Raw genomic sequence first — 72,089 nt, forward strand, 5'->3', positions numbered from 1 at the left:
ATGTACAAGAATATAACTACAATACTGCCCCTATGTACAAGAATATAACTACTATAATACTGCCCTCTATATACAAGAATATAACTACTATAATACTGCTCCCTATGTACAAGAATATAACTACTATAATACTGCCCCCTATGTACAAGAATATAACTACTATAATACTGCTCCTATGTACAAGAATATAACTACTATAATACTGCTCCCTATGTACAAGAATATAACTACTATAATGCTTCCTCTTATACAATGTTATAATTAAACGTTTTCTTTATGCCACTTTTCAGCTTGTGCTGTGTACACTCAGGGAATCTGCTCTTCGGATACCTAGAACCACCTCGGACCTCGGATTTGATATGAGAAATCTCTAGAACAAATATAACAATGGTGCAATAATCCAGTAAGTGAATGAACATGTTCTTTTGGATTCTTCCTGATTCTTTACAAAGCATACAGAGGTCAGAGCAGGCGCGGTATGTGAATGATACCGTCCCCAGCCCGTACTGTGCCCAGGGCCGGCCTTTGGGGCGTGCCAGCTGTGCAACTGCACAGGGCGCCTCAAACTTGAGAGTGAAGGGGGGCGCTGCGCTGGCTCCCTCCCCGTCGGTATTTTTCTTATGGAAGAGCAGAGAGGGAGCGCCCAGCGTTTCTTCTGTGCTCAGGCGCCGGCGCCCCCTCTCTGCTCTGAAATGTCCGGCCGGGACCCGGGCGCGCTGCACTCTCTCCTCCTCACACACAGGGGCGGAACTACCGCCCGTGCAGCCGGTTCATTGAACGGGGGCCCCGAGGGAGAGGGGGCCCCTTCAGCCTCCAGCAGGGCCGCCATCAGGGCATGACTGCCCTGACTCCAGTATGGGGCCCGGCCGGTAGGGGCCCCCTTGGGGGCCCCCCTCTTGTGTGTCTCTCTCCTCATGGGGCCCCCGGCCCCATGCTAAGCGCCGGGGCCGGAACATCTCTGTCATGATTTCTCTGACTTCCGGTCATGTGACGGCACCGTCACATGACCGGAAGTCAGGAGAACCTGGTGTCATCGATTTGGACGAGGATTCTGCAGGGATCGCATGGGGGTAAGTATAACAAGTTTTTTTTTTTTTTTAAATACAATTTACTAGGAGTGGGGGGAATGGGAGGTGCACATGTGGGGGAGGGGAATGAGAGAGGTGCACATGTGGGGGAGGGGGATGAGAGAGGTGCACATGTGGGGGAGGGGGATGAGAGGTGTGCACATGTGGGGGAGGGGGATGAGAGAGGTGCACATGTGGGGGAGGGGGATGAGAGAGGTGCACATGTGGGGGAGGGGGATGAGAGATGTGCACATGGGGGGGATGAGAGAGGTGCACATGTGGGGGAGGGGGATGAGAGAGGTGCACATGTGGGGGAGGGGGATGAGAGAGGTGCACATGTGGGGGAGTGGGATGAGAGAGGTGCACATGTGGGGGAGGGGGATGAGAGAGGGGCACATGTGGGGGAGGGGGATGAGAGAGGGGCACATGTGGGGGAGGGGGATGAGAGATGTGCACATGGGGGGGTGAGAGCTGCACATGGGGGAATTGGGAGAAAATGAGCTGCACATGGGGGAATTGGGAGTAGGGGGATAATGAGCTGCACATAATGAATGTGGGGTGGGGGACAGTAAATGATGATGGGGTGGGGAGAGCAGGACATGATATAATGAATTGGGGCAGGGGGTGCATGTAAATAATGAATGCGGGGAGCAGGAAGTATAGAGTAGGGGGCGTTGCGGATGCAGGAGTGTAACTGGTAACAAATTGGCGGAAAGAGTAGAGGTTCTAATTAAATTATATATTAAGTGCCTATTTACAGTTAATGGGGGCACCGTGGTGGATTACAATTTATATTTGGAATGGTAGGTTGTATAATAACTAACCATATATTGATGGTGGATACACGTCTGTATTCAGCTGCGTAATGTAGAAGTTGGGGAATGTGCTCTAGATAACTGTGTTATTTTATGCAGAGACGAGTCCTGGCTGGAAGACGTAATGGCGGTCTGTGCTGGATGAAGGAGAAAAGCGTAGCTGAAGGACTTCACCTAGAGACGTCACCAGTGAGTCAGTGTATTACATGTACACTTACACTATATACTATGTACCGGGCTCCTGTGTATAATGTCACTGGTGATCACTGTATTACCTGTACACTGACACTATATACAGAGCTCCTGTGTATAATGTCACTGATGATCACTGTATTACCTGTACACTGACACTATATACAGAGCTCCTGTGTATAATGTCACTGGTGATCACTAGATTACCTGGACACTTACATTATACATACCATGTATAGAGCTCCCGTGCATAATGACACTTATGGTAATATTAGTAATGTGGTGGTAATATTAGTAATGTGGTGGTAATATGTGGTCTGGTCATGGTGTGGCAGTTTTTCCCCCTTCTGTGTGGTATTATTCGGTCACTATGTTGTGGTAATATGTGGTCTGGTCATGGTGTGGCAGTATTCCCTGTATGTGGTATTATTGGTCATTTTTAAAAAAAAATGTATATGACACATTCCCTTAAAGAAAACTAAATAAAAATATATCTAAAAAGAGTATTGGATATTTTAAGAAAATTTTAATAGGTTAGAGTAGGGCCCTGCCAGAAGAGTCTACCTTATCGTGGTGGCGGCTTTAAAACTTTTCAACTTTTGTTGCTTGTTATTACTTGATCATTTGATTAATAAAAAATGCACTTGTTGTTTTCACCTACATGAGTTTAATTTTTTTTCTTTGGGGGGGGGCGCCAAGAGGGATTTCGCACAGGGCGCCATATACCCTAAGGCCGGCCCTGACTGTGCCCCCTTATCTGCTCGCTCGGTGGTTGGCGCTGAGCTGTCACCTAGTCCTTGTCCTATTAATACATTTGTTCTTGTGTGATGTTATCAGCCGTGGGGCTTTGTGGTCCGCAGTGTCCTGGTGCTGATGAGGAGCTGAGTGATGGGTGATGTGGGAAATGTGCAGTGTGCTTGTTCCCTGCCGCTCTGCCAGTGCTCCTGTGCCCCTCATCCTTAAGCCCCTGCGATAAGGACGGGTTTATTTTAGTCCTGGTTTTCCTAGAGAGTAGAGCTGATCCTTTAAATATCATCGTCCCTATATGTTACTTGTTACTTACCTTCTTGCCTTCATATTCGTGTTCACACTTTGCAGATTTTACACACATACCTTTCTGCAGTATTTCTCAATTTTTTCTTGCCAGTGAATTATTTTAAACTTTATCCCATCCACATGCTACGGTTTTATTTTGGCGCAGAAATGTTTATTGTGGAAACATAACTCTCGCTATTGGAATATGCGCACTGCGGATTTCCCATAATATATGGCCTCATACACACAGTCATATTTTTTCTACAGGGCACTATAGGAATTACACTGGGCCTCACTGTACCTCCTTAGACCTCCGATTTTTTTTATTATTATTTAAGGAGACCCAAGTTTACTGCTTCTTTCAAAAGAGAAGATACATTGCAACAAGTCCCGCTCCTGTGTAAACTGCACAATGTGATAATTGGTAATTATACGGTATAAGTAATGCCATTATTCATTGACAGCAAGCAGACATCTTGAATTATCTATCCATTGCTAAGCCCTAGTTTATATGATCTGATATGGCCCACGGAGGATCTGTTCTTCAGTCACTACATTATTATGCATCACTGTTGAACAATAAAGATATTTGTTATAGAAGTCAGTGATACATTTCTTAATGATACATTTCTTAAAGGGGCAGGCCACCCTGTCCATTGGCCCAATCACCCTCCTCAAAGGCGAAGGGTTGTCGCTGCTTAGGCCTCCCCTAAATATAAATCAGAGCAAAGATCTTGTACAAAGAACATCCCTGGTTCTGAAGTACAAATCACAGCCATTTCTCAGATTTCGAGTTATTCAGGATGACATGCAATTTAAAACGTAATTATGGTGAAAGAAACTTTGTAATATAGCTTATCAGGGAAATCTGCTTCCTCCCCTTGGACTGATCATTTATTCTTAATTCTTGGATTAAATTTGTTTTCAGTGAATACAGACTTTCCTTTTACTGAGATAGGAGATGACAGTTGGTTCTCATAAAGTTCTATGGAGAAGTGTAAATGGAGAACTTGCAGCAGGACGTCTGTGTCGGCCTCTAGCTCCTCCCTCCTCCGCAGAATGTCTGTGTGTTCCTCTAGCTCCTCCCTCCTCCACAGAATGTTTGTATATTCCTCTAGCTCCTCCCTCCTCCACAGAATGTCTGTCCCGCTAGCTCCTCCCTCCTCCACAGAATGTCTGTGTGTTCCTCTAGCTCCTCCCTCCTCCACAGAATGTCTGTGTTCCTCTAGCTCCTCCCTCCTCCACAGAATGTCTGTGTTCCGCTAGCTCCTCCCTCCTCCACAGAATATCTGTGTGTTCCACTAGCTCCTCCCTCCTCCACAGAATGTCTGTTTTCCGCTAGCTCCTCCCTCCTCCACAGAATGTCTGTGTTCCTCTAGCTCCTCCCTCCTCCACAGACTGTCTGTGTTGCTCTAGCTCCTCCCTCCTCCACAGAATGTCTGTGTGTTCCTCTAGCTCCTCCCTCCTCCAAAGAATGTCTGTGTGTTCCGCTAGCTCCTCCCTCCTCCACAGAATGTCTGTGTGTTCCGCTAGCTCCTCCCTCCTCCACAGAATGTCTGTGTTCCGCTAGCTCCTCCCTCCTCCACAGAATGTCTGTGTTCCTCTAGCTCCTCCCTCCTCCACAGAATGACTGTGTTCTGCTAGCTCCTCCCTCCTCCACAGAATGTCTGTGTGTTCCTCTAGCTCCTCCCTCCTCCACAGAATGTCTGTGTGTTCCACTAGCTCCTCCCTCCTCCACAGAATATCTGTGTTCCTCTAGCTCCTCCCTCCTCCACAGAATGTCTGTGTTCCTCTAGCTCCTCCCTCCTCCACAGAATGTCTGTGTTCCTCTAGCTCCTCCCTCCTCCACAGAATGTCTGTGTTCCGCTAGCTCCTCCCTCCTCCACAGAATGTCTGTGTGTTCCTCTAGCTCCTCCCTCCTCCACAGACTGTCTGTGTTCCTCTAGCTCCTCCCTCCTCCACAGAATGTCTGTGTTCTTCTAGCTCCTCCCTCCTCCACAGAATGTCTGTGTGTTCCTCTAGCTCCTCCCTCCTCCACAGAATGTCTGTGTTCCTCTAGCTCCTCCCTCCTCCACGGAATGTCTGTGTTCTTCTAGCTCTTCCCTCCTCCACAGAATGTCTGTGTGTTCCTCTAGCTCCTCCCTCCTACAAAGAATGTCTGTGTGTTCCGCTAGCTCCTCCCTCCTCCACAGAATATCTGTGTGTTCCTCTAGCTCCTCCCTCCTCCACAGACTGTCTGTGTTCCTCTAGCTCCTCCCTCCTCCACAGAATGTCTGTGTTCTTCTAGCTCTTCCCTCCTCCACAGAATGTCTGTGTGTTCCTCTAGCTCCTCCCTCCTACAAAGAATGTCTGTGTGTTCCGCTAGCTCCTCCCTCCTCCACAGAATATCTGTGTGTTCCTCTAGCTCCTCCCTCCTCCACAGAATGTCTGTGTGTTCCTCTAGCTCCTCCCTCCTCCACAGAATGTCTGTGTGTTCCTCTAGCTCCTCCCTCCTCCACGGAATGTCTGTGTGTTCCTCTAGCTCCTCCCTCCTCCATAGAATGTCTGTGTGTTCCTCTAGCTCCTCCCTCCTCCATAGAATGTCTGTGTGTTCCTCTAGCTCCTCCCTCCTCCACAGAATATCTGTGTGTTCCTCTAGCTCCTCCCTCCTCCACAGAATGTCTGTGTTCCTCTAGCTCCTCCCTCCTCCACAGAATGTCTGTGTTCCTCTAGCTCCTCCCTCCTCCACAGAATGTCTGTGTTCCTCTAGCTCCTCCCTCCTCCACAGAATGTCTGTGTGTTCCTCTAGCTCCTCCCTCCTCCACAGAATATCTGTGTGTTCCTCTAGCTCCTCCCTCCTCCACAGAATGTCTGTGTTCCTCTAGCTCCTCCCTCCTACAAAGAATGTCTGTGTGTTCCGCTAGCTCCTCCCTCCTCCACAGAATATCTGTGTGTTCCTCTAGCTCCTCCCTCCTCCACAGAATGTCTGTGTGTTCCTCTAGCTCCTCCCTCCTCCACAGAATATCTGTGTGTTCCTCTAGCTCCTCCCTCCTCCACAGAATGTCTGTGTTCCTCTAGCTCCTCCCTCCTCCACAGAATGTCTGTGTTCCTCTAGCTCCTCCCTCCTCCACAGAATGTCTGTGTTCCTCTAGCTCCTCCCTCCTCCACAGAATGTCTGTGTTCCTCTAGCTCCTCCCTCCTCCACAGAATGTCTGTGTGTTCCTCTAGCTCCTCCCTCCTCCACAGAATATCTGTGTGTTCCTCTAGCTCCTCCCTCCTCCACAGAATGTCTGTGTTCCTCTAGCTCCTCCCTCCTACAAAGAATGTCTGTGTGTTCCGCTAGCTCCTCCCTCCTCCACAGAATATCTGTGTGTTCCTCTAGCTCCTCCCTCCTCCACAGAATGTCTGTGTGTTCCTCTAGCTCCTCCCTCCTCCACAGAATGTCTGTGTGTTCCTCTAGCTCCTCCCTCCTCCACGGAATGTCTGTGTGTTCCTCTAGCTCCTCCCTCCTCCACAGAATATCTGTGTGTTCCTCTAGCTCCTCCCTCCTCCACAGAATGTCTGTGTTCCTCTAGCTCCTCCCTCCTCCACAGAATGTCTGTGTTCCTCTAGCTCCTCCCTCCTCCACAGAATGTCTGTGTTCCTCTAGCTCCTCCCTCCTCCACAGAATGTCTGTGTTCCTCTAGCTCCTCCCTCCTCCACAGAATGTTTGTGTTCCTCTAGCTCCTCCCTCCTCCACAGAATGTCTGTGTTCCTCTAGCTCCTCCCTCCTCCACAGAATGTCTGTGTGTTCCTCTAGCTCCTCCCTCCTCCACAGAATATCTGTGTGTTCCTCTAGCTCCTCCCTCCTCCACAGAATGTCTGTGTTCCTCTAGCTCCTCCCTCTTACAAAGAATGTCTGTGTGTTCCGCTAGCTCCTCCCTCCTCCACAGAATATCTGTGTGTTCCTCTAGCTCCTCCCTCCTCCACAGAATGTCTGTGTGTTCCTCTAGCTCCTCCCTCCTCCACAGAATATCTGTGTGTTCCTCTAGCTCCTCCCTCCTCCACAGAATGTCTGTGTTCCTCTAGCTCCTCCCTCCTCCACAGAATGTCTGTGTTCCTCTAGCTCCTCCCTCCTCCACAGAATGTCTGTGTTCCTCTAGCTCCTCCCTCCTCCACAGAATGTCTGTGTTCCTCTAGCTCCTCCCTCCTCCACAGAATGTCTGTGTGTTCCTCTAGCTCCTCCCTCCTCCACAGAATATCTGTGTGTTCCTCTAGCTCCTCCCTCCTCCACAGAATGTCTGTGTTCCTCTAGCTCCTCCCTCCTACAAAGAATGTGTGTGTTCCTTTAGCTCCTCCCTCCACAGAACATTATGAGCACCAACTGTCATCTGCTATCTCAGTAATGGGAAAGTCTGTATTCACTCACTACAGATTCATTCCATGAATTGAGAGGGAATGATCAGTCCTGGAGGAGAAGGAAGCAGATTTCTCTGATGAGATATATTACAAAGTTGCTCATTGTCAAATGTTCTATTGATTTATGGAATAAAAAGTAAAAAGACGGCGACTCTTCAAGGATTTATTTATGTGCCAGAGTTCTGACTGTCCTTCCAGTGTATCAGACTGATCTTCTAAGATGGAGGACGGTTGGGCACCTTTTGAAACCACATCACTGAGCACCTGAATAAGCGGTCATCCGCTGAAGACGTGGATCAGCCATTGGCTTCGATAAGTGGAATCCTCAAGATGTAGATGCACCAACAGCTTCCTCCATCCCACCAGTCGGCTCACAGTCAGGAGGGACAGATCCAGGAAATAACAGTGAAGCCACATGGATCATCCTACTAAAGGCGCAGTCAGCCGGCCGTATAACACGGACGAGGATCGCATCGCAGTGCAGGGACTGGCCGGCAGCTCTCCTGATGTGAGCATGACTGCTGCACAGAAATACATGAATCTGTCACTCTCGGGTCAGGAGAGCTGCCGGACAGTTCGAACATGTCCATGTTATACGGCATATGTGACAAGATGCAAAGAAATCTGACTTTATGGTGAATAAATTGCTCCAAAACCGCACACGGCGCTCGTCTTTCACAATTTTTACAACTCAGATTTTGAAAAATGTGTCAAAATTGCATCTGAGAAAAGTTGTTGCAAGCTCCTAATTCGTGATGAGCAGAGCGGTGGAAGCTCGGGTTCTGGTACCTGATCCGAACATTTGAGAAAGTACCCGAACTTCCACAAGAACCCGAACCCCATAGAAAATAATAGAGACCCGAACTGGTAAGCAAAAAATCTCTTTCTCTCTCTCTTTCAAACGGATTTCCGGGAGAACTCCGTGTTTAGAATTTACCACCTGACAATGGTGACCCGAACTTTGGAGCTGGAAAAAAATCTGTCTCTTTCTCTCTGTCTGTCTCTCTGTTTCTCTTTTTCTCTCTCTCTCTCTCTTACCTCTTTCTCTTACTCTTTCTGTGTCTCTTTCTCCTTCTTTCTCTTTTTTCTCTTACTCTTTCTGTATCTTTCTCTGTCTCTCTCTTTCTTTCTGTCTCTTTTTTCTCTCTTACTTTTTCTCTCTTTCTGTATCTTTCTCTTTCTCTGTCTCTGTCTTTATCTTTCTCTGTGTCTCTTTCTCTTTTCTGTGTGTCTCTCTTTTTTCTCTCTTACTCTTTCTGTATCTTTATATAAACCTATAGAAAGAGCTCGCAATCAAAATCTAAACATCCCAAAAAAGAAAGAGAAATGTGATAGGAATCCTGCTAATATATAAAGGACATCACTCTCAGTCAAATAACGGCCAGAAATATAGCTATTATTGCAAAATACTGTATCTTTATTATACAAAGTACAACATGTGATATACAGCGGTAAATAACATAAAAGGGTGACTGGGATGAGAGGCCGGATAGGGGGTACGGTGAAAAATACCCCAGGGAAAGAGAAGAAAACCTTAGCCCAACTGCAGATATATCCACAAGATATGTACCCAGGTGTTGTATATAGTCAAGCAATGTAGTCTGTGTCCGACTTGTTGGAGAGACACCCAGGCTGTGGGTCTAAAATTAGACATACAGCATGGCAAGCAGATCAGCGTGTCTATAGCGGTCTGCTTAGATCACGTGAATATATAGTAATCAAAATAGTCACACATTACCTTGGTACATAGCGATGACCAAGTGTGGAGAGTCTGCAGAGGGGAATGGACAGCGCGCCTCGACGCGCGTTTCACCAAAGTGGCTTCGTCCTGACGCTATAGACATGCTGATCTGCTTGCCATGCTGTATGTCTAATTTTAGACCCACAGCCTGGGTGTCTCTCCAACAAGTCGGACACAGACTACATTGCTTGACTATATACAACACCTGGGTACATATCTTGTGGATATATCTGCAGTTGGGCTAAGGTTTTCTTCTCTTTCCCTGGGGTATTTTTCACCGTACCCCCTATCCGGCCTCTCATCCCAGTCACCCTTTTATGTTATTTACCGCTGTATATCACATGTTGTACTTTGTATAATAAAGATACAGTATTTTGCAATAATAGCTATATTTCTGGCCGTTATTTGACTGAGAGTGATGTCCTTTATATATTAGCAGGATTCCTATCACATTTTTCTTTCTTTCTGTATCTTTCTCTGTCTCTCTCTTTCTTTCTGTCTCTTTTTTCTCTCTTACTTTTTCTCTCTTTCTGTATCTTTCTCTGTCTCTGTCTTTATCTTTCTCTGTGTCTCTTTCTCTTTTCTGTGTGTCTCTCTTTTTTCTCTCTTACTCTTTCTGTATCTTTCTCTGTCTATCTCTCTCTCTCTTTGTATCTTTCTCTGTCTCTCTCTTTTTTTCTTTCTTTCTGTATCTTTCTCTGTGTCTTTTTCTTTCTATCTCTCTCTCTCTCTTTTTCTCTCTTACTTTTTCTCTCTTTCTGTATCTTTCTCTGTGTCTCTTTCTTTCTATCTCTCTCTCTCTCTTTTTCTCTCTTTCTGTATCTTTCTCTGTCTTTATCTTTCTCTGTGTCTCTTTCTCTTTTCTATGTGTCTCTCTTTTTTCTCTCTTACTCTTTCTGTATCTTTCTCTGTCTATCTCTCTCTCTCTCTTTGTATCTTTCTCTGTCTCTCTTTTTTTCTTTCTTTCTGTATCTTTCTCTGTGTCTCTTTCTTTCTGTCTCTCTCTCTCTCTCTTTTTCTCTCTTACTTTTTCTCTCTTTCTGTATCTTTCTCTGTCTGTCTTTATCTTTCTCTGTGTCTCTTTCTCTTTTCTGTGTGTCTCTCTTTTTTCTCTCTTACTCTTTCTGCATCTTTCTCTGTCTATCTCTCTCTCTCTCTTTGTATCTTTGTCTCTCTTTTTTTCTTTCTTTCTGTATCTTTCTCTGTGTCTCTTTCTTTCTGTCTCTCTCTCTCTCTTTTTCTCTCTTACTTTTTCTCTCTTTCTGTATCTTTCTCTGTCTGTCTTTATCTTTCTCTGTGTCTCTTTCTCTTTTCTATGTGTCTCTCTTTTTTCTCTCTTACTCTTTCTGTATCTTTCTCTGTCTATCTCTCTCTCTCTCTTTGTATCTTTCTCTGTCTCTCTTTTTTTCTTTCTTTCTGTATCTTTCTCTGTCTATCTCTCTCTCTCTCTTTGTATCTTTCTCTGTCTCTCTTTTTTTCTTTCTTTCTGTATCTTTCTCTGTGTCTCTTTCTTTCTGTCTCTCTCTTTTTCTCTCTTACTTTTTCTCTCTTTCTGTATCTTTCTCTGTCTCTGTCTTTATCTTTCTCTGTGTCTCTTTCTCTTTTCTATGTGTCTCTCTTTTTTCTCTCTTACTCTTTCTGTATCTTTCTCTGTCTATCTCTCTCTCTCTCTTTGTATCTTTCTCTGTCTCTCTTTTTTTCTTTCTTTCTGTATCTTTCTCTGTGTCTCTTTCTTTCTGTCTCTCTCTCTCTCTTTTTCTCTCTTACTTTTTCTCTCTTTCTGTATCTTTCTCTGTCTCTGTCTTTATCTTTCTCTGTGTCTCTTTGTACCTTTCTCTGTGTCTCTCTTTTTTTCTCTCTTCTCTTTCTTTCTCTCGTTAAAACGGACTTAAGTCGGTGTTCGGAATTTAACCCCTGGACACTAAATGTTATTACGACCCCAGAACTTTTGACTTCAGGTTCACTTATCTCTACTTGTAACCAATTATTGGGCTGATTTACACAAAGCGCAGCGTCGCATTGCAACATCACAGCTAATTATTTCTTATTATGTCGCATTGCAACCTGTGACCTCATGCGACAGAGTCACAAATGTTTCCAAATGTGTTGGATTTATTGTTGCGAATCGGAGGCGACTCACTTGCCGTAGACGTGCGTGGAAAGTGCAAATGGAACGTGACTTGTCTGCAAAGTGACCGTTTTATTTTCCAGCAAGATGGGAGCTCTATAATAGTACCTGTCGCACCACAAGTGCCGCCGTGCAGCCCCAGCCAAACGCTTTCCTCTCCAGACCCCTCAGCTTGGAGGGAAACCTACTCTGCATATAGTGATACTTTTACCATTGATTCATCATTTGCATCTTTTTAAGAGACTTTTCAATTTTGCCCTGTTGTATTCATTAAGATTTTTTTTTGTGCCAACTTCTGCACCAAAACAAAAGTTTGTTGTTTTTTTTTTTTAACTTATTTTATCACCTTTTTAGAACAAAAAGTTCCACGTTCCTTTAAAGTGTCGCACATTAGTCAGTGATCCAGGGCACTGGAGTACGGCTGAGCACAATATTTAGCCATTTTTCGAAAAAGCCGAAAATGATGAATTAGCTAAAAACTTCCGGATAAGGAAAACTGCGCCCGTAATGCCGAAGAAAACAAAAAAAAAGAACCTAAGTAAGATTAAAAATATGTAACTAAAAATAATGAATGAGGAGCAAAAAAAAAAAGGCACTAAACAAAGCTGAAAGACGATGATGAATTAGTGTCATTTTTTGGAGATAAATATTGGTGTACTGTAAGGAAGCGGAATGTGTAATGAGGAGCAGGATGCACATTCTCCGCCATAAATAAATATTGTAGTAGCCATTGTTTCTAACCTCCTGGTCTGGATCTAATGTGTTAAAGGAATTCTGGTGCGAGCCCCAATCATCTGATCCACTGGTCCTATGGACAAACCCACAAAAAATGGAAATTTTAAAAAATGTTGGCACTTCATTTATTGCCCATGCAACGGTCCAGCTGTATTGGAACTTACAAGGATTATTGCTGTTCTCGTGTGTTTGTCTGCGGCAGTTCCTACATGGTCACCTGTGTAGAAATCCTGCAGAGAACATAATCCCCTGCGGATCAGTTCCATCCTGGGCTAGCGATCTGACCGATGTTGCCTCCTTAGCTAAGAGGGTGCGGCTTACCAAGCTTGTGTCCTACAGTAGAGGAGAGAGGCTTCTGCTGCAGACAGTTGTCCTACAGCCAGATACAAGGCAGTGAAGAGCAGAGAGGACATGGCAGAGCTCGGGGGGCGCTTCTTCTTCTGAAATTATGGAATGGAGCTGCTGTCGCATGGCTGCCACTTGGTTCTCCCAGTCCTGAACTGATTGATGATACCGAGACCAGGACAGTAATTTGAAGTTTTAAAGAAAATGGTCTTTTTATGGACCAATTTCTTAAGTATTTTAATTCAAAAATAACTTTTGCAATTGGGTTTCATTAAAAAAATGCACTTTGGGTTTTAAAATAGTTTTTTTTTTTTGCACATTGTTGGCTGCAGAATGATCTAACTGAGAATCCGCCATTAAGCTCATTCTCACGGTGAGTATCAAACTCTTTTTTTTTTCTGTTCTTTTCTGAATCCCTCTCCGCTGACTTGTGGCCGCAGACCACAATAAAGTTGAGCTGAGCTTTGACTTGGTCATTTATTTACAACTGTGAATGCAGAAAAAGACATATAAAAGAGCTACAAACTCACCATCAGAATCAGCTTACTGGCAGATTCTCAGTTAACTCATTCTGTTATCAGCAATGTGCAAGGAAATAAAGAACCTGTAAAAGCCGAATGCTGCAAAATTTTTAAAGAAATTTGATGACAAAAATTACTTTAGCCCAAACTACAAACATGTCCCCGGAGGTGTTCAAACCCCATAAGAGACCCCCTATAATAAGTCCAGGGAAAAAGGGACAATAAAACACTGTCAATCTTATGAGGAAAGATTTATTTTACAGCAGCTCTCGTCCATCAGGAGGTTTATCCTCATCACTTCCTTGAGTCTAAAGACCTTTTATATAAAGAACCTCAGCCCCCCAACCCATCTGTCTGTTACAGAAATGCGCTCTCTTTGTACAAACTCCTATATAAGCTGTATAGGAAGCGCTGCAGTGTAAAGCATGGAAGACATATAGAGCCAACCACGGTCTGAACTATTGAAGTCAGATTTCAATATAGTTCAATATATATGGAACTTACAGGCTAAAAGATAGGAAAAAATATTTATTTTTTTAGCATTTTTGTCTCATCTTTATTAACTAGAGATTAGTTAATTGAGATTTGACCGATATTCGAATACAGCAAACGCGTAACGCTCCGTCTAATGGCCCCCGATTGGCAATTACTGATGCTTTTCTCCTAGGAGGATCCATGACGCTCTGTGTCGCAGCCCCTACAGCGTTACATATGTCTTTCCAGCATTGGCATCGTCCTCTATGACCCACAGTAAAAAGCGGCTTTCATTCTGGCAGACCCAACCCATCGATGATCTATTCCAAAAAACGGGACCCAGAAGCTCTCAGGGATTTCGATGCTAGACCTGCGGCGATCAGATGATTGCTTCAATCTGAAAAGGGCCCCAATGATAACATCTACACAGGACACATTATAACATAAGGCATATTTTCATTTTTTGCCATGTTTGTTACCCCGAAGTCGTATCGAGTCTCTCATTTTGGGTTTTAAATGCCATGACGATGTCCATTGTGGCGGCGTTGGGCGTCACTTTCACAGCTATTTTAATAACGGAGCCGGCGCCGCCCGTGAAAACCTTCCCCTCCCAGATCTTGTTCTTGGTGAGCTGAAGTTCCGTCTTCACGGGACCAATGACGAGGACCTTACAAACGCTGGGAATTTTCACTCGAAATGTCTCCCAGCTGTCAACGGGAAGGAGCCCGACTCGTGGCTGCAGTAAGGCGCAGCCGTGGCCCCATGCGGTGTACACTTTCGGGAAGGGTGGTAGACTCTTGTTGGAGTAGCAGTCAATGACGTAGTCACAAGCATGTGAAAACTCCAGAACTTTTTGGACATCTTGGCGTCTAGTAAAAATGCTCATCTTGTAACGTCCCGACTCTGGAAGATGAACGGTCAAGCTGATCTTACGGTCCACATGGGTGAGGAAGCAGTGCCTGTCCAGGGAGCACAAGCCGTTCACTACTTTACCATTTTCCAAAAGTGGATATAAGTCCAAGTCCCACAACGTATGGAAAGTGATGTTACATTTCCCGGTGGTTGTCGTGATGATCGGAGACGTGTGGCTTGGGTTGGTGAGACCGTGACGTCTTGAGTTGCTTCCGGGTCCACAGTGATTGCTGAGATTGGGCGGGAAGAGTTCATTATGGTTTATTGGGGTCTTGCATTTTATTAGAACATTAGCTGCGTTCTGAAAGTTTTCAGTTTCCAGGTCTTTAATAAACAAGGACAATCTGTAGTATCCAAGGAAAGGCAGGAGAAGGAAGCATCCAAGTTGGTTGTCCTCCATCTGCGAGACCAGACATTTCTTACTGAAAACCTCCGTCATCTCTGGGTGGGCTAGTTGGAAGGTTGCCACCAGGGGTCTGGATGTCTTAAATGTAACTTTGAGTGAGCTGGTGTCTACCATGATAAGATCCTGACCAGAATTTTTGCCGATGACCCCAAACTCCTCACCGGAGTTGTAGCTGATGACCCCAAAATTTTTTGCTTTGTGATTTAGCCCCCAAAAGTGATATGGATTTTCCGGCAGCTTTAGAGAAGTTTTCGGCTGAGGGCAATCAATTTGATAGGAGCAAACCCATTTGTACGGATATTCGGCCTCGACAGGCCTGGCAAATATCATGAGCTCGTACTGTCCATGCCAAGGGGGGAAAATGCGCAGGGTCATGAGGGTTTCTTGGATGCTCAGTATCCCGAAGGTCTTTTCTACCAAAGTTCTGCTGTTATCAAAAAGCTGGTAAATCTTATAACTATATTCCCTTGGGTGTGAGCAGCCGAGTGAAATTTTGACTTCGCCGTCTTCTGTATTGAGAGAAGGGTAAACAATAATTTATTAAAAATTGGGTAAAACTTATGAAATCTTCTCTAATTGTGGCCTACTGACACTGGAGAGCACTCAGTTACTTTGTTACAGTGCATCACGTCTCCCTCTCACCCAGGACCTTTGTGCGCAGGACTAGATTAGGACAGGTTATTATTGAAGATCTGAAGGCAAACCATCAATTTGTACATTCACTGTCAGCAAGCAGAGTTCTTGCACTGATGAGGACTCATCGGAAAATATTTAAGAAGATTCTTATAATAACAGGGATTAAATCCATAATGATTTGTCCAATTTTTCCATCTGTATGCACAGTAATGTAATGTGATGGCCGGGTTGGAACATTAATGGGCAGAGTTGAGCCTGGCATTGTGTTCTCGCTGGCATTTATCATCCCTGGGTGAGGGTGTTAAACATAGATAAGAAATACAAGGACTGACCTAGTTCCAGCCGCTGCCAAGAAAGTGTCTGCTGTAATGTCCTGGAAATCCGGTAATAAGCGAATCTTAAATCGTGGGCGACTTTTGGGTTTTATTTGCCATCGCTCTTTCACAATAACAATAGGAATAATACATTTTGTAATACATGTTGATGATACATGTAATACGGCAGCCGGTCTACGGTGGTTTAGGGGTTAATGCTTATTATTCCATTATGGCCTGAAATGGTTAAAAGACTAGATTTGTCTCTGGTGGTCTGGGGGAGTTCAGGAGTTATCTAAGGGTAGAATGTAACATTTCCAGTAATCTGGGATAGTCTATGGGTAATATATCTTGTGGCCTAGAATGCTGTAATTAAGGGGTTAAGAATGAATGTTCCTGGTTTTCTAGGGTGGGATAGGAATTAATATACGTTGTCCCACATTGTCTGATGTATCATCAAAGTGCAGTGAGAGAATATGGGGACACTCGGCATCTCGTGAACAGGGCACATTGGAAGGTGACCTCTTGTCCTGTGGGAGGAGGGTATAAGAAGGTGACCTGGTGTCCAGTGGGAGAGGGTATAGGAAGGTGACCTGGTGTCCAGTGGGAGGAGGTATAAGAAGGTGACCTGGTGTCCAGTGGGAGGAGGTATAAGAAGGTGACCTGGTGTCCAGTGGGAGGGGTTATAGGAAGGTGACCTGGTGTCCAGTGGGAGGGGGTAAAAGAAGGTGACCTGGTGTCCACTGGGAGGGGTTATAGGATGGTGTCCAGTGGGAGGGGGTATAAGAAGGTGACCTGGTGTCCAGTGGGAGGGGTTATAGGAAGGTGACCTGGTGTCCAGTGGGAGGGGGTATAAGAAGGTGACCTGGTGTCCAGTGGGAGGGGTTATAGGAAGGTGTCCAGTGGGAGGGGGTATAAGAAGGTGACCTGGTGTCCAGTGGGAGGGGTTAAAGGAAGTTGACCTGGCGTCCAGTGGGAGGGGGTATAAGAAGGTGACCTGGTGTCTAGTGGGAGGGGTTATAGGAAGGTGATGTGGTGTTCAGTGGGAAGGGGTATAACAAGGTGACCTGGTGTCCAGTGGGAGGGGTAATAGGAAGGTGACCAGGTGTCCAGTGGGAGGGGATATGGGAAAGTGACCTGGTGTACAGTGGGAGGGGGTATGGGAAAGCGACCTGGTGTCCCGTGGGAGGGGGTATGGGAAAGTGATCTGGTGTCCAGTGGGAGGGGGTATGGGAAAATGACCTGGTGTCCAGTGGTAGGGGGTATGAGAAAGCGATCTGGTGTCCAGTGGGAGGGTGTATGGGAAAGTGACCTGGTGTCCAGTGGGTGGGGGTATGGGAAAGTGACCTGGTGTCCAGTGAAAGGGGTATGGGAAAGTGACCTGGTGTCCAGTGGGAGGGGGTATGGAAAAGTGACCTGGTGTCCAGTGAGAGGGGGTATGGGAAAGTGATCTGGTGTCCAGTGGGAGGGGGTATGGGAAAGTGACCTAGTGTCCAGTGGGTGGGGGTATAGGAAAGTGACCTGGTGTCCAGTGGGAGGGGTATGGAAAAGTGACCTGGTGTCCAGTGGGAGGGGGCATGGAAAAGTGACCTGGTGTCCAGTGGGAGGGGGCATGGAAAAGTGATCTGGTGTCCAGTGGGAGGGGGTATGGGAAAGTGATCTGGTTTCCAGTTGGAGGGGGTATGGGAAAGTGATCTGGTTTCCAGTAGGAGGGGGTATGGGAAAGTGACCTGGTGTCCAGTAGGAGGGAGTATGAGGAAGCGATCTGGTGTCTAGTGGGAGGGGGTATGGGAAAGTGACCTGGTGTCCAGTGGGAGGGGGTATGGGAAAGTGACCTGGTGTCCAGTGGGAGGGTGTATGGAAAAGTGACCTGGTGTCCAGTGGGAGGGGGTATGGGAAAGTGACCTGGTGTCCAGTGGGAGGGGGTATGGGAAAGTGACCTGGTGTCCAGTGGGTGGGGGTATGGGAAAGTGACCTAGTGTCCAGTGGGAGGGGGTATGGGAAAGTGACTTGGTGTCCAGTGGGAGGGGGTATGGGAAAGTGACCTGGTGTCCAGTGGGAGGGTGTATGGAAAAGTGACCTGGTGTCCAGTGGGAGGGGGTATGGGAAAGTGACCTGGTGTCCAGTGGGAGGGGGTATGGGAAAGTGACCTGGTGTCCAGTGGAGAGTGAGGAGACGGTAATGTCGGATTCACTACACCAGTTCAAGCGGGGACTGGATGCATTTCTAGATACCAGGCAGATTTCAGCATATACTTAAAAATAGAATAAAATAGTAGGTTGATACAGGGATTTATTCTGACTGCTGGTTTCAGAGTCGGGAGGGAATTTTTCCTCAGGTGAAGATTGGCCAAATCATTTGGGGTTTTTGCCCTCCTCTAGATCAACTTTAGCAATTACAGAACTAAAAGGTCGAACTTGATGGACGCAAGTCTTTATTCGGCTTTACTAAATATGATAACTGGGAAGATTTCCAGTGCAGAAAGGGGAACAAGTAATTTATTCAGCCTGACGTGATAAGATGTAGGTAATTAGTTTGACATGTATGGTGAAGAGGAGGCAGGTAAGGACCCAGCCAGGATACGAGTATACACCGTGTTCACCTCCTGCCTTCTTGTCACTCTTGTGACTTTCTTGCCCCTGCGTCTGCTTGGATCAGTACACAAGGAGAAGGTACGAGCACCAGAAATGTCCACATGACGGCCCCCAAACTATCAGGGTTTTCAGAGTCCTCCGCACCATAGAAAATAGCAATAATAATAGAATAAAAACATCCTATTTCCATATAAAGTGGAGCCTTTTAATATTTACTTTCTAATAGTCGTCTCTTCTGCACATTTGTTGCCGAGATCCCGGCAAAATTTTTCAGATAATCCTATAATGCCTATGCACAGCATCGCTGATGAAATAATTGGTTCTCCTGCTTTGCTGTTGTCCTCTTCTACAAAGGCCTCACAAAGCTGAGGGTAACACAGTGCTCAGACAGCTCATGTATTACAGCAACAAGAAAAATCACAAAATGCTTTTAACTGTTCTGGAAACCACAATGAAGGCGGCAGGAGTCCTGAGAACATAAAACGCAGCAGTGTATTAACCCTCTAAGATATTGTCTCGTAAGGGGTCTAGATGGTGCTGTTGGATGGTCAAATTAAATAGGTTGTCTCATTTGAAGAACATCTTTCTCTTTGGAGGACCCAACATCTCCATGGATTACATGAACAGACCATTGATTTAAATTTCACCATGCAGTACTTCATTTGACCTGTGGTGGCGCTGCAGCAAAACTGTACACTTGCTGCTAAGCTGCCACACAGATTGTAGCTGATCACTGTGATCAGCTTATTTTCAGGGGGGGCTTTCTAATAAAAAAGGATTGTTCAAAAAGGACAATTTCCTTTAAGCTTATGGACAATGTAGGCAGTATACGAAAGTTTAAAAACTCCATCTCTCTTTAATTGTAGGCTATAAAAATGTGTATTTCATGCTGGGTTTGGCAGCTAGTGCCTATCTGCCTCAATCAATTAATATTTATATACTATCATAATACAATAGATGTTGAACTCCCCTATTAGAACAGAACCTATAGTACTGTTCATCCAGTTCCTCCTGTTTCATGGATACACCAGGCTCAAGAGAAACAGTAGGGTAGCTAGAGCAATAACCACAATGTAGATTTATATATAAATGTGACCTGAACCCGAGCACAACACATTTTCAAAGTTTGTCTTCTTTAGAAAGACAAATATAGTTTTATTTGTTTTTATAAGCTCCACCCCCGAGGAGTCCTGAGTTGAATCATGTTTGTGTTACCTGAAGGTAAGATTTTGTGGGGGTTAAAATGTGCCCTCGCCCTTTACCCAAGAAAAAGGGAATTTTCAAAATTTTTCTTTCTCACAAGAGCAAAATGTGTCCTTTTATTTTGTAAGCTCCACCCCAGAGGAGTCCTGAAGCCAACTATGTTATGACTTAAAGGTAAGCAAGATTAAGATTTTTTGTCTCGAGGGAAAAAGGTTATAATGTTCCCTCAACACAAGAAATGGGGAATTCTGAACGTTTGTTTCACAAGAGAACAAATATTTTTCTTTCATTTTACAAGCTCCACCTTAGAGGAATCCTGAGCCCAACTACGATTGTGTAACCTGAAGGTAAGAAAGATTTTTATTTATTTTTTTGGGGGGACGGGGGCATAATATACCTTAAACCCAAGTAAAGGTGACTTTTTTTTTTAAGTTTTTAATTCACAGATTGATCTTTTAATTGTTAAACGCCATCCGTGAGTCCTAAGCCCAACAATGATTGTGTAATCTAAAGGTAAGCAAGATTTTTTTTTTGAGTGGGGTTGAGGGGAGGGGGAAGGTTAAAAATATGATCATAACCTAAGAAAAAAAGAAGTGAGCAAAAATTGTCCTTTTATTTTTGTAGCTCCACCCCTGAGGAACCCTGAGCTCAAGAACGTTTTTGTATCCTGAAAAAAAGCAAAAGTTTTGAGGTTATAAAATGTGTCCTTAATTTAAGAAAGGGGGATTTTTTTTAAAGCTTTTCTTTGACATGAGAGGAAATATTGTTCTTTAATTTCTATACTCCACCCCCCAAGGAGTCCTGAGTCTAATCATGGTTATGTAACCTGAAGATAAGCAAGACTTTATTGTTGTGGGAGGGATTGATCATTTGCCCTTATTCAAAGAAAAAGAGAATGTTCAAAGTTTGTATTTCCCGCAAGAACAAATATTGTTCTTTTCTTTTTTGTAAGCTCCACCCCTGAGGATTCTTTAAAAAGCATAAATAATGAATTTTCAGAACTGTTTAATTCTAATATTGTGGTATTATAAGAAATGTGTATATTGGACAAAAGATTGTTGTCTTCCCAATTGATAAATACCAGTAACTCCTTTAGCAATAGGCATCATTTCTGATATTAGGGAAATTTAGCATTTTTCTCAGAAGTTCCGAGAAGCGTTAACTTGTCTTATTAATTTTCTATCATTTTCCCTTTCCTTGACCTTAACAACATTTAACACGTAAAGATTGATTTCTCCTGTTGTCATGTTGTACCTGTTGTAAGGTTGAAAGCTTTTGGAGAGATGATGAAAAGCTGGAGTCTAAAGAACTCGGAGGTCTTGAAGATTTTCCGTTCGAAATCTTCAAAAGAAACTATTGAGTCAAGCAGCTGCCAAGTCGGGTTGTCGGGCCAATGAGTTTCTATGAAATCCTCGGGGTCGGTGAGGAAGAAAAAGTCTTCATATCTACAAGAAGCAAGAGTTGTCAGTTAACCCTTCCTCGTCACAGGGCCTTAAAGGGATGAAACCCAGAATATGGATCCTCTCTCTATTTAGTTTTCATGCTCTCTCGATGTTAGTAGGAGTATCTTGACTGGTTTTCTCCCCGACTTCAAGATGATAAGAAAAGTGTCTTCCTGTGAAGCATGCAAAAAAAATAATATACTTTGTAGGCCACAGTCTATAGGTTGTATAGAATTACAGTGGGCACCGTGATTTCTGACAGCCCACCATAAAATACAGAAGGCCCCAGATAATTCATTGGAAGTAAGTGGGTGATCCTAAATGATAAAGGAAACCACATGATGTCTGATATATTCCATGCAGCCCCCAGAACATCCCCAGATAGGAAACGATATTAAAAGTGGTCGTCTTCCATAGCCACACCGCATTATTATAAGGAATAATCCTCCTTTTAGAGTGGAATACAGCTCTGTGCCGCATTAAACATCATCCTATATCCCCAATATACAGCGTGTAGTAGTAGTAATACTAGTGCAAAGGATCAAGAAATAGTGCCATACAGTGAAAATAAAGTGTTGTACAACGCTATCACCGTATACAACAGCTAAACATGCCATGCAGTGCTGTCACCGTATCCTGCTACTCCCCAAATAGCAGTGCCATATTGTGCCATTACCATACTATGCTACCGCTATACAGTACCGAAATAAAAATGCACTATACACAGTTGAAACCAGAAGTTTACACACACTATATAAAAAGACATATATGCATGTTGTTTTTCTCAATATCTGACATGAAATCAGAATAAACCTTTGCTGTTTTAGGTTAATTAGGATTACTATAATTTTTAATATTTGCCAAATGCCAGAATAATGAGAGAGAGAGAATGTTTTAAGGCATTTTTATTACTTACTTCAAAGTCAAAAGTTTACATACACTAAGATTACTATGCTTTTAAACAATTCTGGACTGCCCGTATGATGATGTCGTGTTTGGAAGCTTCTCATCAGTTTTTCGGCAACATCAGAGTTAATTACAGACACACCTGTGGATGTATTTTAATGCACACCTGAAACACACTGCTTCGTTGTGTAGCATCATGGGAAAGTCTAAAGAAATCAGCCAAGATATCAGGAAGAGAATTGTGGACTTGAACAAGTCTGGCTCATCCTTGAGTACAATTTCAAGATACCTGAAGATGCCTCGTTCATCTGTACAAACAATTATACGCAAGTACAAACAAGATGGGAATGTCCAGCCGTCATATCGCTCAGGAAGGAGACAGGTTCTGTGTCCCAGAGATGAACGTGCTTTGGTCCGACATGTGCATATCAACCCAAGGACAAAAGCAAAAGACCTTGTGAAGATGGTCTTTTGGAGTGGCCATCACAAAGCCCTGATCTCAATCCCATTGAAAATTTATGGGCAAAGCTGAAAACGCTGCGAGCAAAGCGACCTACAAACCTGGATCAGTTACAGCAGTTTTGTCAGGAGGAATCGGCCAATTCCAACCAACTATTGTGAGAAGCTTTTGAAGGAAATCCCAAACGTGTCACCCAAGTCATTCAGTGTAAGGGCAATGGGACCAAATACTAAGGAAATGGATGGAAACTTTTGACTTTGCAGTAAGTAATAAAAATGCCTTAAGACATTCTCTCTCTCTCATTATTCTGGCATTTGGCAAATATTAAAAATTATAGTAATCCAAATAGACCTAAAACGGGAAAGGTTTATTCTGATTTCATGTCAGATATTGATAAAAACAACATGCAGATGTGTCTGTTTATACAGTGTATGGAAACTTCTGGTTTCATCTGTAGCACTATACCATAGTACCACTATGCAATGCCTAAAAATAACGCCATCAATCACCCTACCATACTATATACATACTACGACCATACAGCACTATCACCATACCATACTACCATTGGTGGCTCAGTAATTAGCCCTGGGGTCCTGGATTCCCTAAGAAGTTTGTATGTTCTCTTTGCATGGATCCGCCACGCTGCCTTCACTACTGTGCATGACTGCGATCTCACCTTGGTATAAATCTTCCCTCCTGGAGGTCCACAGTCCCGGCCCCCCAGCAGGCGTCTAGGAGGTACCACTCTCCCGCCAGCTCCACTGCGTTCCACATATGATTAGACTTCGTCCTGTGGAAACTGACGCTGTCACCGCACACGGCACCACGGCTGAAGCCAGAAACCTCTCTGCAGCATATTCCAGTTTCCCTGTTTGAAAGAATATTCATTGAACTGAATATATAATACCGCACATTTATTATATGATTATTCATCACACCTGCACATTGTACTGGATGTATAATACCGCACATTTCTTCTATGGTCGCCATACCTGCACATTATACCGGATGTATAATACCGCACATTTCTTCTATGGTCATCATACCTACACATTGTACTGGATGTATAATACCGCACATTTCTTCTATGGTCGCCATACCTGCACATTATACCGGATGTATAATACCGCACACTTATTATATGATCATTCATCACACCTGCACATTGTACTGGATGTATAATACTGCACATTTCTTCTATGGTCGCCATACCTGCACATTGTACTGGATGTATAATACCGCACATTTCTTCTATGGTCGCCATACCTGCACATTGTACTGGATGTATAATACCGCACATTTCTTCTATGGTCGCCATACCTGCACATTGTACTGGATGTATAATACCGCACATTTCTTCTATGTTTGCCATACCTGCACATTATACCGGACGTATAATACCGCACATTTATTGTATGATCATCATACCTGCACACTGTACTGTATGTATAATACCGCACATTTCTTCTATGGTTGCCATACCTGCACATTATACCGGACGTATAATACCGCACATTTCTGCTATGGTCGCCATACCTGCATATTATACCGGATGTATAATACCGCACATTTCTTCTATGGTCGCCATACCTGCATATTATACCGGATGTATAATACCGCACATTTCTTCTATGGTCGCCATACCTGCACATTATACTGGATGTATAATACCGAACATTTCTTCTATGGTCGCCATATCTGCACACTGTACTGTATGTATAATACCGCACATTTCTTCTGTGGTCGCCATACCTTCACATTATACCGCATGTATAATACTACACTTTTCTTCTATGGTCTTTTCTTCTGCTGGCCCTCACTGAAACCTGGATCCAGGACTCTGACACTGTCTCCCCTGCTGCTATTTCTCATGGCGGCTTGCATTTTTCCCATTCCCCGAGACCTGCGAACAGACTTGGTGGTGGAGTCGGCTTACTCCTGTCCCCATAATGCACCTTCCAGGTCATCCCGCCAGTACCATCACTCTCATTCCCTTCTTTTGAGGTACACACCATCAGGCTCTTCCATCCCCTCTCCCTCAGAGTAGCGGTCGTATACCGTCCCCCAGGCTCACCCACCCAGTTCCTTGACCATTTTTCTGCCTGGCTGCCACACTTCATGTCCTCAGATTTACCAACCCTTATCCTGGGAGACTTCAACATCCCCATAAACAGCCCCACCTCCTCATTCGCATCCCAGCTTCTATCTTTAACCACTTCTCTCGGCCTCTCACAGCTTTCAACCTCTGAGACACACAAAGATGGAAACACCCTTGATCTGGTCTTTGTCCGGCTTAGTTCAATCCCCCACCTAAATAACTCCGCTCTTCCCCTCTCTGATCATAACATTCTCTCCTTCACGCTCACAAATCCTCGCCCACCCCAGCACACTCCTACCTATCACACATTCAGAAATCTACAAGCCATTAACCCTCATACACTTACAGACTCCCTTCACTCATCACTGTCCCCAATCTCCACTTCTTCCTGTCCTAATCTGGCTGTAAACCACTACAATGACACTCTCAGAAGCACGCTGGACCAAGTAGCGCCCCTCACCCTCAGAACCTCTAAACGCAGAGTAAAACAGCCCTGGCTCACACCGCAAACCCGATTTCTCCAGCGATGCTCTAGAAGTGCCGAACGGCTATGGAGGAAAACTCGGACACCAGAAAACTTTATCCACTACAAATTTATGTTAAAAACATATAACTCTGCCCTTCACCTCGCCAAACAGACCTACTTCACCACCCTGATCTCCTCACTATCCAACAACCCCAAAAAACTCTTCGATACCTTTCACTCCCTCCTCAGTCCTAAAGCCCAGGCCCCCATCATGGACATTTGTGCTGAAGACTTGGCCTCCTACTTCACAGAGAAAATAGAGAACATCCGTCAGGAAATCAGCTCCCAGCCACAAAGTGCCGTGACTCCCACCCCCCCCGCACATCCCCTCTGGATCCCTCTCCACATTTGACCCAGTCACAGAAGACGAAGTCTCCAGGCTCCTCTCTTCTTCTCATCCCACCACATGCACCACTGACCCCATTCCCTCACATCTACTCCAGTCTCTTTCTTCAGTCGTCACTACTCACCTAACTAAAATCTTCAATCTCTCCCTCTCTTCTGGTATCTTCCCCTCCTCCTTCAAACACTCCATCATCACTCCATTATTAAAAAAGCCCTCTCTTGACCCTTCCTGCACAAACAACTGCAGACCAGTCTCCAATCTTCCCTTCATCTCTAAACTCTTGGAGCGCCTGGTCTACTCCCGCCTTACCAGCTACCTCTCCACTCACTCTCTTCTAGACCCATCACAGTCCGGCTTCCGCCCCCTACATTCTACAGAAACTGCACTCATCAAAGTAACCAATGACCTTCTGACAGCAAAACGTAATGGTGACCACTCTTTTCTCATTCTTCTTGACCTATCTGCAGCCTTTGACACCGTTGACCACCACCTCCTACTCTCTATGCTCCACTCAATCGGCATAAAGGACACTGCTCTCTCCTGGTTCTCCTCCTACCTATCTGACTGCTCTTTCAGTGTATTGTTCGCTGGCTCCACTTCTTCCCCTCTTCCTCTCACTATTGGGGTTCCTCAGGGTTCAGTCCTTGGCCCTCTTCTCTTCTCTCTCTACACAGCCCCAATTGGACAGACAATCAGCAAATTTGGTTTGCAGTATCATCTTTATGCTGATGACACACAACTATACACCTCATCCCCTGACCTTACCCCCACTGTACTACAGAACACCAGTGACTGTCTGGCCGCAGTTTCTAAAATCATGTCCGCTCTCTATTTGAAACTCAACCTCTCAAAAACTGAACTTCTTCTGTTCCCACCGTCTACTCACCTCTCTAAATCTGACATCTCTCTCTCCGTATGTGGCACCACAATAATGCCAAGCCAGCAGGCACGTTGTCAGGGCGTTGTGTTTGACACCAATCTCTCCTTCACCCTCCACATACAATCTCTTGCCCGCTCTTGTCGCTTGCACCTGAAGAACATCTCTAGAATCCGCCCCTTTCTCACCTTGGAAACAACAAAAACCCTCACTGTTGCCCTGATCCACTCCCGCCTTGACTACTGTAACTCTCTCTTAATTGGCCTCCCCCTCACTTGACTTTCCCCCCTCCAGTCCATCCTTAATGCTGCAGCCAGGGTCATCTATCTGGCTAATCATTACTCAGACCCCTCCGCTCTGTGCCAGTCATTGCACTGGCTGCCCATACATTATAGGATCCGATTTAAATTGCTTGTTCTCACCCACAAAGCTCTCCACAGTGCGGCAACCCCTACATCTCTTCCCTCATCTCTGTTTATCGGCCTACCCGTTTTCTACGCTCTGCAAGCGATTTTCGACTAACATCCGCACTAATCCGTACCTCCCACTCCCGGCTTCAAGACTTCTCCCGAGCTGCACCTATTCTTTGGAATGCTCTACCCCAAGAAATTAGGATGAACCTCAATTTACACAGTTTTAGGCGCTCCCTAAAAACACATCTGTTTAGGGTGGCCTATCACGTTCCCTAATCAAAGTCCTTTTATATTCTTATATGCTGTGGGAACACCCCCAATGCATTTCCAGCCTATTGCTGTGAGTCACTGGATATTTAAACCCCCTCCACCCAGAAGGAGGTGCCTGAGCAACACCTTCACTCAGTTTGTCTTTGCAACTGAATTGCCAGGTCCTGTCCTGTATCTTGTCTGTTTCCGCCACTCTGGGGGCTGTATACCCAGACCTGTTATCTCTGACTTCTAGTCTGTTTCCGCCACTCTGGGGGCTGCATACCCAGACCTGTTATCTCTGACTTCTAGTCTGTTTCCGCCACTCTGGGGGCTGTATACCCAGGCCTGTTACCTGTGAGTTCTAGTCTGTTTCCGCCACTCTGGGGGCTGTATACCCATGCTCGTTCTTGTATCTCATTGCAGTAGCAGTTCCTGTCTGAACTGTATCCTAGCGTGTTACCTGTTTTTCTCTATGTCCGTACCTTCCCTTTTCCTGCAGTATCTGAACCTGCACCTAACTCCTACTCGTTGTCTCTGTACTTCTGTTTGTGAGTTTTGTGTCCACTCACTACTTCATAGTAAGTACCTTGTGTGTATCTGGTTCTGCTTGTCCCTTTTCCCTTCTTCCGCATCTTCCTCCTGTGTTCTAGCCATCTTCCTGTGTTTTCCAGTCTGTTCTATGTGAACAGAGCCCTGTCCTCTCTGCCTGCACCTCCAGCCCTGTTCGGCTCTGCTTGCTCACCGCACCAGCGGTTTCTCTCTGCTCTGACTTGCCCACCGCGCCGGCGGCTTCCCTCTGCTCTGCCTTACCCACCGCTCCGGCGGCTTCTCTCTGCTCTGACTTGCCCACCACTCCGGCGGTTTCCCTCTGCTCTGCCTTACCCACCGCTCCGGCGGCTTCTCTCTGCTCTGACTTGCCCACCGCTCCGGCGGCTTCCCTCTGCTCTGCCTTACCCACCGCTCCGGCGGCTTCTCTCTGCTCTGACTTGCCCACCGCTCCGGCGGTTTCCCTCTGCTCTGCCTTACCCATCGCTCCGGCGGCTTCTCTCTGCTCTGACTTGACAACCGCTCCGGCGGCTTCCCTCTGCTCTGCCTTACCCACCGCTCTGGCGGTTCCTCTCTGCTCTGCCTTGTCCACCACTCCGGCGGTTCCGCTCTTCTCTGCCTTGCCCACCGCACCTGCGGTTTTCGCTCCGCTCTGCTTGCTCACCGCACCAGCAGTTCCTCTCTGCCATGCCTTTTCCTCCGCTGCGGCGGTTTCGCTTTACTCTGCTTGACTACCGCATCTGCGGCTCTGAACCTGTCTCCCAGTCTGTACTGGACCCTATCCAGCCTGCGCTCCAACCTGCTAGTACCTCCCTGTCTGCACTCCAGCTGTGCTTGCCAGTGCCCACCTGTCTGCATACCAGCCGTGCTTGCCAGTGCCCACCTGTCTGCATATCAGCCGTGCTTGCCAGTGCCCATCTGTCTGCATACCAGCCGTACTTGCCAGTACCCACCTTTCTGCATACCGGCCGTGCTTACCAGTATCCACCTGTCTGCATACCAGCCGTGCCTGCCAATACCCACCTGCCTGTATGCCAGTCTAACCTGCATTCCCTGGTGTGGGTCAACAACTGTGACCGGGGTCTGACCTGGAGTAGCACCTGGTCCCTCTGCTCGGTTCCTCCTTGGTTCACGGAGTCGACTAAGCCGCCTTGCGACCTTGGTTGGATCGGGTTGATACTTAGTTACGCCCCTCCAGGCACTCCTCGATTCATGGTACAGTGGGATCACTAATCACGCTCACTCCAGTCAGTCCGGGCGTGAGCGTTACACCTGCACATTATATTGGACGTATAATACCTCACATTTCTTCTATGGTCGCCATACCTGCAAATTGTACTGGATGTAGAACACCGCACATTTCTTCTACGGTCGCCATACCTTCACACTGTACTGTATGTATAATACCGCACATTTCTTCTGTGGTCACCATACCTGCACATTATACCGCATGTATAATACAGCACTTTTCTTCTATGGTTGCCATACCTGCACATTATATCGGATGTATAATACTGCACATTTCTTCTATGGTCGTCATACCTGAACATTATACCGGACGTATAATACCGCACATTTCTTCTACGGTCGCCATACCTGCACATTATACCGCATGAATAATACCGTACATTTCTTCTATGGTCGCCATACCTGCACATTTCCATACACAGACCAGCGTACCCGGCGCACACTCCTCTTCTCTTCTCCAGAACATCCTCCGTTCTGTACAGTTTATGAGAATTTCCTAGAAATCCTTCCACGTCATAACCTTGAGAAGAGAGGATCAATCATTGCAGCACATGCAGTATAATCTCATTAGGCCCGGGCGCCATGCTCACCCATCGAAATGAATTGTGACAGTAATTCTGAGTAATGGGGCGAAAAATGATTATCTGTTCACACGAGACGCAGATACTGAAATAAGGACGTAGAAGAGGTGGGGGGGGGGTGTTGTGGAGGGCACCTGGGGTATGGGTGTTGAGGGGCACTGTGAGGGAGAACCTTGGGGGGCATTATGCTGTGTGTGTGTGTGTGTGTGTGTGTGTGTGTAGGGGAGGATATACAGTGGGACATGATGATGTGTGTGGGGAAAAACTACAGTGGAGACATCATACTGTATGTGGTAGAAAGCACTATGGGACATCCTACTGTAGTGTGTGGGAGATTGTATTGTAGAGACATGATGGAGGAACGTAGTGAGGGGACATCATACTGTGTGTGTGGGAATGTACTGTGTGGACATCATACTGTGTGTGGTGGAATGTACTGTGGGGACATCATACTGTATGTGGGGAGACTGTACTGTGGGGGCATCATAGTGTGTTGGGGTATGTACTGTGGGGGATATCATACTGTGTGTTGGGGTATGTACTGTGGGGACATCATACTGTGTGTGGTGGAATGTACTGTGGGGACATACTGTGTGTGGAGGAACCTACTGTGGGGGTATCATACTGTGTGTTGGGGTATGTACTCTGGGGACATCATACTGTGTGTGGGGAATGTACTGTGGGGACATCATACTGTGAGTGGAGGAACCTACTGTGGAGACATCATACTGTGTGTGGAGGAATGTACTGTGAGGACATCATACTGAATGTGTGGAGAATGTACCATGGGAAAATCATACTGTGTGTGGGGAGGATCTACTATGGGGACATCATACTGTGTGTGGGGAGAATGTACTATGGGAAAATCATACTGTGTGTGGGAGAATATACTGTGGGGACACCTTACTGTGTGTGGGGGAGTGTACTGCAGAGACATCACACTGTATGTGGGGGAATTTATTATAGGGGCATCCTACTGTGTGAGGGAATGTACTGTGGGGACATCACACTGTTTGTGGAGGGAATATACAGTGTTGGGACATCATACTGTGTGTGCGGTAATGTAATATTGGGACATCATACTGTGTGTGGGGGAATGTACTGTGGAGACATTATACTTTGTGTAGGGGAATGTACTGTAGAGACATCACACTGTATGTGGGGGAATTTATTATAGGGACATCCTACTGTGTGAGGGAATGTACTGTGGGGACATCATACTGTTTGTGGAGGGAATATACTGTGGGGACATCATACTGTGCGTGGAGGGAATGTACTGTGGAGACATTATACTTTGTGCAGGGGAATGTACTGTAGAGACATCACACTGTATGTGGGGGAATTTATTATAGGGACATCCTACTGTGTGAGGGAATGTACTGTGGGGACATCATACTGTTTGTGGAGGGAATATACTGTGGGGACATCATACTGTGTGTGGGGGGAATGTACTGTGAGGACATCATACTGTGTGCAGGGGAATGTACTGTAGAGACATCATACTACAGTATGAAGATTACACCCGGTCGCCGTGCTCACCCATCGAAATGAATTGTGACAGTAATTCTGAGTAATGGGGCGAAAAATGATTATCTGTTCACACGAGACGCAGATACTGAAATAAGGACGTAGAAGAGGTTTTCAGACTTAATTCATTTAGTTTTTAAAATATTTGTTAAAATACACAAGGCCTCAGTTATCAAAAATGTTCAGCTGCCATGGCACCCATAGCAACCAATCAGAGCACAGCTTTCATTCCTTGCACTGTCCTGGAAATATGAAAGCTGCGCTCTGATTGGTTGCTTTGGGGGACAAAGATAGTTTTACTGTTAAGTAGGTTGGATAAATGAGGCCTTACCACTTGCCGTGACATCCTGCCAGGAATCAGCCTGGTGCACAGAGGGGTAACTTAAAGCTCCTAGGCCTCAAAGCAAAATTTGTAAAATATGTAACAGGCGTCCCACTGTCTCAGGAGGTCAGCTGTTTGTCCCATTTTCCGCTCTGTCTGGATCCTCAGGACATAGATACCGCTGAGTACATGAAGGAGCAGAAGGCCGTCTGTGCCACCTGCGCTGTCTGAGGCTCGGCACAGCAGGCTGGATGACATCACTGGAATGACCGCAGCAGACCTGCACATCTCCTCCGCTCCTCACACAGGACTAGATGAATATTGCTTTATTAGCCAATACAAAATTCTGAGTGGGTGTGGAGGGGCACCTTAGGACATCACAATGTGGGGACAACAAACTGTGGGGTGGGGCATCAAACTGTGGAGTGAGGCAACATAAAGTGGGGGGGGGGTGTTGTGGAGGGCACCTGGGGTATGGGTGTTGAGGGGCACTGTGAGGGAGAACCTTGGGGGGCATTATGCTGTGTGTGTGTGTGTGTAGGGGAGGATATACAGTGGGACATGATGATGTGTGTGGGGAAAAACTACAGTGGAGACATCATACTGTATGTTACAACTCTCCTGTTAGGTTTTTTTTAGTTTGCTGGTCACATGACCATTTTGCCTATTTAATCCGGCTCCGCCCTCCTGGCTTTGCTGGACTTCATTTGTATTTACTACTGTTGAGCTAGCCTGTTGCTCTGTTGCCGTTCTCTGTTAGTTTTGCTAGGTCTTCTGACCCCTATACCTTTTTGTTGTGTGTTTGTCTTTGACTGCTACTATTTCTGCTAGGAGGTGTCCAACTTTTCCCAGTCCCTAGATCTTGTAGGGATCCCTCCCTCACATCTATAGGTCTGCGTTCAGACTAGCCGAGGACTTTAGCGGGTCTGATCGCAGGATCAGGTTCCCCGTTACATCGTAGGGATCTAGTTTAGTTCTATTGTAGGGACAGATCTCCTGCCTTTCCTTAGTCTCTGTAGCAGATCATAACACTGTATGTGGTAGAAAGCACTATGGGACATCATACTGTAGTGTGTGGGAGATTGTATTGTAGAGACATGATACTGTGTGTGGAGGACCGTAGTGAGGGGCCATCATACTGAGTGTGGGGGAATGTACTGTGGAGACATCATACTGTGTGTGAGGGAATGTACAATGGGGACATCATACTATGTGTGGGGGAATGTACTATGGAGACATCATACTGTGTGTGGAGGGAATGTACTATGGGGACATCATACTGTGTGTGGGGGAATGTACTGTGGGGCCATCATACTGTGTGTGAGGGAATGTACAATGGGGACATCATACTGTGTGTGGGGGAATGTACTATGGGGACATCATACTGTGTGTGGGGGAATGTACTGTGGGGACATCATACTGTGTGTGAGGGAATGTACAATGGGGACATCATACTGTCTGTGGGGGAATGTACTATGGGGCCATCATACTGTGTGTGGGGGAATGTACTGTGGGGACATCATACTGTGTGTGGGGGAATGTACTATGGGGACATCATACTGTGTGTGGGGGAATGTACTATGGGGACATCATACTGTGTGTGGGGGAATGTACTGTGGAGACATCATACTGTGTGTGGAGGAATGTACTATGGGGACATTATACTGTGTGTGGGGGAATGTACTGTGAGGACATCATACTGTGTGTGGGGGAATGTACTGTGAGGACATCATACTGTGTGTGGGGGAATGTACTGTAGGGACATTATACTATGTGTGGAGGACCGTAGTGAGGGGCCATCATACTGAGTGTGGGGGAATGTACAATGGGGACATCATACTGTGTGTGGGGGAATGTACTGTGGGGCCATCATACTGTGTGTGAGGGAATGTACAATGGGGACATCATACTGTGTGTGGGGGAATGTACTGTGGGGACATTATACTGTGTGTGGGGGAATGTACTATGGGGACATCATACTGTGAGGGGAGAAAGTACTGTGGAGACATCATACTGTGTGTGGGAGATTGTATTGTAGAGACATGATACTGTGTGTGGAGGACCGTAGTGAGGGGCCATCATACTGTGTGTGGGGGAATGTACTGTGGGGCCATCATACTGTGTGTGAGGGAATGTACAATGGGGACATCATACTGTGTGTGGGGGAATGTACTATGGGGACATCATACTGTGTGTGGGGGAATGTACTGTGGGGCCATCATACTGTGTGTAAGGGAATGTACAATGGGGACATCATACTGTGTGTGGGGGAATGTACTATGGGGACATCATACTGTGTGTGGGGGAATGTACTGTGGGGCCATCATACTGTGTGTGAGGGAATGTACTATGGGGACATCATACTGTGTGTGGGGGAATGTACTATGGGGACATCATACTGTGTGTGGGGGAATGTACTGTGGAGACATCATACTGTGTGTGGGGGAATGTACTATGGGGACATCATACTGTGTGTGGGGGAATGTACTGTGGAGACATCATACTGTGTGTGGAGGAATGTACTATGGGGACATTATACTGTGTGTGGGGGAATGTACTGTGAGGACATCATACTGTGTGTGGGGGAATGTACTGTAGGGACATTATACTATGTGTGGAGGACCGTAGTGAGGGGCCATCATACTGAGTGTGGGGGAATGTACAATGGGGACATCATACTGTGTGTGGGGGAATGTACTGTGGGGCCATCATACTGTGTGTGAGGGAATGTACAATGGGGACATCATACTGTGTGTGGGGGAATGTACTGTGGGGACATTATACTGTGTGTGGGGGAATGTACTATGGGGACATCATACTGTGAGGGGAGAAAGTACTGTGGAGACATCATACTGTGTGTGGGAGATTGTATTGTAGAGACTTGATACTGTGTGTGGAGGACCGTAGTGAGGGGCCATCATACTGTGTGTGGGGGAATGTACTGTGGGGCCATCATACTGTGTGTGAGGGAATGTACAATGGGGACATCATACTGTGTGTGGGGGAATGTACTATGGGGACATCATACTGTGTGTGGGGGAATGTACTGTGGGGCCATCATACTGTGTGTGAGGGAATGTACAATGGGGACATCATACTGTGTGTGGGGGAATGTACTATGGGGACATCATACTGTGTGTGGGGGAATGTACTGTGGGGCCATCATACTGTGTGTGAGGGAATGTACTATGGGGACATCATACTGTGTGTGGGGGAATGTACTATGGGGACATCATACTGTGTGTGGGGGAATGTACTGTGGAGACATCATACTGTGTGTGGGGGAATGTACTATGGGGACATCATACTGTGTGTGGGGGAATGTACTATGGGGACATCATACTGTGTGTGGGGGAATGTACTGTGGAGACATCATACTGTGTGTGGGGGAATGTACTGTGGAGACATCATACTGTGTGTGGGGGAATGTACTATGGGGACATCATACTGTGTGTGGGGGAATGTACTATGGGGACATCATACTGTGTGTGGGGGAATGTACTGTGGAGACATCATACTGTGTGTGGGGGAATGTACTGTGGAGACATCATACTGTGTGTGGGGGAATGTACTGTGGAGACATCATACTGTGTGTGGAGGAATGTACTATGGGGACATTATACTGTGTGTGGGGGAATGTACTGTGAGGACATCATACTGTGTGTGGGGGAATGTACTGTGGGGCCATCATACTGTGTGTGAGGGAATGTACAATGTACTGTGTGTGAGGGAATGTACAATGGAGACATCATACTGTGTGTGGGGGAATGTACTGTGGGGACATTATACTGTGTGTGGGGGAATGTACTATGGGGACATCATACTGTGAGGGGAGAAAGTACCGTGGAGACATCATACTGTGTGTGGGGGAATGTACTGTAGAGACATGATACTGTGTGTGGGGGAATGTACTGTGGGGACATTATACTGTGTGTGGGGGAATGTACTATGGGGACATCATACTGTGAGGGGAGAAAGTACCGTGGAGACATCATACTGTGTGTGGGGGAATGTACTGTAGAGACATGATACTGTGTGTGGAGGACCGTAGTGAGGGGCCATCATACTGTGTGTGGGGGAATGTACTGTGGGGCCATCATACTGTGTGTGGGGGAATGTACTGTGGAGACATCATACTGTGTGTGGGGAATGTACTGTGGGGACATTATACTGTGTGTGGGGGAATGTACTGTGAGGACATCATACTCTGTGTGGGGGAATGTACTGTGGGGACATTATACTGTGTGTGGAGGAATGTACTGTGGGGACATCATACTGTGAGTGGAGGAACCTACTGTGGAGACATCATACTGTGTGTGGAGGAATGTACTGTGAGGACATCACACTGAATGTGTGGAGAATGTACTATGGGAAAATCATACTGTGTGTGGGAGAATATACTGTGGGGACACCTTACTGTGTGTGGGGGAATGTACTGCAGAGACATCACACTCTATGTGGGGGAATTTATTATAGGGGCATCCTACTGTGTGAGGGAATGTACTGTGGGGACATCATACTGTTTGTGGAGGGACTATACAGTGTTGGGACATCATACTGTGTGTGGGGTAATGTAATGTTGGGACATCATACTGTGTGTGGGGGGTGGGGGGAATGTACTGTGGAGACATTATACTTTGTGCAGGGGAATGTACTGTAGAGACATCATACTATGTGTGGGGGAATGTACTGTAGAGACATCATACTGTGTGTGGGGGAATGTACTGTGGGGACATCATACTGTGTGGGGGGGGGGATGTATTGTGGGGACATCATACTGTGTGTGGGGAAATGTACTGTGGAGACATCATACTGTGGGGGGGGGGGAATGTACTGTGGGGACATCATACTGTGTGTGGGGGGGAATGTACTGTGGAGACATCATACTGTGTGTGGAGGAATGTACTATGGGGACATCATACTGTGTGTGGGGGAATGTAACATGGGGTCATGCTACTGTGTGTGGGGGAATATTCTGTCAGGACATCATACTGTGTGTGGGGAGAATGTACAGTAGGACTTCATAGTTTGTTGGGGTATGTACTGTGGAGGACTTCATACTGTGTGTGGGGGAATGTACTGTGGAGACATACTGTGTGTGGGGGAATGTACTGTGTGGACATCATACTGTGTGTGGTGGAATGTACTGTGCGGACATCATACTGTATGTGGGGAGACTGTACTGTGGGGACATCATAGTGTGTTGGGGTATGTACTGTGGGGGACATCATACTGTGTGTTGGGGTATGTACTGTGGGGACATCATACTGTGTGTGGTGGAATGTACTGTGGGGACATACTGTGTGTGGAGGAACCTACTGTGGGGGTATCATACTGTGTGTTGGGGTATGTACTCTGGGGACATCATACTGTGTGTGGGGAATGTACTGTGGGGACATACTGTGAGTGGAGGAACCTACTGTGAGGACATCATACTGAATGTGTGGAGAATGTACCATGGGAAAATCATACTGTGTGTGGGGAGGATCTACTATGGGGACATCATACTGTGTGTGGGGAGAATGTACTATGGGAAAATCATACTGTGTGTGGGAGAATATACTGTGGGGACACCTTACTGTGTGTGGGGGAGTGTACTGCAGAGACATCACACTGTATGTGGGGGAATTTATTATAGGGGCATCCTACTGTGTGAGGGAATGTACTGTGGGGACATCATACTGTTTGTGGAGGGAATATACAGTGTTGGGACATCATACTGTGTGTGGGGGAATGTAATGTTGGGACATCATACTGTGTGTGGGGGGTGGGGGGAATGTACTGTGGAGACATTATACTTTGTGTAGGGGAATGTACTGTAGAGACATCACACTGTATGTGGGGGAATTTATTATAGGGACATCCTACTGTGTGAGGGAATGTACTGTGGGGACATCATACTGTTTGTGGAGGGAATGTACTGTGGAGACATTATACTTTGTGCAGGGGAATGTACTGTAGAGACATCATACTATGTGTGGGGGAATGTACTGTGAGGACATCATACTGTGTGTGGGGGAATGTACTGTCGGGACATCATACTGTGTGTGGGGGAATGTACTGTGGGGACATCATACTATGTGTGGGGGAATGTACTGTAGAGACATCATACTATGTGTGGGGGAATGTACTGTAGAGACATCATACTATGTGTGGAGGGAATGTACTGTAGAGACATCATACTATGTGTGGGGGAATGTACTGTGGAGACATACTGTGTGAGGGGGAATGTACTGTGAGAACATCATACTGTGTGTGGGGGAATGTACTGTGGGGACATCATACTGTGTGTGGGGGAATTTATTATAGGGAAATCCTACTGTGTGTGGGGAATGTACTGTGAGGACATCATACTGTGTGGGGGATGTACTGTGGGGACATTATACTGTGTGAAGGAATGTACTGTGGAGACATCATACTGTGTGTGGGGAAATGTACTGTGAGAACATCATACTGTGTGTGGGGGAATGTACTGTAGAGACATCACACTGTATGTGGGGGAATTTATTATAGGGACATCCTACTGTGTGAAGGAATGTACTGTGGAGACATCATACTGTATGCTGGGGAATGTACTGTGAGAACATCATACTGTGTGTGGGGAATGTACTGCGAGAACATCATACTGTGTGTGGGGGAATGTACTGTGGAGACACTATACTGTGTGTGGGGGAATGTACTGTGAGAACATCATACTGTGTGTGGGGGAATGTACTGTGGGGACATAATACTGTGTGTGGGGGAATGTACTGTGAGAACATCATACTGTGTGTGGGGGAATGTACTGTGAGAACATCATACTGTGTGTGGGGAATGTACTGTGAGAACATCATACTGTGTGTGTGTGAATGTACTGTGGAGACACTATACTGTGTGTGGGGGAATGTACTGTGAGAACATCATACTGTGTGTGGGGGAATGTACTGTGGGGACATAATACTGTGTGTGGGGGAATGTACTGTGGGGCCATCATACTGTGTGTAAGGGAATGTACAATGGGGACATCATACTGTGTGTGGGGGAATGTACTATGGGGACATCATACTGTGTGTGGGGGAATGTACTGTGGGGCCATCATACTGTGTGTGAGGGAATGTACTATGGGGACATCATACTGTGTGTGGGGGAATGTACTGTGGAGACATCATACTGTGTGTGGGGGAATGTACTATGGGGACATCATACTGTGTGTGGGGGAATGTACTGTGGAGACATCATACTGTGTGTGGAGGAATGTACTATGGGGACATTATACTGTGTGTGGGGGAATGTACTGTGAGGACATCATACTGTGTGTGGGGGAATGTACTGTAGGGACATTATACTATGTGTGGAGGACCGTAGTGAGGGGCCATCATACTGAGTGTGGGGGAATGTACAATGGGGACATCATACTGTGTGTGGGGGAATGTACTGTGGGGCCATCATACTGTGTGTGAGGGAATGTACAATGGGGACATCATACTGTGTGTGGGGGAATGTACTGTGGGGACATTATACTGTGTGTGGGGGAATGTACTATGGGGACATCATACTGTGAGGGGAGAAAGTACTGTGGAGACATCATACTGTGTGTGGGAGATTGTATTGTAGAGACTTGATACTGTGTGTGGAGGACCGTAGTGAGGGGCCATCATACTGTGTGTGGGGGAATGTACTGTGGGGCCATCATACTGTGTGTGAGGGAATGTACAATGGGGACATCATACTGTGTGTGGGGGAATGTACTATGGGGACATCATACTGTGTGTGGGGGAATGTACTGTGGGGCCATCATACTGTGTGTGAGGGAATGTACAATGGGGACATCATACTGTGTGTGGGGGAATGTACTATGGGGACATCATACTGTGTGTGGGGGAATGTACTGTGGGGCCATCATACTGTGTGTGAGGGAATGTACTATGGGGACATCATACTGTGTGTGGGGGAATGTACTATGGGGACATCATACTGTGTGTGGGGGAATGTACTGTGGAGACATCATACTGTGTGTGGGGGAATGTACTATGGGGACATCATACTGTGTGTGGGGGAATGTACTATGGGGACATCATACTGTGTGTGGGGGAATGTACTGTGGAGACATCATACTGTGTGTGGGGGAATGTACTGTGGAGACATCATACTGTGTGTGGGGGAATGTACTATGGGGACATCATACTGCGTGTGGGGGAATGTACTATGGGGACATCATACTGTGTGTGGGGGAATGTACTGTGGAGACATCATACTGTGTGTGGGGGAATGTACTGTGGAGACATCATACTGTGTGTGGGGGAATGTACTGTGGAGACATCATACTGTGTGTGGAGGAATGTACTATGGGGACATTATACTGTGTGTGGGGGAATGTACTGTGAGGACATCATACTGTGTGTGGGGGAATGTACTGTGGGGCCATCATACTGTGTGTGAGGGAATGTACAATGTACTGTGTGTGAGGGAATGTACAATGGAGACATCATACTGTGTGTGGGGGAATGTACTGTGGGGACATTATACTGTGTGTGGGGGAATGTACTATGGGGACATCATACTGTGAGGGGAGAAAGTACCGTGGAGACATCATACTGTGTGTGGGGGAATGTACTGTAGAGACATGATACTGTGTGTGGGGGAATGTACTGTGGGGACATTATACTGTGTGTGGGGGAATGTACTATGGGGACATCATACTGTGAGGGGAGAAAGTACCGTGGAGACATCATACTGTGTGTGGGGGAATGTACTGTAGAGACATGATACTGTGTGTGGAGGACCGTAGTGAGGGGCCATCATACTGTGTGTGGGGGAATGTACTGTGGGGCCATCATACTGTGTGTGGGGGAATGTACTGTGGAGACATCATACTGTGTGTGGGGAATGTACTGTGGGGACATTATACTGTGTGTGGGGGAATGTACTGTGAGGACATCATACTCTGTGTGGGGGAATGTACTGTGGGGACATTATACTGTGTGTGGAGGAATGTACTGTGGGGACATCATACTGTGAGTGGAGGAACCTACTGTGGAGACATCATACTGTGTGTGGAGGAATGTACTGTGAGGACATCACACTGAATGTGTGGAGAATGTACTATGGGAAAATCATACTGTGTGTGGGAGAATATACTGTGGGGACACCTTACTGTGTGTGGGGGAATGTACTGCAGAGACATCACACTCTATGTGGGGGAATTTATTATAGGGGCATCCTACTGTGTGAGGGAATGTACTGTGGGGACATCATACTGTTTGTGGAGGGAATATACAGTGTTGGGACATCATACTGTGTGTGGGGTAATGTAATGTTGGGACATCATACTGTGTGTGGGGGGTGGGGGGAATGTACTGTGGAGACATTATACTTTGTGCAGGGGAATGTACTGTAGAGACATCATACTATGTGTGGGGGAATGTACTGTAGAGACATCATACTGTGTGTGGGGGAATGTACTGTGGGGACATCATACTGTGTGGGGGGGGGGATGTATTGTGGGGACATCATACTGTGTGTGGGGAAATGTACTGTGGAGACATCATACTGTGGGGGGGGGGAATGTACTGTGGGGACATCATACTGTGTGTGGGGGGGAATGTACTGTGGAGACATCATACTGTGTGTGGAGGAATGTACTATGGGGACATCATACTGTGTGTGGGGGAATGTAACATGGGGTCATGCTACTGTGTGTGGGGGAATATTCTGTCAGGACATCATACTGTGTGTGGGGAGAATGTACAGTAGGACTTCATAGTTTGTTGGGGTATGTACTGTGGAGGACTTCATACTGTGTGTGGGGGAATGTACTGTGGAGACATCATACTGTGTGTGGGGGAATGTACTGTGTGGACATCATACTGTGTGTGGTGGAATGTACTGTGGGGACATCATACTGTATGTGGGGAGACTGTACTGTGGGGACATCATAGTGTGTTGGGGTATGTACTGTGGGGGACATCATACTGTGTGTTGGGGTATGTACTGTGGGGACATCATACTGTGTGTGGTGGAATGTACTGTGGGGACATACTGTGTGTGGAGGAACCTACTGTGGGGGTATCATACTGTGTGTTGGGGTATGTACTCTGGGGACATCATACTGTGTGTGGGGAATGTACTGTGGGGACATACTGTGAGTGGAGGAACCTACTGTGAGGACATCATACTGAATGTGTGGAGAATGTACCATGGGAAAATCATACTGTGTGTGGGGAGGATCTACTATGGGGACATCATACTGTGTGTGGGGAGAATGTACTATGGGAAAATCATACTGTGTGTGGGAGAATATACTGTGGGGACACCTTACTGTGTGTGGGGGAGTGTACTGCAGAGACATCACACTGTATGTGGGGGAATTTATTATAGGGGCATCCTACTGTGTGAGGGAATGTACTGTGGGGACATCACACTGTTTGTGGAGGGAATATACAGTGTTGGGACATCATACTGTGTGTGGGGGAATGTAATGTTGGGACATCATACTGTGTGTGGGGGGTGGGGGGAATGTACTGTGGAGACATTATACTTTGTGTAGGGGAATGTACTGTAGAGACATCACACTGTATGTGGGGGAATTTATTATAGGGACATCCTACTGTGTGAGGGAATGTACTGTGGGGACATCATACTGTTTGTGGAGGGAATATACTGTGGGGACATCATACTGTGTGTGGGGAAATGTAATGTTGGGACATCATACTGTGTGTGGGGGGTGGGGGGAATGTACTGTGGAGACATTATACTTTGTGTAGGGGAATGTACTGTAGAGACATCACACTGTATGTGGGGGAATTTATTATAGGGACATCCTACTGTGTGAGGGAATGTACTGTGGGGACATCATACTGTTTGTGGAGGGAATGTACTGTGGAGACATTATACTTTGTGCAGGGGAATGTACTGTAGAGACATCATACTATGTGTGGGGGAATGTACTGTGAGGACATCATACTGTGTGTGGGGGAATGTACTGTCGGGACATCATACTGTGTGTGGGGGAATGTACTGTGGGGACATCATACTATGTGTGGGGGAATGTACTGTAGAGACATCATACTATGTGTGGGGGAATGTACTGTAGAGACATCATACTATGTGTGGAGGGAATGTACTGTAGAGACATCATACTATGTGTGGGGGAATGTACTGTGGAGACATACTGTGTGTGGGGAATGTACTGTGGAGACATCATACTGTGTGTGTGGGAATTTATTATATGGACATCCTACTGTGTGTGGGGAATGTACTGTGGGGACATCATACTGTGTGTGGGGGAATGTACTGTGGGGACATAATACTGTGTGTGGGGGAATGTACTGTGAGAACATCATACTGTGTGTGGGGGAATGTACTGTGAGAACATCATACTGTGTGTGGGGAATGTACTGTGAGAACATCATACTGTGTGTGTGTATGAATGTACTGTGGAGACACTATACTGTGTGTGGGGGAATGTACTGTGGGGACATCATACTGTGTGTGGGGGAATGTACTGTGAGAACATCATACTGTGTGTGTGTGTGAATGTACTGTGGAGACACTATACTGTGTGTGGGGGAATGTACTGTGAGAACATCATACTGTGTGTGGGGGAATGTACTGTGGGGACATAATACTGTGTGTGGGGGAATGTACTGTGAGAACATCATACTGTGTGTGGGGGAATGTACTGTGGGGACATCATACTGTGAGGGGAGAAAGTACCGTGGAGACATCATACTGTGTGTGGGGGAATGTACTGTAGAGACATGATACTGTGTGTGGGGGAATGTACTGTGGGGACATTATACTGTGTGTGGGGGAATGTACTATGGGGACATCATACTGTGAGGGGAGAAAGTACCGTGGAGACATCATACTGTGTGTGGGGGAATGTACTGTAGAGACATGATACTGTGTGTGGAGGACCGTAGTGAGGGGCCATCATACTGTGTGTGGGGGAATGTACTGTGGGGCCATCATACTGTGTGTGGGGGAATGTACTGTGGAGACATCATACTGTGTGTGGGGAATGTACTGTGGGGACATTATACTGTGTGTGGGGGAATGTACTGTGAGGACATCATACTCTGTGTGGGGGAATGTACTGTGGGGACATTATACTGTGTGTGGAGGAATGTACTGTGGGGACATCATACTGTGAGTGGAGGAACCTACTGTGGAGACATCATACTGTGTGTGGAGGAATGTACTGTGAGGACATCACACTGAATGTGTGGAGAATGTACTATGGGAAAATCATACTGTGTGTGGGAGAATATACTGTGGGGACACCTTACTGTGTGTGGGGGAATGTACTGCAGAGACATCACACTCTATGTGGGGGAATTTATTATAGGGGCATCCTACTGTGTGAGGGAATGTACTGTGGGGACATCATACTGTTTGTGGAGGGAATATACAGTGTTGGGACATCATACTGTGTGTGGGGTAATGTAATGTTGGGACATCATACTGTGTGTGGGGGGTGGGGGGAATGTACTGTGGAGACATTATACTTTGTGCAGGGGAATGTACTGTAGAGACATCATACTATGTGTGGGGGAATGTACTGTAGAGACATCATACTGTGTGTGGGGGAATGTACTGTGGGGACATCATACTGTGTGGGGGGGGGATGTATTGTGGGGACATCATACTGTGTGTGGGGAAATGTACTGTGGAGACATCATACTGTGGGGGGGGGAATGTACTGTGGGGACATCATACTGTGTGTGGGGGGGAATGTACTGTGGAGACATCATACTGTGTGTGGAGGAATGTACTATGGGGACATCATACTGTGTGTGGGGGAATGTAACATGGGGTCATGCTACTGTGTGTGGGGGAATATTCTGTCAGGACATCATACTGTGTGTGGGGAGAATGTACAGTAGGACTTCATAGTTTGTTGGGGTATGTACTGTGGAGGACTTCATACTGTGTGTGGGGGAATGTACTGTGGAGACATCATACTGTGTGTGGGGGAATGTACTGTGTGGACATCATACTGTGTGTGGTGGAATGTACTGTGGGGACATCATACTGTATGTGGGGAGACTGTACTGTGGGGACATCATAGTGTGTTGGGGTATGTACTGTGGGGGACATCATACTGTGTGTTGGGGTATGTACTGTGGGGACATCATACTGTGTGTGGTGGAATGTACTGTGGGGACATACTGTGTGTGGAGGAACCTACTGTGGGGGTATCATACTGTGTGTTGGGGTATGTACTCTGGGGACATCATACTGTGTGTGGGGAATGTACTGTGGGGACATACTGTGAGTGGAGGAACCTACTGTGAGGACATCATACTGAATGTGTGGAGAATGTACCATGGGAAAATCATACTGTGTGTGGGGAGGATCTACTATGGGGACATCATACTGTGTGTGGGGAGAATGTACTATGGGAAAATCATACTGTGTGTGGGAGAATATACTGTGGGGACACCTTACTGTGTGTGGGGGAGTGTACTGCAGAGACATCACACTGTATGTGGGGGAATTTATTATAGGGGCATCCTACTGTGTGAGGGAATGTACTGTGGGGACATCACACTGTTTGTGGAGGGAATATACAGTGTTGGGACATCATACTGTGTGTGGGGGAATGTAATGTTGGGACATCATACTGTGTGTGGGGGGTGGGGGGAATGTACTGTGGAGACATTATACTTTGTGTAGGGGAATGTACTGTAGAGACATCACACTGTATGTGGGGGAATTTATTATAGGGACATCCTACTGTGTGAGGGAATGTACTGTGGGGACATCATACTGTTTGTGGAGGGAATATACTGTGGGGACATCATACTGTGTGTGGGGAAATGTAATGTTGGGACATCATACTGTGTGTGGGGGGTGGGGGGAATGTACTGTGGAGACATTATACTTTGTGTAGGGGAATGTACTGTAGAGACATCACACTGTATGTGGGGGAATTTATTATAGGGACATCCTACTGTGTGAGGGAATGTACTGTGGGGACATCATACTGTTTGTGGAGGGAATGTACTGTGGAGACATTATACTTTGTGCAGGGGAATGTACTGTAGAGACATCATACTATGTGTGGGGGAATGTACTGTGAGGACATCATACTGTGTGTGGGGGAATGTACTGTCGGGACATCATACTGTGTGTGGGGGAATGTACTGTGGGGACATCATACTATGTGTGGGGGAATGTACTGTAGAGACATCATACTATGTGTGGGGGAATGTACTGTAGAGACATCATACTATGTGTGGAGGGAATGTACTGTAGAGACATCATACTATGTGTGGGGGAATGTACTGTGGAGACATACTGTGTGTGGGGAATGTACTGTGGAGACATCATACTGTGTGTGTGGGAATTTATTATATGGACATCCTACTGTGTGTGGGGAATGTACTGTGGGGACATCATACTGTGTGTGGGGGAATGTACTGTGGGGACATAATACTGTGTGTGGGGGAATGTACTGTGAGAACATCATACTGTGTGTGGGGGAATGTACTGTGAGAACATCATACTGTGTGTGGGGAATGTACTGTGAGAACATCATACTGTGTGTGTGTGTGAATGTACTGTGGAGACACTATACTGTGTGTGGGGGAATGTACTGTGGGGACATCATACTGTGTGTGGGGGAATTTACTGTGAGAACATCATACTGTGTGTGTGTGTGAATGTACTGTGGAGACACTATACTGTGTGTGGGGGAATGTACTGTGAGAACATCATACTGTGTGTGGGGGAATGTACTGTGGGGACATAATACTGTGTGTGGGGGAATGTACTGTGAGAACATCATACTGTGTGTGGGGGAATGTACTGTGGGGACATCATACTGTGTGTGGGGGAATTTATTATAGGGAAATCCTACTGTGTGTGGGGAATGTACTGTGAGGACATCATACTGTGTGGGGGATGTACTGTGGGGACATTATACTGTGTGAAGGAATGTACTGTGGAGACATCATACTGTGTGTGGGGAAATGTACTGTGAGAACATCATACTGTGTGTGGGGGAATGTACTGTAGAGACATCACACTGTATGTGGGGGAATTTATTATAGGGACATCCTACTGTGTGAAGGAATGTACTGTGGAGACATCATACTGTATGCTGGGGAATGTACTGTGAGAACATCATACTGTGTGTGGGGAATGTACTGCGAGAACATCATACTGTGTGTGGGGGAATGTACTGTGGAGACACTATACTGTGTGTGGGGGAATGTACTGTGAGAACATCATACTGTGTGTGGGGGAATGTACTGTGGGGACATAATACTGTGTGTGGGGGAATGTACTGTGAGAACATCATACTGTGTGTGGGGGAATGTACTGTGAGAACATCATACTGTGTGTGTGTGAATGTACTGTGGAGACACTATACTGTGTGTGGGGGAATGTACTGTGAGAACATCATACTGTGTGTGGGGGAATGTACTGTGGGGACATAATACTGTGTGTGGGGGAATGTACTGTGGAGACATCATACTGTGTGTGGGGGAATTTATTATAGGGAAATCCTACTGTGTGTGGGGGAATGTACTGTGAGGACATCACACTGTGTGTGGGGAAAGTACCATGCTGGTCACCCTACTGTGTGTGGGGAATGTACTGGGTATCACTGGAATATTATGGATTGTTACAAACAGAAAAAGGGAGTCTTGGTACCAGATATATCTATTGTGTGTTTGGAGCATTCTCTATAATTACACCTAACATTATTGCCATTACAAAGACAAAAACTAAAAGGACTCTTAGAACTGGACATGAATATTGACCAAGAAGTTAGAACAAAAACAACCATTTGAGAACAGGTCGGTGAATAAAATATTAAAAAATACATTTGGTCTCCGGCTGGGAGGCAGCTTACTGCATCAGAAACCTTCCCCTTCACCTTAAATCTTGTCTTATTTAACTATGCCCCAGACTATTCACATTCTTCAGGTGAAGTAGGAGAGGACTCACTGATATTATGGCAAATCCAAATCCATATTGCACGTAACTTCTCAAGGTCATTGGTGGATTTTGCTGTGATTCTATGTACGATTTCTTGCTGAGAAATACTTGCAGAGTGTATCTACAAAAAAGGTTGAAGAAAAATGAATTAACTATATACATTTTCTGTTTTCCTGAATGCAGCCTATCCAATCACTAGAGAGCAGTGACATCACTGAGAATGCAGCCTATCTATTCACTAGAGATCGGTGGCATCACTGAGAATGCAGCCTATCCAATCACTAGAGAGCAGTGACATCACTGAGAATGCAGCCTATCCATTCACTAGAGAGCAGTGACATCACTGAGAATGCAGCCTATCCATTCACTAGAGATCGGTGACATCACTGAGAATGCAGCCTATCCAATCACTAGAGAGCAGTGACATCACTGAGAATGCCCCCTATCCATTCACTAGAGATCGGTGACATCACTGAGAATGCAGCCTATCCAATCACTAGAGAGCAGTGACATCACTGAGAATGCAGCCTATCTATTCACTAGAGATCGGTGACATCACTGAGAATGCAGCCTATCCAATCACTAGAGAGCAGTGACATCACCGAGAATGCAGCCTATCTATTCACTAGAGATCGGTGACATCACTGAGAATGCAGCCTATCCAATCACTAGAGAGCAGTGACATCACTGAGAATGCAGCCTATCTATTCACTAGAGATCGGTGACATTACTGAGAATGCAGCCTATCCATTCACTAGAGATCGGTGACATCACTGAGAATGCAGCCTATCCAATCACTAGAGAGCAGTGACATCACTGAGAATGCAGCCTATCCATTCACTAGAGAGCAGTGACATCACCGAGAATGCTGCCTATCTATTCACTAGAGAGCAGTGACATCACTGAGAATGCAGCCTATCCATTCACTAGAGAGCAGTGACATCACCGAGAATGCCGCCTATCTATTCACTAGAGATCGGTGACATCACTGAGAATGCAGCCTATCCAATCACTAGAGAGCAGTGACATCACTGAGAATGCAGCCTATCCAATCACTAGAGAGCAGTGACATCACTGAGAATGCCCCCTATCCATCACTAGAGAGCAGTGACATCACTGAGAATGCAGCCTATCCATTCACTAGAGAGCAGTGACATCACAGACAATGCAGCCTGTCCATTCACTAGAGAGTGGTGACATCACTGAGAATGCCGCCTATCCATTCACTAGAGAGCAGTGACATCACTGAGAATGCAGCCTATCCATTCACTAGAGAGCAGTGACATCAATGAGAATGCAGCCTATCTATTCACTAGAGATCGGTGACATCACTGAGAATGCAGCCTATCCAATCACTAGAGAGCAGTGACATCACTGAGAATGCAGCCTATCCATTCACTAGAGAGCAGTGACATCACTGAGAATGCAGCCTATCCATTCACTAGAGAGCAGTGACATCACAGAGAATGCCACCTATCCATCACTAGAGAGCAGTGACATCACTGAGAATGCAGCCTATCCATTCACTAGAGAGCAGTGACATCACAGACAATGCAGCCTGTCCATTCACTAGAGAGTGGTGACATCACTGAGAATGCCGCCTATCCATTCACTAGAGAGCAGTGACATCACTGAGAATGCAGCCTATCCATCACTAGAGAGCGGTGACATCACTGTGAATGCAGCCTATCCATCACTAGAGAGCAGTGACATCACTGAGAATGCAGCCTATCCATTCACTAGAGAGCAGTGACATCACTGAGAATGCAGCCTATCCATTCACTAGAGAGCAGTGACATCACCGAGAATGCCGCCTATCTATTCACTAGAGAGCAGTGACATCACTGAGAATGCAGCCTATCCATTCACTAGAGAGCAGTGACATCACAGAGAATGCCACCTATCCATCACTAGAGAGCAGTGACATCACTGAGAATGCAGCCTATCCATTCACTAGAGAGCAGTGACATCACAGACAATGCAGCCTGTCCATTCACTAGAGAGTGGTGACATCACTGAGAATGCCGCCTATCCATTCACTAGAGAGCAGTGACATCAGTGAGAATGCAGCCTATCCATCACTAGAGAGCGGTGACATCACTGTGAATGCAGCCTATCCATCACTAGAGAGCAGTGACATCACTGAGAATGCAGCCTATCCATTCACTAGAGAGCAGTGACATCACTGAGAATGCCGCCTATCCATTCACTAGAGAGCAGTGACATCACTGAGAATGCAGCCTATCCATCACTAGAGCAGTGACATCACTGAGAACGCAGCCTATCCATTCACTAGAGAGCAGTGACATCACTGAGAATGCAGCCTATCCATCACTAGAGAGCAGTGACATCACTGAGAATGCAGCCTATCCATCACTAGAGAGCAGTGACATCACAGACAATGTAGCCTATCCATCACTAGAGAGCAGTGACATCACAGACAATGCAGCCTATCCATCACTAGAGAGCAGTGACATCACTGAGAATGCAGCCTATCCATTCACTAGAGAGCAGTGACATCACTGAGAATGCCGCCTATCCATTCACTAGAGAGCAGTGACATCACTGAGAATGCAGCCTATCCATCACTAGAGAGCAGTGACATCACTGAGAATGCAGCCTATCCATTCACTAGAGAGCAGTGACATCACTGAGAATGCAGCCTATCCATTCACTAGAGAGCAGTGACATCACTGAGAATGCTGCCTATCCATTCACTAGACAGCAGTGACATCACTGAGAATGCAGCCTATCCATTCACTAGAGAGCAGTGACATCACTGAGAATGCAGCCTATCCATTCACTAGAGAGCAGTGACATCACTGAGAATGCTGCCTATTCATTCACTAGAGAGCAGTGACATCACCGAGAATGCCGCCTATCTATTCACTAGAGAGCAGTGACATCACTGAGAATGCAGCCTATCCATTCACTAGAGAGCAGTGACATCACTGAGAATGCCGCCTATCCATTCACTAGAGAGCAGTGACATCACTGAGAATGCAGCCTATCCATCACTAGAGCAGTGACATCACTGAGAACGCAGCCTATCCATTCACTAGAGAGCAGTGACATCACTGAGAATGCAGCCTATCCATTCACTAGAGAGCAGTGACATCACTGAGAATGCAGCCTATCCATCACTAGAGAGCAGTGACATCACAGACAATGTAGCCTATCCATCACTAGAGAGCAGTGACATCACAGACAATGCAGCCTATCCATCACTAGAGAGCAGTGACATCACTGAGAATGCAGCCTATCCATTCACTAGAGAGCAGTGACATCACTGAGAATGCCGCCTATCCATTCACTAGAGAGCAGTGACATCACTGAGAATGCAGCCTATCCATCACTAGAGAGCAGTGACATCACTGAGAATGCAGCCTATCCATTCACTAGAGAGCAGTGACATCACTGAGAATGCAGCCTATCCATTCACTAGAGAGCAGTGACATCACTGAGAATGCAGCCTATCCATTCACTAGACAGCAGTGACATCACTGAGAATGCAGCCTATCCATTCACTAGAGAGCAGTGACATCACTGAGAATGCAGCCTATCCATTCACTAGAGAGCAGTGACATCACTGAGAATGCTGCCTATTCATTCACTAGAGAGCAGTGACATCACCGAGAATGCCGCCTATCTATTCACTAGAGAGCAGTGACATCACTGAGAATGCAGCCTATCCATTCACTAGAGAGCAGTGACATCACAGAGAATGCCACCTATCCATCACTAGAGAGCAGTGACATCACTGAGAATGCGGCCTATCCATCACTAGAGAGCGGTGACATCACTGAGAATGCAGCCTATCCATTCACTAGAGATCAGTGACATCACTGAGAATGCAGCCTATCCATTCACCAGAGAGCAGTGACATCACTGAGAATGCCCCCTATCCATTCACTAGAGATCAGTGACATCACTGATAATGCCGCCTATCCATCACTAGAGAGCGGTGACATCACTGAGAATGCCGCCTATCCATCACCAGAGATCAGCGGTGACATCACTGAGAATGCCGCCTATCCATCACTAGAGAGCGGTGACATCACTGAGAATGCAGCCTATCCATTCACTAGAGAGCAGTGACATCACTGAGAATGCAGCCTATCCATTCACTAGAGAGCAGTGACATCACTGAGAATGCCCCCTATCCATCACTAGAGAGCGGTGACATCACTGAGAATGCCCCCTATCCATTCACCAGAGAGCAGTGACATCACTGAGAATGCCCCCTATCCATTCACCAGAGAGCAGTGACATCACTGAGAATGCCCCCTATCCATCACTAGAGAGCGGTGACATCACTGAGAATGCAGCCTATCCATTCACTAGAGAGCAGTGACATCACTGAGAATGCAGCCTATCCATTCACTAGAGAGCAGTGACATTACTGAGAATGCCGCCTATCCATCACTAGAGAGCGGTGACATCACTGAGAATGCAGCCTATCCATTCACTAGAGAGCAGTGACATCACTGAGAATGCCGCCTATCCATCACTAGAGAGCAGTGACATCACTGAGAATGCAGCCTATCCAATCACTAGAGAGCGGTGACATCACTGAGAATGCCCCCTATCCATTCACCAGAGAGCAGTGACATCACTGAGAATGCAGCCTATCCATTCACTAGAGAGCAGTGACATCACTGAGAATGCAGCCTATCTATTCACTAGAGAGCGGTGACATCACTGAGAATGCAGCCTATCCATTCACCAGAGAGCAGTGACATCACTGAGAATGCAGCCTATCCAATCACTAGAGAGCGGTGACATCACTGAGAATGCCCCCTATCCATTCACCAGAGAGCAGTGACATCACTGAGAATGCAGCCTATCCAATCACTAGAGAGCGGTGACATCACTGAGAATGCCCCCTATCCATTCACCAGAGAGCAGTGACATCACTGAGAATGCAGCCTATCCATTCACTAGAGAGCAGTGACATCACTGAGAATGCAGCCTATCCATTCACTAGAGAGCAGTGACATCACTGAGAATGCAGCCAAATCCATTCACTAGAGAGCAGTGACATCACTGAGAATGCCCCCTATCCATTCACCAGAGAGCAGTGACATCACTGAGAATGCAGCCTATCCATCACTAGAGAGCGGTGACATCACTGAGAATGCAGCCTATCCATTCACTAGAGAGCAGTGACATCACTGAGAATGCAGCCTATCCATTCACCAGAGAGCAGTGACATCACTGAGAATGCCCCCTATCCATTCACCAGAGAGCAGTGACATCACTGAGAATGCAGCCTATCCATTCACCAGAGAGCAGTGACATCACTGAGAATGCAGCCTATCCATTCACTAGAGAGCAGTGACATCACTGAGAATGCAGCCTATCCATTCACTAGAGAGCAGTGACATCACTGAGAATGCAGCCTATCCATTCACTAGAGAGCAGTGACATCACTGAGAATGCAGCCAAATCCATTCACTAGAGAGCAGTGACATCACTGAGAATGCCCCCTATCCATTCACTAGAGATCAGTGACATCACTGATAATGCCGCCTATCCATCACTAGAGAGCGGTGACATCACTGAGAATGCCGCCTATCCATCACCAGAGATCAGCGGTGACATCACTGAGAATGCCGCCTATCCATCACTAGAGAGCGGTGACATCACTGAGAATGCCCCCTATCCATCACTAGAGAGCGGTGACATCACTGAGAATGCCCCCTATCCATTCACCAGAGAGCAGTGACATCACTGAGAATGCCCCCTATCCATTCACCAGAGAGCAGTGACATCACTGAGAATGCCCCCTATCCATCACTAGAGAGCGGTGACATCACTGAGAATGCCGCCTATCCATCACTAGAGAGCAGTGACATCACTGAGAATGCAGCCTATCCATTCACTAGAGAGCAGTGACATCACTGAGAATGCAGCCTATCCAATCACTAGAGAGCGGTGACATCACTGAGAATGCCCCCTATCCATTCACCAGAGAGCGGTGACATCACTGAGAATGCCCCCTATCCATTCACCAGAGAGCAGTGACATCACTGAGAATGCAGCCTATCCATTCACTAGAGAGCAGTGACATCACTGAGAATGCCCCCTATCCATTCACCAGAGAGCAGTGACATCACTGAGAATGCCCCCTATCCATTCACCAGAGAGCAGTGACATCACTGAGAATGCAGCCTATCCATTCACTAGAGAGCAGTGACATCACTGAGAATGCAGCCTATCCATTCACCAGAGAGCAGTGACATCACTGAGAATGCCCCCTATCCAATCACTAGAGAGCAGTGACATCACTGAGAATGCAGCCTATCCATTCACTAGAGAGCGGTGACATCACTGAGAATGCAGCCTATCCATTCACCAGAGAGCAGTGACATCACTGAGAATGCCCCCTATCCATTCACCAGAGAGCAGTGACATCACTGAGAATGCCCCCTATCCATTCACCAGAGAGCAGTGACATCACTGAGAATGCCCCCTATCCATTCACCAGAGAGCAGTGACATCACTGAGAATGCCCCCTATCCATTCACTAGAGAGCAGTGACATCACTGAGAATGCAGCCTATCCAATCACTAGAGAGCAGTGACATCACTGAGAATGCAGCCTATCCATTCACTAGAGAGCAGTGACATCACTGAGAATGCAGCCTATCCATTCACTAGAGAGCAGTGACATCACAGAGAATGCAGCCTATCCAATCACTAGAGAGCAGTGACATCACTGAGAATGCAGCCTATCCATTCACTAGAGAGCAGTGACATCACTGAGAATGCAGCCTATCCATTCACTAGAGAGCAGGGCCCTATTCATACCTGACTGCTCACAGAGAGAACATGATCATCAATGTGGGTAAAGTCTGCTGTTGAGAACAGCTCCTGTCGTCTCTTCCTCTTACAGGGGTTTGCAGCTGTCCTCCAGAGACCACCTGCCCTGCCCTGATCCGCAAGCGCACTGACCGCGTGCTTTTTAGATGCAACACTCCTGTGACCTCCATTTGTCTTGGCAGGAGAACTCTTGACCATTGGACTTTCTGGCGCCTCAGCTTGTGTTGACCAGAATGTGAACGCTTCCTTCCTAGTTCCCACATTTGTCTTTGTTTTGTCTTGATGTGTGATCTGGAAGGATCCGGACTTCTGGTCAGCGAGCGGCCGGTTGGATGTTATACTGGAGATCTGTAGGTTGTGATGGCTTCTCTTATGTAACTCATATACATTTCCATTCTGGAAGTCCAGAGTCTTGGACTTGGTGGACAAGTTTATGATTCTTGACCCTGTGATGAGATCTTCAGGATTACATTGAGGTGCTCCCTTCATACATTTCTTATAATTGTTATTATTAACATTTTTTATCAGAGAGATTTTGATGGGAAGAGGATTTTCACGTTGGACATTTTCTGTCCCAATGCTGTTCCCACGACCCATTTCCACTAAGTCCAATGGGGAACCTAGGGATGAAAAGCAATAAGTCAAGATTATGTCTAATAGTTGACCTTGGTTGTGTTATCTGTTGTCACTGCCTCCTGAATACATTGAAAAGGGTGGCCCTGCTGTGAATATTAGGGAGCTCAGGGTGGCTGCTGTGACTACTGGTGAGCTCGGGGTGGCTGCTGTGACTACTGGTGAGCTCGGGGTGGCTGCTGTGAATATTATGGAGCTCGGGGTGGCTGCTGTGACTACTGGTGAGCTTGGAGTGGCTGCTGCGACTATTGAGAGCTTGGGGTTGCTGCTGTGACTACTGGGGAACTAGGGGGCTGTTGTGGCTACTGGGGAGCTCAGGTTGTCTGCTGTAACTACTGTGGAACAAGTTGGTGGCCGTTGTGACTACTGGGGAGCAGGGGTGGCTGCTGTGACAACTGCGGAACTAGGGGAGCTGCTGTAACTACTGGGAAACTAGGAGTGACTGCTGTGACTACTGGGGAGCTCAGGATGTCTACTGTCACTACTGGAGAACTAGGGGTGACTGCTGTGACTACTGGAGAGCTGAGGGTACCTGCTGTGACTACTGGAGAATTAGGGGTTATTGCCATGACTACTGGGTAGCTCTGGGTGGCTGCTGTGACTATTGTGTGTAGTGCCAGAAGGGAGGGGGTTGCTTTCACCATTACAGAAGTAGGTTATGAGATTTGCTGTGATTACTTGGGAAATGGTGAGATGACTACTATGACTAATAGATAAGGAGATTGGATGCTGTTGTGTTTACTGTACAATGGGGATCTTGCTGTGACCTGTGACTATAACAGTAGTGGGTAAGAGGCTGCTCTGACTATGGGGGGTTGATGTTACATCTAAGCATAGAGTGGTCCTGCTGTTCATACTATGGAATGGGTAGGCTGTTGTGAACAGGCAATTAAAGTAGGTTATCTGATGGAGAGCAGCTATGGATTGTGTAGTGATACTTTCCTCTCCTGTGTAAATAAGTTGTCCTGTCGGGACTGAGCAAGATACCAGATATGAATACTGTTTTTTTTGTGACAGGTGTAGATTCTATAGTTATGGGAAACATGTTTTCGGCAGTGTGGCACTGGGCTGAACACAATGCATACACTTGCATTGCTGTGCGGCCTGCCCATCAGCCAAGAATTCATATCGTCCACATGGATAAAGTAGTATATGCCATGTCTCATATGTACAGTATAGAAAGCTAAAATCATGATTGGCAATATGGCATTTATATCTCTCGCCTGGGACCTCCAGGGGTGCAAATATCCTTAAGATTGGGGATCTCATAATTTTTGGTACCTGAGCCTGCATCTCATTTACCAGCTCCCATCTAAAATCACCTGGGGAGTGGCTGGTACCTTGTTAAAGTAGATTCTGACTTAGAGCCTCTGTTCATTACTGGGAGATAAAGCTTGCTGGAAGGGCTGCACCATTTCCTAAACGGAGTGCTCCTTTTTACAAGTGTACTGTATATACTGTATTTTTTGTCCCCCTTGTAACATCTTTTGTATATTTTTAGAATCACTGCCTAATGGTTGGATTAAATATATAACATTTAATAGCTTTGGCTGCTTTTTTAACCCATGGTGGAAAGATAAAAGCAAAGGATACAATTTTTACCATTAAATGCTGTGACTAATAGGGGGCTCTATTCTGACTATTGGGGGACAACACAGCAAGTGAAGAGCCGTAAATCCCAGGTTGTGTAGTGCAGACGTGGCATATACGTTGTGATTGCTGGCTCCATTGACATCTTGGCGTATTTCATAATCCTGCACTATATATAATCATGCGGTATTACACCCCAGGGCGGTAGCGTTCCATTGTGAGGAGCTGCGGGCATCCCATGGTTATAGGTTTACTGTTATGCGACCCTCACTAAATATCCATGTGGAATGTTGATGAACGGTCCTTGGTGCATTGTTACATCTGCCATGTGGGGGGCAACCCTACACAAAGGGGTGTACTATTATTAGGCTGCCCGTCCTGGAGAGCTGTGGGCACAAGGAGGCCACACGTGTATTATTAGCAGGGGAGACATCCTGCGACTTGCATTTTCCAGGGAACCATAAAGCAACCTGTCACCGAGCTGCCGTCCGAGTAACAACTGTCCCATGGCAATGACTGACAGTGGTACAAGCAGACACCTTGTATAGTTGTAGTTCTTAAAGGGCTAGTCCAGATTTATGTAAGTAACATGCAATCATTTTATAAAGATTTGCAATTTCTTGGCTTGTAACCAGTAAATGGAAACATTCTTGTTTAGATTTAGACCTGACCTAGACCTGCTCACACAGCTGATTGATCGTCACACTGTATCAGTCCAGGGCTGATTTGTGCTGCTTCTGCATTTTGATATCGTGATACATTTTCAGAAATTCGAACATTGCCATTTTAGTTACAAAGCCCAGTACATAAGTATTCAATTCTTCATAGTGAAGGTTTGGAGACACCTTAAAGTTTTTTTTTTTTTTACCCTGTGTAAGGATATGGACATGCTGCCCACATTTCCCCCTTGAAGAAACAAAATTTGTGGTTTAAGTTTGTGTAATGTGATAAGTTTTAATGATATATAATGGGTATTGTGAATTGTGATGTGCGTTAGATATGTGTAGTTTGACTATAGAAACAGTTAGAGTTAATGTTTGGGATTAGCCCACAGTGGGAGTGGCTAGTTTAAGGGAATCTGACTGTTTCCTGCTATGAAGGCAGATAGGGTCTGGAGCGCGTAGTGATTGGACTGCAAGGTTCAAGGTTAACAGTGCTGCATTCGAGGGTGACGCTAAATGAGAGGAGACTGAAGAGAAGGGATAGCAAGATCCTGAGCCTAAGTTACAGAGAGACAGAGTGGCCTTCCGGAGATGGGTCCTAGGAGAGAACGCCTAGCCACGAGACCCCAAGCTTGTAACGCTGGAAGGTAACAGCCCTATCAGGACTAGTGACGGGTCCTAAGCGGGAATTCCAGTGCAGTCTTAGTGGAAAGAGGACGTGGAACTGCAGAACAAGTAGATGACACTTGTTGATCAGGACTGTAATGTTAAAGCTGGGTTGTTGTGAAGTAGAGAGAAACAGTGGATATTTAGATCCATGGAGTATACTACAAAAGAAGGAAACTGTGTGGCAAATGCTTCAAGTTGGAAAGGAAATGTCCATAAGATTTTGTACCCGCTATCCCTTGCATATAACCCTTATAAAGTTACCATTCAGTAAAGAGTTTATTTTTGACTGGTGGTCTCCCTCATTGAACTGTGAAACATCCGGTCCTGGCAAACCCACATCATCGGTTACATGCGGCCTGCACGGGCGTAAGGCTCTCACAAAACAAGTCCACACACTCAGCCAGGACCTCTACTTTCATGCGACATTCCGGGGCATCACAGACAAGCGCCTCGCCCATGGCTGCCGCCCCGCACCATGTTGCAATTGCCGTGGTCAGCAGGATGGAGTCGTAGAACAAGAGGGACTCAGGTTTCGTGGAGGATGGCAACCGTTGTGTGGTCTAGGATGGCGCTGAACAAAAACTGTAAAATGGCATTGAATAGTTCAGAAAATCAGGGAGATCCCACCCATCGTGGGCACGGAAGGAGCAAAAGGGCGCAAAGCGGTGTCCAGCCCATCAAAGGTTACGCCTACATGTTGGTACCGGGCGTGCCAGCTTGCAGCAGGGAATGACCGTTACTGTAAGTGAAGGGAAGGAAAAGGACCATACAGAAAAGTGTCACCCAAGTAAATGGCAGAGACGACCAAGAAACGAAGGGTGAGTCAGAGGAGGCTCCACCCAGCGAAAGGCAGAGCCATGACGGATCTCAGGAGGTGGAAGAGATGGCGCCATTTGTGGGTTGTAAGTTGGTGTGAAATAATGGCAGCATGGCAGCTGCTATGAGGTAAAAGAAGAGAAGGGTGGCCAAGGACGCTTGCACCAACTGATGGAGATGGCGGACAAGGAGGTGAGGCCGAGCGGCCTGAAGGAGAAGCTGGGTATTGAGCAGGAGCAGGAAATATGGGTGGCGGCCTAGTTTGCAGCCTGCAGAAGGGCCAGGCGTCTGGAGGCCTTGAGGGCCCAGACACCGACGGGTTCCCATCTGATTCCGAAGGTTCCTCCACCCAGCCCGGAGGTGAACCCATACCCCACACCTCTTGCCACCCAAGCAAAGTGGATTGTGGGGAAAATCTGGGCCAAGAAGGAAAGGGAGCAGTGGATATAGATATTCCTGGATTATACTACTAAGGAGGAAAACTGTGTGGAAAATGCTTCATATTGGAAAGGAAACATCCATAAGACTTTGTACCCGATCTCCCGCGTAGATAAAAAAAGAGTTTATTTTTGAATAGTGGTCTCCATCATTGAACTGTGAAACATGTGGTCCTGGCAAACCCATAACAACACTTACATATGGCCTGCAAGAGCATAATGCCCCCACAGCACAAGTCCACACGCCCAGCCAGGACCTCCACTTTCTTGTAACATGCTGGAGCACCACAGACGAGCACCTCATCCACGGCTACTGCCTCGCACCACGTTACACCACCAGAGAATCCCCCGCATCCCAAGGCTGCAGCCGTCCTTTGACAGCCCTGCATGTCTCCATGCCAGCGGCTGTACAGAATGCCATTAACGGTCACAGATTGTGCACCTCTGACCTAAATCATCACCAACGCATTCATATCTCCCACAGCTTGATTATATTTATTATTTTAGCAAGTATACAGTTTCCCTGCAGCGCCTCTGCAGGAGAACTCAAGCATTACACAATATAAATTTAAATCATTGGACTTTTTATGTAAAATTCCGATCAGCCCATGGTAATACATTAGATCCTGGCGGCTCATTTAACCATCCGCTGCCTCGCTATGTGTTACATTACCCAGAAAGAGCAGATAGAAATAATGACGCAAATCCATGACGATAGGAACCAATCTATGTGATAAAACTGCCCGTCCTCCCTTAAGAGCGGTGAGTGCTGATACATGATGGACACCTCCACAACCTGTCCGCAGAGAGAAGCGCTGCAGCTTCTTGGCAGGCGGCTCCTGGAGGCCGCGCAGTCTCAGATGTTCGGCCACTTAGGAATAATTGCCAATCTGCTGCAAATGTAATCACCACCTGAGCTCTCCAACCAACAAAACAGATAATGAGTATAGGTCAGGTATAAGGAATAATGGTATGTTATCTGCTTCATGAGTGACAATCTCTGAACGTAGCCTGCAGTGTAGAGAAGGGAGGGCTTCATTTTGCTTATCATAGATGTGTACTGGGTCATAAATATATGTGTGACATGCAGAAGTAGTGCTGTTGCTTCAAAAGCATCCAGCAACTAGAGGGGTTAACACAGTCACAGGAGACAGGGAGTGTTTTAGCAGAGCCCCAGGGGGATTGTGGGGAACTTGTTATTGTAGTCTGGCTGAAGACGAAGAGAAAGGTAGTGTGTTATCTAGATCTGACAGAAGGCAACTGAACAGGATTCAGATCAGGAGAGAAACTAAACACAGGTCAGATAAACTCCCTGAACTAACAGTGCAGAGTATTATCGGGCAGGAAGATAAGGACTGGAAGGAATTATGTCACAGGGATCTTCTCCCTCATCAAACCCTCCCCCCCTCCATCTCCATGCAGGATAAATAATGCTGGGCACTATTGTGTCCTTGTGAAGGAAAAGCCTATGGTTGTGTATGCATATAAGTGTGCTGCTAAGAAATTTAATCTATGCTGAATTATGCTACCGAAGAGACTGTAATACTGTGCCTTGTGAAGAAACTACTGTATTGTTACTGGAGCCGGTTGCTCAAGAAACTCAGACTGTACTGTAATGAAGATTCTTGCTGTAATATCCCTGAATTGCACTGGCCGTGCATCAGATTAACAGACTCTTGTCAGATGTGTCTGGTCAGCAATTGAATCTATCGTGTGCCTGAGAGAAGCTGCAGCACATGGTCTATGGTCGCCCTGAGTAACGGTTTCCCCAGGATTCAAAAGAATTCATGGAACCCGTCTCGCCCCTATCTGGACCTAACGGCGTGCGTGTAACATATGTATGTACTTGGTGGGATAAGGTTAGAGGGCCCCCATATCATCGCAAGATGCTTATTTTTGGGCTCTTTTGCCCTTTGTTATGTCTTTTTAGAGCAAAAAATTGTGACATCCTGTCGATATGCCTGAAAATGTTACTTTTAAACTGTGACCCCCCCCCCCAAACAAAAATGAAATTTGACACTAGGGTACTGGAATACAATTGGGCAAAAGTTTTGAAACATTCTGAAAAAACTCGCAAATGATGCAATAAGATAAAACATCTGGATAATAAAACGAATGCACATAGTGCCGAAAAAGCTAACGCACATAGTGGTGGAAAAAATAATGCACGCAGTGCCAAAAAAACTAACACACGTAGTGCTGAAAAAAGTAACGTACGCAGTGCTGAAAAAACTAACGCACATAGTGCTGAAAAAGAATAAGGATAAAAGAAATTCAACTTCAAAAAGGTGCAAGGTAAATAATAAATAAGGTACAAATAAAAAGTCACTAGTTACCATTATTACTCCAAGAACAGCGGAGAATCTGCCCCTGAGCTTATATTACAAGGTTTATTTGCTTCTTGCGACCAAGGAGTTTAAAGTGTAAATTCAGCCATAAAACGGTCTTATGTCATAGGTGGGTACCCAGCCATCGCCTCAGGATCAGGGTGAAGGGCCCAAATCTCTGATCTCTGACTTTACACAAAGCTCATTGTTGTGAATTGTTGTCATTTTGGCATAAACCGCTCATTTAATACATTCATTCAATTTAATAATGAATGAAAAAGTCAAATAAGCAGTAAAAAAAAAAAATGTTTTTAATTAAATTTCACTTTCTAGTATTTCTAAAATTGTATTTTCAGCAAAATGCAAATAAGCTGTGCGGAGAGATCAGATATGGTAATGAGCACGGAGCACAGTCATAAGATTTACACAAGAAACCAGCCCAACTTTATGATTGAGTATTTGTGCGCTGTGTATGTGGTGCTTTACCTGTTACCTTCCCATTACGGAAACGCTATGAATATCAAACATGCCATTTCTGGCTTCTGGGGTAATAATAACATATTTGATGGTTATGGAGAATTTATTTGTTTTCTATGAATCGTGTTTATTGGATTTTCTTATATCTTTAAACATATCTAAAACAAGACATTATCACACAAACTCCCCAAACTGCAAAATATCAGTAAACTAGAAGCAAAAACAAACAGAATACTTCAAACTATTATACAAATGCAAAGTACATACTGTGTATATATATATATATATATATATATATATATATATATATATATATATATAAAATGTAGTTATATATCCAATATTTTTTGCATATAATGTTTTGATATTTTGTTTTTTTTAGTGTGATAAAATGTAATTATTTTATATTTCAATGTCTTGTAATTATATTATGATTATATTATAATAATGTATTTTTTTATTATTTTTTTTAATTCATTTAATTACTTTTAAATTAGATATTATTAATAAAAAATTATTATTAGTAGTAGTATTGTTGTTTTTTTTATTAAAATGCAAAAGTAGTTTTTATTAATAATAATTATTATTCATAATAAAAATAATATTATATTTTAAAATAATAATTATTATTATTTCATAATAACATTGGATTAGTTCATATTTTAATTATTATTATTAATACTAATAATAATAATCATCATCATCATATGCTTTGGTTGTTTTATGTTAATGTTTTTATATTTTTTTCTGATTTATTAGCTTATTGTTTATACAATTTTTCCTTTTCTTTATATTATTATGTTAAATTATGGTTTTAAAAAATGTTTTCTTTTTTTTTTGTAGCAGGAAAATGTATAGTGGTATAGTTAATATTGTAATTTATTATTAATTATTATCAATAATATAATTTTATAGTGCATTTGTTCTGTGTTAATATTTTATTATTTTTTCAGATGTATCAGTCCCTCATTGGCAAATTTTTTATGTACGTTTTATTATGGCAAATATTGTTTTTAAATTATTATTATTATTTATTTTTATTCATATTTAATTTATTTTATTAGATTTTTTTTATTTATCTGTTTGTATTATTTTTATATAATCTCTTATACTTATTTGTCTAATAAAATAGTCTGGTGGAAAACAGAAGGAAGCACTTACCACCCAAGGTATAAGGAGTGCGGCCGTTCCTCTGGGTGTTGGGATCTTGCGGGTGGGGGGTCCTTATATACCCCCGGAGCCGGGCCTGTTTTTCCCTCTCACACACTTGTCATGTTCAGAAAGATCTATAAATACATCAAAGCCTCGCCGTACACTTTCCATGCCGGCACAGCTAGTGCTATCGATAAAACATTGTGAACGTAAATACTCGCTGATCCTCAGGCTTGAAACGCGCTTAGTAACGTAAGAAGAGATATTCATGGTGGAAAATGCCCCCATCGGACCCTCCGACCGAACGTCAGATCAGAAGGAAATGACAATTTTGCGACTTGTCACCCATATATAGTTTTATATTTTACTTGTCGCATTATATTTGTACGCATATAAACTGTGACGCTTATCCATGAGTGCCGCTGCTCTCCTCCTGCACTTCATATCTGTGCTCCCCCTGACCATCCAGCACGGCGTCCTATTTACTGCCACTATCTCCTTGCTGGGACTTCTGGTGCTGCCTTCCAGTCTCCTAAAGGGGCAGTATAGCCTCTCCCTCCTTAGTTTACCACCTGTCACTATAGACATTTTCAGGACACTAAGACAGGAACAAAAAGAACCTCATTGCCTTGATCCTTTGCTTGTCTGCCGCCAGCCCTGATCCTTTGCTTGTCTGCCGCCAGCCCTGACCCTTTGCTTGTCTGCCGCCAGCCCTGATCCTTTGCTTTTCTGCCACCAGCTATGATCCCTTGCTTGTCTGCCGCCAGCCCTGACCCTTTGCTTGTCTGCCGCCAGCCATGATCCTTTGCTTGTCTGCCGCCAGCCCTGATCCTTTGCTTGTCTGCCGCCAGCCCTGATCCTTTGCTTGTCTGCCGCCTGCCCTGATCCTTTGCTTGTCTGCCGCCTGCCCTGATCCCTTGCTTGTCTGCCACCTGCCCTAATCCTTTGCTTGTCTGCCGCCAGCCCTGATCCTTTGCTTGTCTGCCGCCAGCCCTGATCCTTTGCTTTTCTGCCACCAGCTATGATCCCTTGCTTGTCTGCCGCCAGCCCTGACCCTTTGCTTGTCTGCCGCCAGCCATGATCCTTTGCTTGTCTGCCGCCAGCCCTGATCCTTTGCTTGTCTGCCGCCAGCCCTGATCCTTTGCTTGTCTGCCGCCTGCCCTGATCTTTTGCTTGTCTGCCGCCTGCCCTGATCCCTTGCTTGTCTGCCACCTGCCCTAATCCTTTGCTTGTCTGCCGCCAGCCCTGATCCTTTGCTTTTCTGCCGCCAGCCCTGAGGCCTTGCTTGTCTGCTGCCAGCCCTGATCCTTTGCTTGTCTGCTGCCAGCCCTGATCCTTTGCTTGTCTGCTGCCAGCCCTGATCCTTTGCTTGTCTGCTCCCAGCCCTGATCCTATGCTTGTCTGCCATGATCCCTTGCTTGTCTGCCACCAGCCCTGATCCTTTTCTTGTCTGCTGGCTGCCCTGATCCCTTGCTTGTCTGCTGCCAGTCCTAATCCTTTGCTTGTCTGCCGCCAGCCCTGATCCTTTTCTTGTCTGTTGGCTGCCCTGATCCCTTGTTTGTCTGCTGCCTGCCCTGATCCCTTGCTTGGCTTCCACCAGCCCTGATCCTTTGCTTGTCTGCTGCCAGCCCTGATCCCTTGCTTGTCTGCCACCTGCCCTGATCCTTTGCTTATCCGCCGCCAGCCCTGATCCTTTTCTTGTCTGCCTCCTGTCCTGATTCCTTGCTTGATTGCTGCCTGCCCTGATCCCTTGCTTGTCTGCCACCTGCCGTGATCATTTGCTTGTCTGCCGCTTGCCCTGAACCTTTGCTTGTCGGCCGCCTGGCCTGATCCTTTGCTTGTCTGCCACCTGTTATTATCCTTTGCTTGTCTGCTGCCTGCCCTGATGCTTTGCTTGTCTGCCGCCTGACCTGATCCTTTGCTTGTCTGCCTCCTGCCCTGATCCTTTGTTTGTCTGTCACCTGTTCTTACCCTTTGCTTGTCTGTTGCCTGCTCTGATGCTTTGCTTGTTTACTGCCTGCCCTGATCATTTGTTTTTCTGCCGCCTGTCCTTATCCTTGCTTGTCTGCTGCCTGCCCTGACCTCAGCCTGTCTAACTAGACTTCATTGTTCCTTCTGGAAATACTTACCGGAATCCACCATCTGTCAGGTGCTGGAACTGAGACTACTCTGGGGTTGTGACCTGGAAATTCCATGCAGTGAAGTCCAGATCCCTGTATAGGAATAAAAGGGTGAAAACCAGGGATCCCTTAGATTTCACACCCCAGTTTAGCCCCAAGCAAAATTCCTTTGCAACCCACAGGGTTCCCTCAATTTAACATGGTTGTCCAAGATTACATAAACTTGGCTTCTTTCTTTCAGAAATAGCACCACCCCTGAGCATGGGTTGTGAGTGGTATTGCATCTTATCGCCATTCATTTCAACGGTGCTTCCCTGCAATACTAGACACAACCCCTAGTCACGTGTGGCACTGAAAGCATACATGTTTTTTTATTATCATGGACAACCCTGTAAATTTTTAACATTTTTAAAGCATGCCTGTCATTTTAAGTGACTTTTCAGAATTTGTTGTCACGTGTGTACATGAGGAATAACACTATTTCTGATAATTATATAACTTGTATCCTGTATTTTTCACCAGGTTTCCCCTCTGCATGCTGTCATTTTCAATCGTTTCTGATCTAATGACTCACTGCTATGATGTCTCCCATATACAGCACACACAGAAATGAGGGATTCCTGCTCTTCTGTCTCTATGTAGCATGAGTATCGAATAAATAATTCAGCAGTACTGAGCAGTGTAAATGTGAATCCAGCACCATCTCTGTGTCTGTCTCTCTCACTCTACTCCCACTCCCATCACCATAGACTTCAATAGGAAGCAATAATCTGATCCCTCAGTGAATTAGCTGACCCTCACACAGTATGATGTCCTCACAGCTCCTCACACAGTATGATGCCTCCAAAACCGCCCATGCAGTATGATGTCACCACAAGGCTCCCCACACTGTTGGATTCCCCCCACACAGTATGAATTCTGTACAGCCCCTTACACAGTATGATGTCTCCACAACCCCGATAGAGTATAATATCCCCAAAAGGCTCCCCACACAGTATGAAGTCCCCCCCCCCACACACACACAGTACATACGGCCCCTCACACAATATTATGTACCCCACAGCCTCGGGCTCCCTGCTCTTATATTCAGCCTGTGCGACTGAGTCTCTGTTCAGTGGGTGTGATAACATCACAAGATTGTGCTGGCTATGCACAGATTCACTACACACTGTACAGAGAGGAGCAGTGCATCGGAGGGAACAGGGTGAGGTGAGTAGTTTAATTTTTTAATTTTAATTATCAGTCAGTACTTCTATGAGGAGAATGGGGGGGCATAATGCTTTCTGAGGGTCTCTGGGCACATTATACTTGTGTGTGGTGGGAATCATACTATGTGTGGGGGCTGTGAGGGCATCATATTATGTGTGGGGGCTGTGAGGGCATGATATTATGTGTGGGGGCTGTGAGGGCATGATATTATGTGTGGGGGCTGTGAGGGCATCATATTATGTGTGGGGGCTGTGAGGGCATCATATTATGTGTGGGGGCTGTGAGGGCATCATATTATGTGTGGGGGCTGTGAGGGCATGATATTATGTGTGGGGGCTGTGAGGGCATCATATTATGTGTGGGGGCTGTGGGTAATTATACTGTATGAGGGGTTGCGGGGACATTATACTTCTGTGTGTATGGTGGGAATCATTCTGTGTGTGGGGGCTGTAGGGGCATCATACTGTGTGTGTGGGCTGTGGGGGCATTGTAGTATGTTAATGTTTTCTGTTATAAGATATGATGCCGCATTAACTTAGTTTGGCCACTAAAGGTCACCGATGTACAAGAGAAGAAATACACTGAAAACAGGAAGGCGAAATAGCGGTCGTTTCCCGGAGGTGATTTTGTGTGGAGATGTGCTGCCTGAGAGAGACAGGAGATTTGGGAGCCTGAAGTGATCCAAATTGGACAGTGTGATCCAGTAAAAGCGGCTCCGTGAGTAACCTTTGATGTGTGACCGGTCACCTACTGTTTAGATAGGTAGGGAGAGTTAGATAGGATTCGCAGCATCTCAAAGAACATTCCTGTTACTGAGATTACAGATGGACTGATGGAGGCCGTGTGAGCTCCAGTATTTCTAAACTCCGGTGAACGTGAATGCTATAGGAGAGCACAGTGAAATATTACTGCCACTAATCTGAATCTTCATCTACACCTGTACCAGAGAATTCGGTGACCTAGGAAGCTGATTAAATCTTGTGGCCGGACATCAGAATAACAAGTTCAGTTTTCTGTTTGAGGATATTCAGTCAGGGCATCCGCTCTGAGCGCTCGCAAAGAGGACAGTGTACTGTGTAAATGTTGTGTTGATACAAGTGATTAATGGTGTAAATATATATAAATCAAGTGGAAAACGGGGTACCCGGAATCTTTTGTAATTTAGGCGGGAGGAGAGTGTAAGATTGTATTCCTGAGAGAACCACGTGTCACAGTCACAGTAGAGCTACGGGTAGGCCCTGTACCGGATAAGGGTGGGAGTGCTACAGTCTGGGGATAGTTCCTTCTCCTGTCCGTGAAGCGGGCACTTGGGATCTCTCAGGCTGCATAAATTGTATCTTGTGTATTTTTGGGCTGTCGTGGCCCATACTTTGTTTGGAAGTGAAATAATGTTAGTTATAAAAAGAAGTTTGTTTGGTACCATATTGTGGTCGGAGTCATTTATAGCAGGGCTGTATCTCATCTTCACACACATATGACTGGCATTACAGTCGTTACAGCATCACACTCTGTGATGGGCTGTGGGGACATCATACCATGTGTTGGGGCTGTGGGGACATCATACTTGTGTGGGGATGCAAAATACTATGTGAGGAGCTGTGGGGACATCATATTTGTGTGTGTGTGGTAGGAATCATACTGTGTGTGTTGCCTGTGGGGGCATCATACTGTGTATGGAGGGCTGTGGGGTCATCATTCTGTGTGAAGGGCTGTGGGGACATCATGCTTGTGTGGGGGTGCATATTAATATGTGAGGGGCTGGGGGGACATCATACTGTGTGTGGTGGCTGTGCAGTCAGCACACTGTGTGAGAGGCTGTAGGTACATCACACCATGTGTTGGGGGCTGTGGGGACATCATACTTGTGTTGGGTGCAAAATACTATGTGAGAGGCTGTGGGGACATCCTACTTGTGTGATGGGAATCATACTATGTGGAGGGCAGTGGGAGCATCATACTGTGTGTGGGTACTGCGGGGGACATCATTCTGTGTGGGTGAGTGGCTGCGGGGGCATCATACTGTGTGAAGGGCTGTGGGGACATCATACTTGTGTGGAGGTGCATAATACTATGTGAGGAGCTTTGGGGACATAATACTTTGTGTGATGGGAATCATACTGTGTGGGGGGGCTGTGGGAGCATCATTCTGTGCGTGGGTACTGTAGGGGACAGCATTCTGTGTAAGAGAGTGGCTGTGGGGTCATCATACTGTGTGAGGGGCTGTGGGGACATCATACTTGTGTGGAGGTGCATAATACTATGTGAGGGGCTGTGGGGACATCGTACTTGTGTGGAGGTGCATAATACTATGTGAGGGGCTGTGGGGACATCATACTTTGTGTGGTAGGAATCATACAGTGTGCAGGGGCTGTGCGTATGTAATTCTATGTGGGGGCTGTGGGAGCATCATACTGTGTGTGGGTGCTGTGGGGACATCATTTTATGTAGGGGACTGTAGGGGCATCATACTTTGGTGGCAGTCATACTGTGTTCGGGGACTGTGGGAGCATCATACTGTGGGTGGATACTGTGGGGGACATCATTCTGTGTGGAGGGAGTGGCTGTGGGGGCATCATGCTGTGGGGACATCATTCTGTGTAGAGGGCAGTAGGGGAATCATACTTTGGTGGCAGTAATACTGTGTGCGGGGACTGTGGGAGCATCATACTGTGGGGGACATCATTCTGTGTGGAGGGAGTGGCTGTGGGGGCATCATACTGTGTGTGGGGGCTGTGGGGACATCATTCTGTGTAGAGGGCTGTAGGGGCATCATACTTTGGTGGCAGTCATACTGTGTGCGGGGACTGTGGGAGCATCATACTGTGGGGGACATCATTCTGTGTGGGGGAAGTGGTTGCGGGGGCATACAGTGTGTAGGAAGCTGTGGAGACATCAAACTGTGCAGGAGGACCTGTTGATCAAGGTATATCCATACTTATTGAATATACATAAGGCTGAATAACAGGAGCAGTATAATTTATAAACTTTATGATAAGAAGTAAATTATATGGTTTTGATTAGCCACAGGTGAGAATGCAAGTAAAAATAAGTTCATGTATTAGAAAAAGCTGCTGCTCAACATACTTAATTCTGCTTAATAGTAGTGATAAATAAAATAATAATAATAATAATAGTAATAATAATAATAAAAAGCAGAATTACTTTCAACCTCCACAACAGTCAGGATTTGTCATGTGGCCTCTTGGGAGATGTAATTGCCCACTCCTGTTCTAAGGCTAAGGGTGAGTGTAGATGATGTAAGGCTATTGGGAGGAAGGCACCAGTATCACATCATATACCCCGTAACATAACACATTTTATCTCTGGACCTGGGGATTGCTTTATAGATAAAGTGGAATAAATTGACAAAGATGTAGATTTTCCTTCCGCTGATTACATAACCTGTCATCTCACCAAGAGGTCGCTGCAAATTTCCATTATGGAATGAGCAGTGGCCCCTGACAGTAATGCTCGGGGCCGGTGGTCTTCATCTGCAGTTAAAGCCATTAATTACAATTGAAATTAAATCCTTTTCACATCCCACAAACGACATAATATTTGGAGTGTTATATTACCATTGATAAGTAATGTGAACGGGACCAAGAGTCAAGGCTATATTCTGTGCCTTTTATATAAATGTATTTATTATGGCTGCTTGTGGCGCCCCTGAGGGTTCGACCGCCACAGGGATGCTGCACTTCTCTAATGTAGTGTGGTGTTCCTCCTCTGAGGTAAGAACAGTGTGATGGTCAGGACCCCACCTCCACATCCAACACCACACTTCTCCCACCAGAGGGGGCTAGAATGCACTAGGTGCTGCCCCTGCTGGAAAGTGGGAGACTGGGGAACCAAGAAATAGGGGAACCATTTAGTGGGTGAGGGTGGAGGACTCACATTTTGGTGACACTTAATAATTCATATTTAATACACAGCCATCTTGGTTCATGGTCTTTTGATGTCCTTTTGATGTCTTTTGATGGTTCTTTGACTGTTCCTCATTGTGACCTCCCTCCCTGAACGTGGATCGTGTGTGGACCTGCAGAGGACGGGGACACGGCCCTCTTACCCCGGCGTTTGGGTCGAAGGGGCAGGCTGCAGATAATGTATGTCTCAGCCCGGTTAAGGACCATGACCAAGAAGGCCCGGAGCTTAACAGTGTAGCTCCACCGCAAATGGGTCCCGAGGAGGATGCAGACGGAGCGGTATACGCCACCTGTCCTCGCCAACCTGATATATTCAGAGGGATTCCGGCTGCAAGAGGAGTACCGGCCCCCGACACATGACCTTGCTACTCGACGTCCTGGTCGGGAAAGTCCAGTAGGCCCTGAGGATCCCACCGGGTATCGGAAGGAGCGGAGCTGCCATCCGTACCCTTTTTCTGAGAGACGTTCAGAGGGAGACCCGGCCTATCTACACACACACACAGACAGGAAAGTACCCGGTCTGAAGTCTAGGAACACTCTGGTGCAGGGTCCTGATTGAACGCTGGTGTAACATACCTGGCGGCGTCCTTGCATGGTGGTCCATCTCCCACTGTGCAAGAGGGCGCACTTGATCTCCTGTCCAGAATGTCTCTCTGGCTTCCCTCCATGCTGTCTGTTTGTGTCTGTTTCTGCTGCTTAAGGGCGGCGCCCGATCACTTCCTGCCTTTTGTACCTGCTGTGGGTCACACCCCTTGTGCGTCCTCAGCCTATTGCTGTCTGTCACTTGGTATATAGCTCAGCAGCTCCCTTCTATCCCTGCCTGAGCATAGTGTTTCCTTCAGTGTGTGCTTGCACTCTGAAGGTGCCAGGTCCCGTCTCTTGTCTCCTGCTTTTTGTATCAGTTCCCGTGTCTGAACTGAGTCCTGTATGTCTCCTGCTTTGCGGTATCAGCTCCCGTGTCTGAACTGTGTCCTGTATGTCTTCTGCTTTGCGGTATCAACTCCCGTGTCTGAACTGAGTCCTGTATTTCTCCTGCTTTGCGGTTTCAGCTCCCGTGTCTGAACTGAGTCCTGTATGTCTCCTGCTTTTCGGTATTAGTTCCCGTGTCTGAACTGAGTCCTTTCTGTGTTCTCTTGTCTGTCCTGTCTGAACACGCTCCTAGCCTGTTCCTCCTGCCTTCTAGGGGCCGTTTACCTAGACCCGCTCCTGTATCTTGTCTGTCCTGTCTGAACACGCTCCTTGCCTGTTCGTCCCGCCTCTCTGGGGGCAGTATTCCCAGACCCGCTCCTGTATCCCGCTGCAGTGTCGGTCTCCTCCGTACACTCAGTTCCAGTCTGAACTCTCTCCTATCCTTTACCTGTTTTGCCTCTATGTCCGTTCCCTTCCTTTTTCTGCAGAGTCTGAACTCGTACCTAACTCCTGCCTGTTGTCTCTGTACTCCCGTTTGTGAGTTTGTGGTCCACTCGCTACTTCACTGCAAGTACCCTGTGGGTGTCTGGCTCTGCCTTTCCCTTCCTGTCTGTTCCGTGTGTACAGAGCCCTGTCCTCCCTGCTCAGCCTTGTCTGCACTCTAGCCGTGCTTGCCTGTACCCCTTTGCCTGTATTGTTCCTGAGTCCCAGTGTGTACTGGGTCCTATCCCGCCTGTGTTCCTACCTGCTAGTGCCTCCCTGTCTGCACTCTAGCTGTGCTTGCCTTTACCCCCCTGCCTGCATACCCGCCTGCCTGCATACCAGTCGTGCCTGCCTATACCCACCAGTCTGTGTGCCAGCCTACCAGCCTGTTCCTGTATTCCCCTGTGTGGGTCAACAGCCGTGTCCGGGGTCTGTCCTGGAGTAGCACCTGGTCCCTCTGCTCGGTTCCTCCTTGGTGCACTGGCGTCGTATGCCGTCGTGCGACCCTGGTCAGATCGGGTGAATACCTAGTCACGCCCCTCCAGGCATTCACTCTCCGGCACGGTCCAGTGGAATCACTACCAATCACACGCACACGCCGCTTAGCCCGGGCGTGTGCATAACAGCATGCTCAGGCCATGGTTCCCATTGAGCCCCACGGCCTTCGCTCTTTGAGAAGTTTTTCCAGCGAATACATGCATTAAAATAAATAAATAAATTTTTTTCCCCCTTTAGCTGAGTTCCAGGCGAATTACGCACCCGTCCAGATGGATCTATCAGCTCTCGTTCCTGCGGATCCGCCACGTTACTATGGGGATCCAAGACAGTGTCGTGCATTTGTGGAGCAATGCATGCTACACTATAAGGCCTACCCTCTCTATTT

The 72,089-nt window shown here is 46.3% G+C and overlaps 1 protein-coding gene and 1 long non-coding RNA gene across 2 annotated transcripts; one reads left to right on the top strand and one right to left on the bottom strand.

The window, feature by feature from the left end:
- Positions 1–576: 576 nt before the first annotated feature.
- On the top strand, positions 577–21,693 carry LOC141173262 (uncharacterized). Its single transcript, XR_012252627.1, has 7 exons — positions 577–1,070; positions 1,982–2,071; positions 19,624–19,669; positions 19,794–19,842; positions 19,928–20,008; positions 20,120–20,157; positions 20,722–21,693. It is a non-coding gene; the product is annotated as an uncharacterized lncRNA (long non-coding RNA).
- LOC141173246 (lim and transglutaminase domain protein ltd-1-like) lies at positions 20,722–54,414 on the bottom strand. The gene is made up of 5 exons (XM_073657868.1): positions 53,788–54,414; positions 46,985–47,096; positions 29,015–29,132; positions 22,983–23,174; positions 20,722–20,940 (listed from the first exon to the last, which is right to left on the bottom strand). The coding sequence occupies exons 1-5, from the start codon at positions 54,394–54,396 to the stop codon at positions 20,739–20,741; spliced, it is 1,233 nt and encodes a 410-aa protein (XP_073513969.1). The 5' UTR covers positions 54,397–54,414; the 3' UTR covers positions 20,722–20,738.
- Between the last annotated feature and the right edge of the window lie 17,675 nt (positions 54,415–72,089).

This window comes from Phyllobates terribilis, unplaced genomic scaffold (genome assembly GCF_046119375.1).
Source record: "Phyllobates terribilis strain yellow unplaced genomic scaffold, ASM4611937v1 Scaffold_1__5_contigs__length_1240528914, whole genome shotgun sequence".
NCBI classification, from domain to species: domain Eukaryota; kingdom Metazoa; phylum Chordata; class Amphibia; order Anura; family Dendrobatidae; genus Phyllobates; species Phyllobates terribilis.

Coding starts and splice junctions, on each gene's coding strand:
- LOC141173246 (XM_073657868.1), bottom strand. CDS start 54,396: ATGGGTCGTGGGAACAGCATTGGGACAGAAAATGTCCAACGTGAAAAT. Junction 47,097..53,787: donor TTCTCTCTGTGAGCAGTCAG/GTATGAATAGGG, acceptor CCTTTTTTGTAG/ATACACTCTGCAAGTATTTC. Junction 20,941..22,982: donor GAGGGAAGATTTATACCAAG/GTGAGATCGCAG, acceptor TGCTTCTTGTAG/ATATGAAGACTTTTTCTTCC.